This window comes from Sphaeramia orbicularis, chromosome 10 (genome assembly GCF_902148855.1).
Source record: "Sphaeramia orbicularis chromosome 10, fSphaOr1.1, whole genome shotgun sequence".
NCBI classification, from domain to species: domain Eukaryota; kingdom Metazoa; phylum Chordata; class Actinopteri; order Kurtiformes; family Apogonidae; genus Sphaeramia; species Sphaeramia orbicularis.
The window spans coordinates 12,136,913-12,209,001 of NC_043966.1; the positions used below are offsets into that span (position 1 = coordinate 12,136,913).

At 35.8% G+C, this 72,089-nt stretch overlaps 1 long non-coding RNA gene across 1 annotated transcript; it reads right to left on the reverse strand.

Moving 5' to 3' along the window:
- Positions 1-11,339: 11,339 nt before the first annotated feature.
- LOC115426679 (uncharacterized) lies at positions 11,340-30,398 on the reverse strand. Its single transcript, XR_003936387.1, has 4 exons — positions 30,300-30,398; positions 17,101-17,111; positions 15,918-15,919; positions 11,340-11,351 (listed from the first exon to the last, which is right to left on the reverse strand). It is a non-coding gene; the product is annotated as an uncharacterized LOC115426679 (long non-coding RNA).
- Between the last annotated feature and the right edge of the window lie 41,691 nt (positions 30,399-72,089).

Sequence of the window (72,089 nt, forward strand, 5' to 3'; positions counted from 1 at the left end):
ACTTGCTTGCCAGTGCTGGCTGAGCAATAAACTAATGGTGTGTCTCTTAACTTTGTGGCTTATATGACAATGTACAGAGAAATGCCATCCTCAGAGCCTTAGATGTTGCCTGTGAACACTCTGGAAAATGGACTGTACCATCAGATTCAATTCAGCTTAAAGAATAACACTACTATATACGGATATATGTGCCAACAAGTACAGTATCCTCTCCTTTTATTCATCCCAGGGGAAAAGCTTCTGTATGTGCGGTGGGGGTCGATTAACTGAGCAAAAATGTAATATATAGATGGGCTTTGACCATATAGTGTGTCTATACATGGCAGTCTATTTCCTCTTGTTGATAACTGAATGAAATCACTTTCATAGAAATTATGTAATTCCGTCATATGTATAAAAAACACATTGACACAATATATTTGTATTGAAAACACTTCCTTATCATTCTCAGCTGCTTCCAGTAGGAATATTGCACTGATAACTGATATAGATTAAATAAAAATTGACTATTTTGTGAATATGCATTTCACACTCACTGATGTGAAGGCTAACAAGGATAGTCAAAATAGAAAAATTAACTAATATTGGCCTTTTTTGCAGGAAAATTTATATTTTTCATTACAAAAGGACGAATCCTGTTAAAGTGCTATTAGTCAAAGTCAACAAAATGCTATAAATGACGTACAGATTTCAAAATAAATATTACCATACCATCAGGGATTTATCTTTTTTTTATGGAGATTTAATATAATATCTCTTCAACATGATATTTTGATACTACGTTCAGTTTTTTAACATTTTTGTATTTTGGACACATTACATTTCCAGCTTGTCGGAGTTCCCCTTCATGTTGGTTTTAAATGGCATCAGTATATTGGAGTTGTTGTCAGTAAATATCACAATAAATTTCAAATCAATATTTCTGTTAAGTTTAAAGGCTGAATTTTCTTCCTGAGTGAGAGTTTAAGAAACTAGATGCGAGTCAACATTTCTTAGCACTTTAACTGGCAATGTAGACCAAATTAATTCTAAAGGTTAAAAAAAAAAGTTTATGGTAATGATATTTATCACAATATAACACTATTACTCTGTAGTCCAGCACCATGTTAGCAATGAAACATGTGAATTCAATCTTTACTAATTTTGTCCGTATTGTTAATGTTACTTAAGGGTCTTCCTTCCGTTATAACTGGCGCATCAACTTGAGTAAGTCTACATGTCTTTGTATATGATTAGGTCTAAATAAATAAACCACTGCTGGTCTGATTTCTCTACTGCACTGGAAAAAAATGTCATATTAATCCCAAAAGATTGTATTGGTATGGTAAAAAAAAAAAAAAAAGCATAAAACAAAAAAAAGTGTTTTAAAAGTAGAGATTTTCTGTTATTCATGAAATGGCCTCCTTAAATGAACTTGTGTTTTTCTTTGAGCTATTGTCAGAATATTGCCATAATACAGATCCAAAATTATGCAAAAATACATAGTGTAGGACTTCACAAATAAGCATCAACACCACAAACCCTGTTACCCTTATACTTAGAAAATAAGGTTTTATTGTCATTAATTTAAACACTTATTCTTTATTAAATCAGTAAAACAAACACTACATGTGAAAGGAATCAGTGCTTTTCCACCCCTTTATCACAGCGGTTTAATGATTATTTCCAGAGCTGTATGTAGGAATCTTCACGTCTGCAAATAATAATGACTGTGATGGGGAAATCAGTAAGCAACATTCCAGCTGATGTGACGGAGGACAAATTCTGCAGCAGCTGTTTGGGGTGTGGCACAGCGAGATGCCATCTGTGCAAAAAGTGATGAGTTGCACAGGGAGGTTTTTCAGACCAACTTTATCCAAAAAATGGTTATTTCTATAGATAATGAACAAAAGGCTTAATCTTAGCTGGACTAAAATGAGGATAAATTAAATTAAATTGTAGCCGGGAATGCGCGGTTTCAGGAGGCTTTCAGTAACCAGATTGATTTGGCTGCTAAAGGAAGGATCCATTTTCAGACGGACACCATCTGCCTTTGAATGTCTCGCTTGCCGATGGATCTGGCATTGTCAGCGGCGTCAGGGGAAATGGACCTCTCGTCTGGGAAGATGGATCTTCCGCGTGGACTGCAGACCACCAAGATTAAATCTTTCATCACACTGGCCTGCCCTGATTTATGTAGCCTATGTATATTGCGATGCTATTCACATGGGCAAACTGTCTTTCAGCTATGCATGAGCAAAGGCCCGTCCGGCAGCTGATTGGCAGCTGAATGTTCATGCACATGTGATAAGAGCGAGAAATACGACCCATTTGTGTGTCCGGGCTTCGTAGTCTTCTATCTCTGTGAGGACTGGCTTCAGCTTTAGATCTTCAGTGTGAGGACGTTTTCAAAGGGAAGGACATTCAGGCCGTTATTCACAGCTTCAGACGGACATTTGAAATGAAGCCTCAGTTTTAGGGTCAAAGTGACATGCAGCTACGCCAATGCATTCTATCGTAAAGGTCCGCACTTCTATTATGAACAGACATGGACACATCAAACAACAGCCATACATGTATTATTATGACTATTTTCTAGAATATATTCATTTTTCTCTCTACGGGTACTCCAGCTTCCTCTCACCATCCAGAGACACTGATAGGTTATTTTATCAACCTAAAACTGTCCCAATGGTGGAATGTGATAGATAGATAGATAGATAGATAGATAGATAGATAGATAGATAGATAGATAGATAGATAGATAGATAGATAGATAGATAGATAGATAGATAGATAGATAGATAGATAGATAGATAGATAGATGATAATAATAATAATAATAATAATAATGGATTGGATTTTATATAGCGCTTTTCTAGACACCCAAAGTGCTTTACATTATTGACCCATTATTCATTTGCTCTCACATTCACACTCTGGTGGTGGTAAACTACATTTGAAGCCACAGTTGCCCTGGGACAGACTGACAGAAGCGTGGCTGCGAATTTGCGCCTACGGCCCCTCCGACCACCACCAAACATTCATACACCAGTATGAGTGGCACTTGAGGCAAGGAGGGTGAAGTGTCTTGCCCAAGGACACAATGGACTGACTAGGACAGAGCGGAATTCGAACCGCCAACCCTTCGGTTATTGGACGACCCACTCTACCACCTGAGCCACAGCCGATAGATGGATAGATAGATAGATAGATAGATAGATAGATAGATAGATAGATAGATAGATAGATAGATAGATAGATAGATAGATAGATAGATAGATAGATAGATAGATAGATAGATAGATAGATAGATAGATAGAGCCCTCCCTCTTAACCCTACCCCTTGGTTTTTGCACTTGGCACTACCCCTTCAAATGGAACTGCAAGGGTTAGGGGTTGAAACATTCCCTTATGAAATGGGACAACCCTTCCAGACCTGTTACATCGTCAGCAGTCATCGATGTCGCTATTAACAAATGCAAAAACTTTCTTTCCAAAAGTATTCACCACACCGACAGCAGCTGTAACCATCTCTGTTCCATGGGCTTTGGTCATCTTTTTGTGGCTATCAACCATATAACGCAGAAATGTGATCTATAACACATTGAAACGACATTAAAAGGTCGATCAAATGAGTTGTTTACAAAGAAAATATGTACATTTGTGTGTTTCTTTCATCACACTGCTGCACTTTTGGCTGTGTTGACCTCCATCTTGCCAACGATTCTAACAGAATTATGGTAGATTTCTCCTGCCCCTCCATTCATAGTGTATGAAGAAGTGAAGAAAAAGTGAAGAATTGCGACAACACTACCCCTTCACGTGTACGCGCAAAACGGATGGGTAGAGGTAAGGGGGAGGGGCCAAGGGGTGAATTTGGATTCAGCCTGTATTAATCCCGACGTACTCTAACAACTGGAGGAGTGCATTTCATAAGCGCTGTAACAACCGCAACAAGCGTGAAAACAAAAGTAAAACTTAATTTTGAACATCTGACTCCCGGCTTCTGTGCGTTTCTTTTACTGCAGATCTTACATGAAATTTTCACAACTTCTAACCTATATATCCACTGGGCCCCATGGAAATGCTGGGCCCCATGAATTTGTCATGTTTGCGCCCCAAATGCAACCAGAAACATGTCAACCTGGGGAGCTGTGGTCACTTTGGGTGGAGGACACTATCCATGCTAACATTTGTGGAACGGTCTGAAGAGGTTAGCCACACCGCTATGCTTATTGGGTATAGTACCAATAAGCTTATTGGGTGCTTATTGGTGCTATGGGAATTTCCGAAACGTCACACTATACGCTGCGCTGTGTCACTGCCCCTTTGATTCCGGAATGCAGGTCCGCTATGTAAAAGTTCAGCCTGTCTCACCTCTGTTACTCCTTTGGTTTGGCTGTGGAAACCGGTCAGTGGTGGCAAAAAGGTGGGATCACCATTGCACCGTTTTTCCAGGATCTCTGTGTAAAAGTGTCTCATGTCGGCCCTGCAATGAACTCGAGACTCGTCCAGGGTGTACCCCGCCTTCGCCCATAGGTAGCTGGGTCAGCCCCCTACGACCCTAGTGAGGATAAAGTAGGGTTAGAAGATGAATGAATGAATGAATGAATGAATGAATATTCATTTTTCTGATAGGCTGAGTCCAGATAGAAATGTGTGGTGGACTTATGGGAGGTGTTGACATATGGGCTTGTTTGTTCGTAGGAGCCAAAGTGGAACAGAGGGCCAACTTGGCAGGAATTGTGAGGGGGATTGACACTGTTTCCATGGATGGACGAACAGTTTTACAGTCTCCTCACTAAGGCTGGGTTTTCATCTGTGTTCTCACCCTCATAAATGGCTCCTGAGAGGGAAGACTATTGATTTTTTTTCCTTCAGGAGGATCTAATTCATTCTGAGGAGGTCTCTACCTGTATGCATTTCAGGGAAATACTTAGATCTGAGATTAACAGGCTGATATAATCTATAATAATCATGGTGTGCTGTTGAGGTCAGTCTATTTTTAAAGAGAGACTTAAATAGAACCACAAATATCGATTAGCACACAAAAACAATTTAAATATGAATCCAATATGTATCTGAGAGGGTGTTTTGCAAAATAGTTTCTGAATGATTTCATGTTTTGTCTTAATGTGATATTCATAGTTATCACAAAACCAGCTTTTACTTAACAATATATGACCCGTGAGAGGTAATTATATGCAATTCCTTAGATTATGACAGCATGAGCAGTGTATAAACTGCACATAACAGGCAGAACGAGTCTACTTTGGGGAAAACAAAGTCTCCTAGGTGTTGTTTGGTTGACTTGTGTTGAACACTGGTCATGCATTGGAATTTTTAACAACTTCTGACATTTTAGAACTTGCTGTGTAACATGAAAGTATTTATTTATGTACTATTTCTGCCAGTGGAGAAAATGTACATCTTCTCAAGTAGTGCAGAGATAAACTAAGGCTGCATCTGTTGTGTTTATGACGTTGCACAGTTGTAGCAGTTATTATTGTTGTCAGCCAGTCTACAGAAGAAAAGGTAAGAGGAAAATGGTAGCAAAGAATGGCAACGTTTAGCCAACAAGGATCCAAACAGTTGCCAGCAACCAAAAACATCTTCTGATATAAAAGGTTTAATTTATTTATTTATAAAATTTATTTGATAGGGACAGTGCAAATTACATGGTATAACGTCTACCTGTTACAAACAAGCTGTAGTAACTGATGATTCACATAAAGAGATTATAGATATTGGTAGTTTCCATCTCCAGTCCCTAGTCAGGCTTTTAGCAAAGAAAGAAAGAAAGAAAGTTAGTTAAATGACAATGTACAGTCACAGATGTTACAAAAATAATATATCTACACACATACATACAGTATATAGACAGGAATACAGCATACGTAAATATTTAAAGTCACATAAAAGTTACATAAAATTACAGTAAAATCAGCATTGTTAAAAATGCTAAAATACCCTCTGATTTTGCTATAGCCAGCCTTTGACATTTTTGTTCAAACATTTTATATCTTATGTAAATTTTATTTCTGTGGGCAGTGTGTTCCACGTTTTGAATCACTAATCCTATCAATATATTTAAATAATTTAGGTAAAATGCAGCTTTTTGGATGTTCAGAGGTTCTACAGTCAACATGGAAATACTGGTATGTCCTGCAATAATAACTACAACAATCAAACTTTTTTTTTTTTTTTGACAAAAATAACTTTTTTGCCAAAATCATCAAATGCTCAATTTCTGGATACATGTTTGTGTTGCCTGAAAAATCTTTTAGGAAGGGGACGATATGTAGTCTGATGAACAGCAGTGGTTGTAGATGTTTGGTTTTATGTTCAGTTAGTGATGTGTTTTGCCTCACCTTTCTCTGCTTTGATATAATAACTTTAGAATTTACAAACATGTATATAATCAGTGGTTTAAATACTGAAAAATAGCTGATTTTCACAGAAAATAATAAACAGTGTTAAATCGCTTAAGAAAGGTTAGGTTTAAAAGGGAAATTCATTTGGAAGTCACCACAAAAATACTTGTAGGTCTTAAAGGGTTAAATATGATTACAGTAACTACCACATGTAGATTATATGTGATAGTGATAATTATAATAAGCCTTAAAGTGGGAGAATAAAGATACAACCAATTAAACAGCAGATCCAACCTCAAACCTGACTCACACCGCCCACATTTAAAGCCTGGATAAAAGAAGAGAAAAAGCAAACGGTACAAATGAAAAGAGCAGGGTTGGTGTCTTAAAGCCCAATAGACAAAAACTCATAAAGTGGTTGTCAGAGGATGAGAAACAGCCCCTTTGGGAGAAAATCTCCAGTACCACATTGGAGTAACCAGCTGGGAACAGCCTGTGTATGCAGTGAACTCAGCAGGACACAAGTGTAACAGTGGGGTTTACCGTGGAGGGCGAAGGGAAACGAAAAGACACTGCTGTGAAAGGAAAGGGAAGTTTACCTTATGATACATAATGCTTTAATATAATCAATAAAAGAGACTCCTTAAGTGGAAAGCATCCCAAGGAAATTTAAAGCTATAAAACTGTGTCAAACACTGCAAACAGAAAGACATGAAACATTTTTCTCTGTTCTCCTTGGCTTTTGAAACCATGTGAGATGTTCGAAGGTGTTATTTTTATTCTATTGTTTTTATTTGGTAATGGTTTATTGTTCTTATTTATCTATTTATTTTATTTATTTATTTTTGTTGTTTAGAATTGTATGACTTTTTATGTTTTTTTAAATCTATTCTTGTATTTTATTCTTTTATTTGGGTTTTAATTATTCTTCTGTACAGCACTGTTTTCTGTTTTTGTATAGTTCTACATCTTTAAATCTATTCTGTGTTTTATTCTTCTATTTCAGTTTTAATTATTCTTCTGTACAGCACTGTTTTCTTTTGTGTACAATTCTATGTCTTTAAATCTATTCTGTGTTTTATTCTTCTGTTTTGGTTTTATTTATTCTTCTGTGCAGCACTTTGGTCCACTGCGGTTGTTTTGAAGGACTTGTTGGATTGGATTGGATTTTCAATATTTTACTCCAAAATTTATTTCCAGCATAGTTGAACATAATATCTAAAAGGTTTTGTCCTACTTCATATCAATTTCTGTTGACCCGCATGTTTTGAATGTTTGCGTAAAGTAAAAAAAAAAGATGTCCGTTTCAAGTCCACGTGTTACCGAGCAGTAATTTGATATTTTCCGTTATTTTCTCTCCCCGAATTTTATTATACATAATGTTAAAGTGCTTATAGGTCAAAACACGGTATTTGAAATCTCTCTGACGGGAAATTTTAGAGACAATTTGACAGATTAGTGTTGCTAAATGACCCATGTTTTTTTTACCTCCGCCAAGGAGGTTATGTTTTTGCCGGCGTTGGTTTGTCTGTCTGTCGCAAGGTTGTTATCGTTAATGAAAACTAACGAAATGATGAAAACTAGAATTGTAAATACATTTTCATTAACTGAAATAAATAAAAACTATAATTAAAAGGGAAAAAAAAGATAACTAACTGAAACTGTATTGTGTGCTTACAAAACTAACTAAAACGGATAAAAATTATGGATAAAATTCCCTTCGTTTACATCTTTGTCAGTGTCGGACTGATATGAAATCAATTTATTTCCCACAAGCGATTTTATCTAGCGGCACCATACGACACTTCAGGGTCTGTCACTTGCGGTCACTTGTTGTTTCCAGTCATCTTCTCGTCCCCACTCTACCTGGAAACATGGACACCTAAGTTGGGAGAATATAGCAGAGTCCTGTCTGGGATTTATTTGAATTCGACGGCAAAGAAGAGAAAAGATCCGACAAAACTAAAATTAATACTAAAACTAAACTAAAACTAAGCATTAAGAAAAAACCAAACACTAATAAAAACTAGCAAACCTGCTCTAAAAACTAATTAAAACTAACTGAATTAGAGGAAAAAAAAGTCAAAACTAAATAAAACTAAACTATAATGAAAAATCCAAAACTATTATAACTTTGGTCTGTCCGTTTGTCTGTCTGTCTGTGTGCAAGATAACTCAAAAAGTTATGGACGGATTTGGATGAAAATTTCAGGAAATGTTGATACTGCCACAAGGAACAAATGATTAAATTTTGGTGGTGACTGGGGGGGGTTTACTGATCTGCCTTGGTGGAGGTCTGCGCTCTCCGAGTGCTTTTCTAGTTTACTTTTAAATTAATTTTTGCTTTAGTTGGACCATAAGGGATTATTCAAATCAAGGAGCTACTTCATATTGCAATAAATGTTGGAATGGTAATTAATTAAAGTTCGCTCTCTGACGGGACATTACTGTGTTTTGACCCTGAATAAATACCTACTCAAATACGTATAATACATGCATATAAGTTACTCTGCTTACATGGCAGAGACTGTTGAACACTAAATGTCCAATGTGTCCACCTCTTGATCGGACTTGTGTGAGATTCCCATGTACTGTCCTCTCATACCATGTAAAATGTTCTAGGTCCATCACTGTTTCATGTCAGCGGTCGTACGCACATGTGGTAACCTTGACTCCTTGAAGCTGGTTCAGATCCCCTCTGCACCACAGCACTAGGGCTGTGTATTGGCAAGAATCTGGCGATGCGATACAAATCACAATACTAGGATCACGATACGATATATCATGATATATCACAATACTGTTAACAACGCAATATTTTTTGTTTGTTTTGTTTCTTCTTCTAAGATATTATTTCCTGGAAAAATGTAATAATACCAGAAATATGCACAAATACTAAACACATTTTTATTTGATCAGAACAGGATTTAATACTATATCACAAAACTTTCCTCTGATTAAAACTAAATTTTGTCATAAATTAAATAAATAAATACATAAAATGATGTTTACAGACATTACAGTTTAAGATCCTGCTCAAATGTTCATATTCTATTAGTTGTGAAATGAATGTATAGTGTTCAGTCACTGAATCATCCAACATCATAACATTATTTTTGTGCAATCCCAATAAAGGAACTAACATCTGCCTCTTTCAGACAGTAAAACGCGCTTTTAGGATGATTGAAAAAACCATTATTTAACAAAACAGTGTTATCCATTAAAAAAAAAATACATGCATGACGTGCAATATCACAATACAGGAGGTCCTCGGGTTACGAACAAGTTCCGTTCCTACCCTGGTGACATAACCCGAATTTCCACGTAAGTTGGAATTAACCCTTTAATATCCCCTGTCCTTAATAATGGTCGCCACGGTCGACCGACTGAAGCCTAAGGCTTTACCGATGTTCGTTGGCGTCTCGCCTTTCTCTGACCTTTCAATGATATCCAGCTTCGTTTCCATCGTAATGGCTTTCCTCTTGGCTGGACCAGCATCGCTAGAAGATCCTGCTTTCTTTTTTGGGGCCATGATGTGAAAAAGGAGGGTGAAAAAGGCGAGGATACCGAGAAAATTACAGAGCGCAAACACAGACACTCTACACTATGGGGCTGGAGACAAAACGGCGGACGAGACGCTGGCGTCGTAAAGTCGAAACAGCGTAGGTCGAGTACCGCGTTACCCGATGACCTCCTGTACTACCTTTTTAGTATACAAATAACAGAGCAAAATACCCATTTAAATAAATTCTTAAAAATGTCAATATAGTACTTTTTAACATCGATACAGTATCATGAAATGAAATATCATGATATATTGCGGAACCGGTATTTTCTTACACCCCTACACAGCATAGGTTTCTATTGTTATACATTTTTATATGTTTTAGCCTCCTTTGTTGGTCCCATTAGATTAAAGTCACTTCTCTTTGTTATTGTTCTGTTTGGTTCATATTAGTGTAGATAAGTTAGAATATCTGTTTTCTTTAGTTGCTTGAAGTGGTTTTCAACTCTGAGTCCTCTTATTGTTACATTTATTTATCATTTGTGCAGCATCTCTTGTCCCTTTCACTCTCCATTATCCATCGGTTGGTGCTGGTGTTTTGTAATCCTTTCACTGTCTGGTTTATTTAATTTAACACATAAATTTACCCATTAGAACATACAACCTTGCTTGAAGCTCCATCCATCAGGTTTTATGTTCTCACTTTTTCCCCCTAGTAAACTTGAGTTGCAACATAAAAAGTCAAACAAGATTGCTTCACTTTATAGAAAAAGGAAACAAGACCTATGTCACAGAAGCAAGGCTTTTTTACTTTCTTGAAATGTCTTTTTAAGTGCATTTGCCTTATCATGACCATGTAAAATGAATCTTATGTCAGTAATTAAAGTATTAATTTCCTATAAACAAATACACATATCCTCCTGAGGCCCAGGAAAATTTAAATTTTTAGCTTTTTTACATTAAACAATTGTCATGATTGGAAACTGCATCATAATGTAACACTTTTTTCAGATACATTTTTACAATTATTCTTATGTATTCATTTAATGGATAGCATGCGATGGATAGCATTTTTTAAGTGAAACTGTCTCAGGAGGATATAAACAAGTGGTGCCAGGCACAACAAACCCCGCCCCTCGCTCATATTGTAGCTTATTTTGGCATCGATCCAGCTGATGTCATCATATGAATTGTCTCTATACAGTTGTGGAAAAAATTATTAGACCATCAAAAGTCATCAAAAACCATGGTTATGCAATCAAGTACTAACTCCTGTGTGTATCATGTGACTAAAACAGACAGAAAAGAAAACATGGAATGCCTTAAAGCACTGTTTTTATCAGTACAATGCCATAGATATTGATGTAAGAACTGAAGCAATTTTGGTTATTATCAAGAAAACCATGGAAAATCGATAGATATCAGCTCTGAAATTAAACTCTTATGAGCTATTTTTGTTGTTATCATTATATTCGTCCAAACAAATGTACCTTTAGTTTTACCAGGCATTAAAATGAACAAGAAATGGAAGAAAAAAACAAGGGGTGGTCTAATAATTTTTTCCGCAACTGTATATGTGCCAAGTTTGATGTAAAGTGAAAGAAAATTGATGTTTTTATCGACATTTGAAATTTTGTCCATTGTAAGTAAATGGGAGTAAACAAAACTAGAAGCACTCGGAGAGCGCAGACCTCCGCCAAGGCCGATCAGTGGGCCCCCCCGTGGGCCCCCCCACCCCCGATCACCCCCAAAAGTTAATCATTTCTTCCTTATCCCATTTCCAACAAACCCTGAAAATTTCATCAAAATCTGTCCATAACTTTTTGAGTTATGTTGCACACTAACGGACAGACAAACAGACAGACAAACAAACCCTGGCAAAAACATAACCTCCTTGGCGGAGGTAAAGATTGAAAAATTCATAAAAATTTTAATTTTGACCTACTTTTCCCAAAATGTAATCATATCTATTCTGGGTCACTGGCAATCTATAAACCCAAATTGATATTAATTCAACCTATAGTTTTGCTGCAACAGACATTTGAAATTTCACCCATTATAAGAAAATGGAGGGAAAAAAATATTTTAAAATTCCTTTAAAAAATGTGAACTTTGACCTACTTTTCCCAAAATGTAACCAGTTCTATTCTGGGTCACTGGCAATCTATGAAACCAATTTGGTATGAATTCAACCAATAGTTTTGCTGCTACAAACATTTGAAATTTTAGGCATTATAAGTAAATGGGGAAAAAAAAAAAAGTAAAAATTCATTAAAAATGTGAACTTTGACCTACTGTCCCCAAAATATAATCAGATCTATTCTGGGTTACTGGCAATCTATAAACCCAATTTGGTATGAATTCAACCAATAGTTTTGCTGTTAGAGTGTTAACAAACAAACAAACAAACCCTTTGGGTGGGGGGGGTAATTACAACATTAATCACTTTGTCATGTACTCTACATCGTTTCTTGTAGTTTTTTTGGGTAGGATTCCAAAGTGATCTTCCTAATTTATTCACAGCTGGCTCCCCATGTCATTATTTCCGTGTATTCTCATTGTTAGCCTGGGGAAACACTTCTTCACACCTGTCAGCGTCGGCTTTTCGGAGAAGTGTGTAATGCAGGTGGATATTCATGCGATCTCCCCCAGACACCACGAACAGTGACAAGGACAAGCTCTCTGGGTGGGTGGAAAAAACCCGTAGGTGTGTTTGGGACATCAGGCCGATTCCCATCAGTGAGACAAGACATACAACACTGTGTATTTCTTGGCCGGGATGATATTCATGACAATTATGCAGGTTGGTTGGCCTTGACCAGTCAGTACCAGAGCCAAGACCTGTACCAATCTGCTGTGTTTTCAGCTGCCAAGTAATTTCACCTTTTTTTATCCCAAAGTTGGCATGATAACTACTGTATCCTTTCCTGATCTTGACTGATTTCCTGAAAGACAACTGAGAAACCAGTGTGTTCATACTTTAAGGCTCGGTATCCCCTGTCGTAGCAGCTATCTTGGGACGGGCTGCTCATCTGCCCTATCATTGGAGGAGCTACAACTCACTAGATGAGGCCTCTGGAAGTCTGCCAATAGCACCAAGCTTTTGGCATAAGCACTGATTGGGCAACCAGAAGGAATATCCTGTCAGCGCATTATCTTGTTTCCTGCTCTTTTGGTCTACAGGAGGTTGAGCGCAAGTGCAAAAGCAAGTCTCCCAATTTTAGTGACCAAACGCAATGGCAGAATTTTAACGCTGCATTGCACTTTGGGGAGGAGAGGCTGAATCCATTATTAATGGCTGATCTGTGATCCTGAGAACACATTTGGTGCCAAGGAATGTGATGAGATGCAACTGATCCGGGACAGAGCTTTTGAAGTAAAATGATATCATTTTGTTGCCTCTGAATCTTTAATTTATTCAAAACGTATCCATAGTATCATAAATCCTTGTCTCTATAATAACTTTTGGGTTGTTATTTAATCTTTTTACATCACAGCAAGATTAATCGTGCTTCTATAGAGGCTTTTTGAAATGTAATTGTTTCTTAAAAAGAGACAAAAATATCTATATTTATGCATTTCTACTTCAAGAGGCTTTGTACACTAATTAATTGGCTGTAGCAGAGACCAGACATGTGACCTTTTAGACTATAGTGCTTGGTCTCACACACTGCAAGGCTGCCTTTTACCCAACATAACTTCCAGCTGTGTCCCAGGAATGCTCTGTGTTGACACATCTCTACTTCCAGCTAGGCCATCGCCCCTCATGCTGTGTGCTAAGCAGAGCCCTTTTTATTTATTGATGGGGACATTATTATTCTACATGCTGAAGGCTTGATGTTGATGGCAGCTTGCTGTGTATGCATGCTTGCAATATTAGCACTGGAATCAAGATATTGTATTTCCTGTTTTTCTGCCTTTCATGAGTTTATTATAATTGCATGGATGGTACTCCATATTTGCTCCGATAAGTGGAAAGTTAAAAGTGTAAATAACTTTTTTTTTTTTTCAAGACTATTTTATTTTACCTCAACAATATTATGGTGCGCTTCATTTTCTAGTCAATCCCCTGTAGCTCATGGAAAGTAAAGTTACAGTTTAGTTTTAAACATAAAAGAAGTACACTTTTTTTTTTTTTTTTTTTTTTTTTTTATATTTGGTGGATCTCTCTATACAGCCGAGTCACTGAAATAAAGTGCTGCCGAGGTGGTTCCTACATACACTACAAACAAAAAGTTAAGGATATTCTTAATTTTTGGGCCATTTTTTTCAGTTGGGGATTCTTGCACAGCGCTTTTTTACTTTTTTGTGTGTGAATTGAATTGAAACACATTTTTTTAATGACCAAACAGAGTTTCATTAACAAATGGCAAAAATGACAAAAAAAAGACACACACAAAAAAAGAAATAGCCTTAACTTTTTGTTTGTAGTGTATGTACACAGGATATAAACACTATGAAGATAGATCCATAAAAGGATTCCATAGTGAAAAATGGGTGCAAATCAGTCAAAAAATATTACATGAAATAATTACCTGAAACAATAGACACTCTAATGCAGTGTTTTTCAACCTGGGGGTCAGGACCCCATGTGGGGTCACCTGGAATTCAAATGAGGTCGCCTGAAAATTCTAATAATTGATAAAAATTTGTAAAAATAAAAATAAAAACTTACTAATAAAAATATATGATGAGATGAGAGAGACAATCCCAATCCATAAAAGACATGACAAACTGTGAAGCTGAAACTGAAGCACTGTGGTTCTGTTTATCTGTCAAATGTTCATTGTGGTCAGTTTCAGATGCTGCAGCTCTTTCATAATTCATAGTTTGAGTTCTTGTTTGTTCAGTATTAATTGTCAGCCTTGTAAATCCAAGCTGAAACATATCCTGACCAAGGAAAATCAAATTCTCACTTTGTGCAATAATCTACACCTGACTTTTCTGCCTTCGTCCATAATAATATACATTATATAGACTAAATGTTGTCTAAAATTAACATTTATTTGCAACATACTATAGCAAACTATTGCATGATCAAAAACAAATTACTTTTTAGCAAAAAAAAAAAAAAAAGTCTCCGTTTTGAATGTCTGAGTTTGCCAGAAATTTGTAATGTTAAAAAGGGGGCACGAACCACAAAAGGTTGGACACCACTCTGCTATAATGCGATTGAGACTACATTGCACTCTGATGCAAACTCATGTGGGATGTATTTGTACCAACATATGATTAGTGTAAAAACATTTGTGCATAGGTATGAAAATCGCTTTATTCTTCGTGGATCTGAACCATTGTTTTAACGACTCATAAGACTTTGGGGGTTTTGAGGGGGTAGAATGAGACTAACTGTGTCTCAGAAATATTAATCATCCTTAGCTTTATACACTGGCAGCACTTAGCTAGGGCCAGGGAAAGATATTCATGCCTAATTTAAAGTTCAGTGCATCATATTTTGTGGCATTAAGTTTTACTGTGATGTGCTGGCTTCCTTCAGGTTCTCTGGTTTCTCCTGCTGTCAAAAACACATGCTAGGTTAATTCTCCCGTCCCTTGACCAAGGTACTGACGTAGGTCTGGAGGCCCCTTCATATGTAAAGTAATCATGTAATTAATTAAGGATTTTTATTTGTCAGTGTATTATACATGTGGATATGCAACACACACTGAAGGTGAACCTCTGCATTTTACCCATCACTAGTAACAGGAACACACCCCACACTGAAGACTCAGAGCAATGGGCTGCTATTCCAGGCAGCTGGGGAGCAAATAGGGGGTTAAGTACCTTGCTCAAGGGCACATAAGCCAAATAGTGTCTGTGCTGGTCTAGGGAATCAAATCAAATCGAACTGGTGACCCTTTGGTCCAAGCAGCTTCTCCAACCTTCTAGGCTAAGGCTGCCACTGTGTACTGTACTGATACAAACCACTAATGCTAATAATGCTAATAATAGGTGCGGTGTGAATGAGGTTGAGTAAAATGCAGACACTGAATTTCCCAATGTGAGATTTTAAGACAGAAAATCACCACGCTGAGATGAAGCACTCGAAGAAGAACTGCTTAGTTCATTCTGCGGCTTTATTTGTGCACAGACAAGAGCTCACAAAGTAACCAAAGACAGAAAAGGTGTGAGCAGAGATCTCTGTTCGACACCTTTTAACCCAAAAGTTGCCATGTTAGGCGCTTAATTCATGCATTAAACCTATGACGATGATAATTTTGCACGCAGGATGACATTTTAATAATGGTGACATCTTTAGGTCAGAGTATCGTCCTCTTGATAGGACATACAAAGACCAGACAAAGACTGAGACTAAAGCCACTTATATCAGACTCATTAACAAAAAAACACAACTGGAATACACAGTAATTTTTCTTTCACCGTACGGAGAGAAAAATCAACGTTACCTTTACTTAAGTAGCACTGAAACTGTAGATTGGAACCAACAGATTACCCTGTACCACCTTTTCATCCAACTATTATAAACATTCCTCATAGAATAGAATAGAATAGAATAGAATAGAATAGAATAGAATAGAATAGAATAGACTTTATTGCCGTTGTGCGAAAAATGAAATTATGACAATCAGTGCAACAATGTTAACAAAACACCAGTACTACAGAAAATAAGACTAGAGCAACTATATGATTACAAAAACTAAAAATAAGATAAGAAAATGGTATGAGTATAATATAAATTTTACAAAGAATAGACACAGACACAGACAAATTTTATATGAATAGACACATTTACAGCATTGACAGTATATGACAGTATGTAGGCCTATATCTATGAACAATATTAACAGTATGTATTACTTATGAAAACAGGATGTATATCATGAACAGTATTAAAAGTATGTGTTGCCTATGAAAACAGTACACTGTATATGTATATGTAACAGTATGTATACCTATGAACCCAAGTCTATATAAAATAGCGCATTTATATTTTGATAAATATTGAATTAATATTGCATAGTTATTGTGGAACAGAGGATTATTGCACATCATTTCACACTTGTAGGGTTACTGCACATTATAGGAAGTGATTCTTGAGGATCCATTGAAGTGGTTGAACAGGAAGAAAACATTATTACTTTATGGCAGATTGTGGAAAGAAACTGTATCTGAATCTAACAATCTTAGTTTGTATTACTCTGAAAATACTCTGAACTATAATTAACCCTTTCATGCATGAATTATTTTTAAAAATCAACCTGTTTTTCATGGAGTTACAAAAATGTCCACTCAGCTACACCATGAATTTTATTCTTGAAGCAAAGAAACATGTATTTAAAACCCAATGTCATAAAGTGATATGAAAACAGTGAAATGAAACCATGTTTAATGCAGCTAATCTGATGTTTTCTCACATTTTAACATATTCTAATACTAGTTATTACTCACTTCATGGAGATAATATGCAAAAAATAAATATTAACAATTGATTTCCACTCAAGAACCAACCAAGAACAGCAAAGTTACAATAATGGTATGAATTGCAGTTTATGAGATGATGCATAAGTGTCCACTGTGTTGGTTGATATGGAACTAAAACAAAACCCATGAATATACAAGAGAACAGCTGTAGAGTAACTGTCCACTGTAGGGACCACTATGCATGAAAGGGTTAAAATGGTCGTCCTCTTACTTATACACCTGACTATATGCAAAAACGTTCATATGAGACATTTTTGTTCAGAAACACTGAGCTTGTACATATCAGTGGTTTGCAGAAGCTTACAATGGCATCATGTTCCTGTTGCAGCTGTGTATCTGTGCATCCACACTACATACAGATAACGCTGAACACCTATGAGCTGCATTCCCTCAGGCTTCTACTTGAAGCTTCTCAGTGACAAACACCCACATTGCATATTCACAGCAACCCAGAAGGCAAAACAACCTCACCTTGTGTGAAGCTGGCACTGAGTAGATTTCCGTTTGCCAGTGATGTCCCTCTCACACACACACCACCCTCTCTACATCTACAAACACACACATGCATACACTGATCCCCAGAGGGTGATGGATCTCAGCTGCTACTCTCCTCTGTCAGGCTGTAATAAGGCTTCACATGCCTGCAGCCTTCGTCTACTTGGCCTCTGATCTATCAAACCCATGCCAAGGTGTCAGAACCTATTAACCAGGAGACCCAGGGGCCACTCCCATCAATATTATGTTTACGCTCATTGCTCCAGACAAACTTCATCCATCTACTGTAAACCAAAGACAATGATGAAGACACAACAGCGCACCATGCACAGGATGACTCAAGTACAGAAAAGCAAGAGTGGGTGAAAGAACAACCCCGTCAGATGTGTCCAACACTGCTGTGTTGATTTTTGTGTTATTATTAGGAAAGGGACAGAGTTTATTTTTGTTTTTGATATGTGTATTATTGTCAAGAAATAGATAGAGTTTATTTTTTTACATGCATATTACTGCTAAGAAATTGATAGTTTATTTTGATTTGTGTATTATTGTTACGACACAGACAGTTTATTTTTGTTTTTGATATGTGTATTATTACTGCTACAAAAGGGACAGAGTTTATTTGAGTTTTTGATGTGTATTGTTGTCAGGAAATGGACAGAGTTTAGTTTAGTTTTTAATATGGGTAATATTGTTATAAAATGACAGAGTTTATTTTTGTTTTGGATGTGTATTGTTATGAAATGGATTGTTTATATTTGCTTTTGATATGACTATTAATGTTATTAAATGGCTACAGTTTATTTTTTATATGTATATTACTGCTAAGAAATTGATGGTTTCTTCTGATTTGTGTATTATTGTTATGAAATGGACAGTTTAGTTTTTTATGTGAGTATTATTACTGCTATGAAAGGGACAGAGTTTATTTTAGTTTTTGACATGTATATTATTGTTATGAAATGGATAGAATTTATTTTTTTATGTCTACTTTTACTGCTAAGAAATGGATGGTTTATTCTGATTTGTGTATTATTGTTATGAAACAGACGTAGTTTATTGTTGTTTTTAATATGTGTATTGTTATGAAACAGACAGAGTTCATTTTAGTTTTTGATATGTCTATTATTGTTATTAATTGGATAGAGTTTATTTTTTATATGTATATTACTGCTAAAAAATTGATGGTTTCTTCTGATTTGAGTATTATTGTTATGAAACGGACAGACTTTAGTTTTGTTTTTGATATGTATTGTTATGAAATGGACAGTTTCATTTTGTTTTTTGTATGAGTATTATTACTGCTATGAAAGGGATAGAGTTTATTTTAGTTTTTGACACGTGTATTATTGCTATGAAATGGATAGAGTTTATTTGTTATATGTACATATATTACTGCTAAGAAATGGATGGTTTATTCTGATTTGTGTATTGTTGTCATGAAATGGCCGGAGTTCATTTTTGTGTTTTTAATATGTGTATTGTTATGAAACGGACAGAGTTCAATTTAGTTTTTGATGTGTATTATTGTCATGAAATGGACAGTTTATTTTTGTTTTTAATAGGGGTATTATTACTGCTACGAAAAGGACAGAGTTTATTTTGTTGTCAAATGCTGCTGCAAAATGGACGAACTCTATCCTTAACATGTATAGCATTTTTGTGTTTTGTCAGAATTTAGTCTGATATGTGTAGGATTTTTGAGTTACTTATAGGATGTGACACAGACATTTTGGGGAGGTAGAAAGATGGGGTAAGGGGGTGGGGCATTTTTGTTAAACTTCATCCCGCTCCTTTTCGGATGGTTTCCTCTCTTTTTATATAAATCTTTTGGTGGTTTGGTTTTAATGTTATATTCAAAATAAATAAACAAACGCTGTCCTTGAAGGTATTGGAGTATCTTTGTATTGATCGTTAAAGAAAAATGTCGAGCCTTCGCTGTATATGTGGGTGTTGGCGGAGGAAAAGTATCCTGTTTGCATCAGACAAAACAGTTGTTGTGAAATACAGAGGAGTAGAAATGGACAAATTTGAAAGCGCCACAGCTCTGAGGCAGCCGCTGTCTGTGCAGCCTCGCAGAGCTCCACTGTGGAGGTGGACAGATTGTGACGACAGGTGCTCCTCAGCAGTTTTCTGTTTCTAAATGGAAACCCACGCCAAGCCCCCACCCACTGTTTTATTCCTGATCTATAGCACAGAACCTCTCCGAGTCTTTCCTCCTCTGTTTGCATCTTATTCTTCTCTCAAAAAGAATGAAATGTTCCCACTGCATGTTTCTACAAACCACGGACACATACATTGTCAATATTTCCGAGCCAAAAATCTTCTCAGAAATTATGGTCACATAACTGTACAGCAGTCTGTGATGGTTTCTGTGCCTGGGCTGCGGTGGGAGGTAGTCATGGAATAATACTGTATGAGTGATGGCTGGTGCTGAAAAAAAATGGGGAAGAGAAGATGAGAACAGCTGTTAAGAAATTATGTACAGAAACAAAATTGGAATGTTTCAGTTAAACGATAATGAGTCATAAGTCTTTGATTTTAACATTTGACTAAAGGCTGCTTGCATTCTTCTTCTTCTTCCTCCATAATATACAGGGTGGGGAAGCAAAATTTACAATATTTTGAGGCAGGGATTGAAAGACAGTGTATGACCAATTAGTTTATTGAAAATCATGACAATTTATTTGCCACAAGAAAATTTACGTAATAGAAAATGTTTTTTATTCAGTGTCCTCCTTCTTTCTCAATAACTGCCTTCACACATTTCCTGAAACTTGTTCAAGTGTTCCTCAAATATTCGGGTGACAATTTCTCCCATTCTTCTTTAATAGTATCTTCCAGACTTTCTCGTAATAGTTTTGCTCATAGTCATTCTCTTCTTTCCATTATAAACAGTCTTTATGGACACTCCAACTATTTTTGAAATCTCCTTTGGTGTGACGAGTGCATTCAGCAAATCACACACTCTTTGACGTTTGCTTTCCTGATTACTCATATGGGCAAAAGTTTCTGAAAAGGTATGGATAATAGTGTTAGGTATGATTATGACATCGATATATGTTTGGTTTCAAAACAATTGACATAGTGCCTGCTGAGAAAAAACAACTAAATGTTCATTGTAAATTTTGCTTCCCCACCCTGTAAATATATTTATTTTATCTGTGAGAATATTTGTATCCTATATCCATCCTGCCCATTAAACCAGCTTCATACTGCAAACCATAGTTGCTGTATAAAGCACAGAGGTGGAGGAGCAACTAAACTTTGTTATATGTGACTTCTAAAGCAGTTGATCATCAGGCTTATATTCATTTTGGAGTCATAGAGGCATCTGTAGCTCACTCACCACTTGGAAACCCAGTGAAAATCATCCAATCACATAAGGACAAAAATGAATAAAATAAAATAAAATAAATAAATTAAATAAAATAATTCTGATTTTGCTACAAGGCCTTAAAAAAGTCCCTAATAAGAGCATGGCATCGTGTCGTGATTTACACTTGTTTTACCTGTGCCCCACAACCAGGAAGTGAACATATTTTTGCAGAAATTAAGTAAATTAAGTACTTCAGTAAATACTTTCATGAACTACAGCACACAGGACAAGTATTATATTAACCTGTTTAACCCTGACCATATTTTCAGGGGAAAAACGCCTAAAAAGACATACCCAAAGTAAATGAAGAATTACTCCACAGTAATAAGGTTCATATGGATGTTCTTGGTGTCTATGGACATTTAGAGACCTCACAGAATCTATTCCCATTGTCTAAAATATTGTATCTATTACTATGCCTGAGTAAACTGTAACAAACTAAAAGAGAAATTGGAATTTTTTATCCTCGCCTGTTTTTTTTCGGCTGGATTGACAATATACATAAATTCGGAGATTTTTAATAGTGTATGTTTCACCCCACAAAGATTAAAAATCATGTTTGAACATTAAAGTTTGCACTAAAATACACTTTTGATGTACTTTTATTAACATTAGGGTCTAAACTTTGAGCAAAAGTTGAAAAAAACATCCATTGTCCTGATTTATTATATTTTTATAGTAGATGAATATTAATATAATTTTTTTCGGCCCGTGGGCAGGCTGATAGAGCTAAAGGGGTTTTAAACAGAATTTAAACTTTTTTCTTTTGGAGACTTTTTTTGCAAAAAAAAATGAAGCTGTTTAAACCCTGGGCAGTTTGTTTCCAGTCGGAACCATTTTAATGTTACACAAAACAATAGATTAACCTTAGTTGATATAAAACCGAGTTATGACAAGAAAACAACAAAGGTAAGACAAAGTTTGTAATCCTTAATTCATAAAGTGACTTTTATTTTTGCTCTTTTTTTTGTCCTCCGTGAGTTTTAGTGATAGAGAAATTATGCTTGTACTGTTGGATCTGTGTTAGTGTTAGCTTAGTGTGTTAGCTTAGCGCCGCCAAGTTTGTCTCATTGGTCTGTTGTTTCATTAAATTATTCATGACATATGCTGATCTAGGACTGATTTACATGTTTGACCATTTAAGTTCTTGTTGTTTGGATTGTGTTCTGTTGTCTGACAGTTGTTTTTTTTTTGAGCTTGTAACTGATGTTCTTCTGATTACATGAATGTATAACGTGTATATTGCTACTGCTAAGTGCTGGGTAGCATTACCATGGCAACACAGACGGAAGTGTGGTTGCCACCGGTAACGGTACCAGGGACAACCGGGATTAGAGGAATAATTTTATCCAAACAACAGTAGATATTTCAGGTGCCTGTGCCTAGTATTAAATATGTGTTTTGTCTACATATGTTTTTAAAGGCATCATGTTACTGTTTTAATTCATGTGTAACTTGTGTTTAATGTATTTGAGAGGGATTACAGATTACTTTTCATTTTGCTTTTTGCTTAGACATCTAAATCAATTTAACCTACAAGAACACAAAGAAAACTAGTCCTGTAGAGAGACTAATACAGACGTGGATGATATGAGATTCAATACGGTTGGTCCAAATGTAGAAATACTCTTTATTTTTACTCTGTGAGTACATTTCAGGGCCTGTACTTTATAATTTTGCTTGAGTAAACAAGTTAAATCAATAATCTACACTGCTTAATAACTATTTCTCACACAAGTATGCATATTTTTACTTGAGTAAATACATGTATTTGTCTTATCTCTGGTTGGGTTTAGGATTCAGGTGTTTGACAAGGGGCTGAAATACAAAAAGATAACAGCAAATATCATAATATAAGCATATTTGGAATAAATATCATTGCAGTAAACATTTTGTTCATTTACAGTGTCAGCCAAAATGGTTTCAAAGTGCTCAACACTGAAAAATGCTAACATCAGAACTGTTTTAAAAGATTTCCCTTGAGATTTCTGAAATATTCTGAAGTGTTCGGACATGAATAATCACTTTCAACCAAAACTATTCATCTGATTTCTTCAACTTTCCCTCAGGAAGAAAAACATTAAATATTAATTACACATTTTTCATGAAAATAATTGATACTAGTTGACCTGAAAGTTTTCATTGTGGTAACTTTTTTGGAGATACTGTCTCAGCCCTAATAATGAGTGCATATATTCAACTTAACTACAGGTTTGATGGTGCAGCGTCCCAATACTTTAGTGCATATAGTTATACCAGGAATTGGTTGATTACAGAAAAATTTTGGAAAGATAACAAAAAATATAGTATTTTATGTATTTTGGTAATATTTATACCTAACCATAACCTTTTCTTAAACCCAACTAATACATTTTTATTGCCTAAAACTAAAAACTTGCAATAATTCGACAACAAAGTTCCAGATTTTGTATTTCCAACATTTACCCCAATCACCTCCTTCATTGACAGATAGGGGAAAAAAATGGAGTTAAGTTGAGATTTTAGTGTGTATGCATGGTTTTAAGAAATATACAGTTATTCTAGGTTTGAAGTGGGTTGAACATGCCGACACAATACTGTTATTTCTTCAGTATTTTTATTTTTCAATTCATCATCACAAGCTGTAAACTAGCATCCAACCCAAAGGCAACTAAGAAATATTTGCATGTAAGACTGACAGCTAACACACCAACAACACTAAGTAAATCACCTTTTGTCAGCTACAAACTTTTCTTCAAAACTTTTCAGTGCGATCTGCAAGTTCGCTCTAAACAACAAACCCCCGGCACCAACAGCCCTACGGGGGAAGGTAAGACATTAGCATTTTTTACATTATTGAATTGTGGTCTTCCTCCCTTTACTTTAGATACCTAGTAGTTGTTCCGATGACCACTCTCATTACACAGTTGAATGAACAACGATGGCCCAAAGCATCTTCAGCTTTCACATGGAACTCCTACTGAAACTGTAAATGTGGTTCAGAGAAGGAAACACACAGATACACATCGCCGTCTTGGCTTCGGGACACGACCTCCTCACGTTCAGATAGGGATTACTCTGCTGCATTATTTAATCACTGAAACTGAAAGTGCAAGATGTGTTTTTCCTTATTTCCTTTACTGTTGTACTTCTGAATATAACTACTAGGTCAGTGGTTCCCAACCTTTTTTACTCATGACCCCATTTCAACATCACAAATTTCTGGCGACCTCAGACATTCAAAACAGAGACTTTTTTTTTTTTTTGCAAAAATTTATTTGTTTTTGATCATGTAATAGTTTGCTCTACAATGTTGTAAATAACCATTAATTTTAGATAACATTTAGTCTATATAATGTATATTATTATGGATGGAGGCAGAAAAACCAGGTGTAGATTACTGCACAAAGTGAGAATTTGATTTTCCTTGGTCAGGATATGTACAGTCAGTCCAGCTTGGATTTATAAGGCTGACAGTTAATACTGAACAAACAAGAACTGAAACGATGAATTATGAAAGAGCTGCAGCATCTGAAACCGACCACAATGAACATTTGAAAGATAAACAGAACCACAGTGCTTCAGTTTCAGCTTCACAGTTTGACATGTCTTTTATGGATTGTGATTGTCTCTCTCAACTCACCTTTTTTTTTTTTTTACCTCCACCAGAAGGTATTGTGATCACTTTGCGTTGTGTGTTTGCGTGCGTGTTTGTTTGTTTGCGTGTTTGTTTTATTTGTTTGTTGGCAAGATAACTCAAAAAGTTATGGATGGATTTTCATGAAATTTTCAGGAAATGTTGATACTGGCACAAGGAAGAAATTATTAAATTTTGGTGGTTGGGGGGGGGCAGATATGTCTTGGTGGAGGTCTGCGCTCTCCAAGTGCTTTTCTCGTATTAGTAAATCTTTTTTTTGTTTTATCAATTACTAGAAATTTCAGGCGACCCCATTAGAATTCTAGGCAACCCCACGTGGGGTCCCAACCCCAAGATTGAAAAACACTGCTAGGTCCTGTGATGAAATTTATAATATTAGTAGCTACATGTGTATAAACCAGGGGTGACAAACTCATTTTAGTTCAAAGGTTACATTCAGCCCAATTTGATCTCAAGCAGGACCAGTAAAATAGCATGATACCCTATAAATAATGAGAAGTCCAGTGCAAATGAGAAAAGTTAAATTATGTGTACATTTACAAAGTAATCTTTCGCAAACAACCATAAACAACCTGAAATTTCTTCCGAGAAATGAGTGCAATTTTAACAACATTAAGCTTCAACCTGTCATATACACATGAATGTCAATCACAAAACATTTACTAACAGGCGTAATATTGTTAAAATGTTAGACTTTAGAGTTTGGAATTGTCATTATTTATAGGTTATGCTGTTATTTTACTGGTCTAACCAACTTCAGATCAAGGTTATTATCGTTAATGAAAACTAATGAAATGACGAAAACTAGAATTGAAAAACATTTTCATTAACTGAAATAAATAAAAACTATAATTAAAGAAAAAATAATAACTAACTGAAACTGTGTTGTGTGCTTATAAAACTAACTAGCGTCTTTGAGTACTTAGAAAAGCGCTATATAAAACCGATGTATTATTGTTATTTTTATTATCATTATTATTATTATTATTAACTAAAAAGTTTAAAATTATGGATAAAATTCCCTTCGTTTTCATCTTTTTCAATGTCGGATTGAAATCGATTTATTTCACACAAGCCATTTTAGCTAGCGGCACCATACAGCACTTCACCGACTTGTCGTTTAGAGTCATCTTCTTGTCCTTACTCTGCCTGGCAACATGCAGACTAAAGTTGGGAGAAAGCAGCAGAGTTTATGGGATTTCTTTGAATACGACGACGAGGAATATAAAAGATATGAAAAAAGTAAAACTAAAACTAAGTATTTAAAAAATAATAATAACAATAAAAACTAGCAAACCTGCTCTAAAAACTAATTAAAACTAACTGAATTAGAGGGAAATAAAGTCAAAAAATTAAATAAAATTAAACTATAATGAAAAATCCAGAAGTATTATAACCTTGCTTGATTTCACATTGGGCTGAATGTGGAACTAAAATGAGTCTGACCCCCTCGACCTTTAACATCTTCAATATAATTTATGCACTTTGCAAATTCACCCCGCCGTATGTTTGACACCCCTGATTTCCTTTCATGCAATAATAATCTTTGTCAATAGCATCAGAGAAAATGGTGACGCGCAAAATGCAGAGAACATTCTAAACACTGTATTGTGGGAAAAACACATGAAAAATGTAAAATAAAAATGCTTCTGTCTTCCGATGGCTGTTACACAACTCAAGACTAAACCCTCTACAGCTTTTCCTCAGGCGGTGGGAGTCATGCTTGCTATGTTAGCAAATTGCTTAATGCATCAATGTTCCCACATCAATTAGAGCTCCATTGTTTTTGAGATGATAGGCAGGTATGGTTAATGGTATTAATATTGTAAACTGAGGTCTACAACTAAAAATACCCATTGTAGGAGAGTGTTAATAATTTAGCCCACCAGAACAGTCATTCTCCAGTTCAGAATATGCTTCTCACATACAACAAAATAAAAACACTCTTGCGTATTATTATGCCTCTAAACTGTGACTAAATAATAGACAAAAATATGTGGAAAATATTGGTTATACTGTTATTGACAGGGACATAACCATTAATATTCTCATTTAATTTATAATTCTGTTGCTTCACTGAGAAAATCCGGTTAAAGCACAGTCTTCGTGGTTCTTTGTAAAGTGCATCTGCAATATTTATTAGTTGCATTTGAGGTGTTTTTCTCACATGAAAACGTGCAACATGTTTTTTTTTTTGTCAACATTTGATTGAGTTTGTTACCGTTGCAGTTTTACTTGAGCTGTTGGGTTTTATTTTATGTAAGGTTATTCTGCAAACACGTAACTTTTCCGTGTTGTGCATTCCAGGTTTAAAAGCCCGGCCCTTTTCTTTTTGCTACACTCTTGTTTTATGACTAAATTTACTTATTTATTTATGACTTATTAACTTACCTATCATATTACTTTCCTTTCCATATATGGATACATACAAATGCAAAAAAACCAAGTGCAATAAATACATTTTCTGCACATTACATGTCTTGAAATGGTAAGAGAGATCATACAATTAAGCTAAGACCTTTGTTATAATCTAATTTATATCTTGTTTTTTTTTTTGTTTTGATGAAATCTGTCTCACTGGTATGAGTTGTCAAGCAGTTATAACCGCAGTTAAAACCGCTTCTATTGATTTTTGTAAGAATATTGAAATATATAATAAAGGAACAAAGACATAAATTGGATACCACTAATATTTTACTGCAGTTTTAGGAATAATATGAGCTTTTTGATACTTGAAGGTCTCTCTAACCAATACATGAACTGTCTTCTCATTACTTTGAACAGGAATGATGGTGGTTAATTAATGGTACGTTCTGGTAGTTTAATATTATAGGATACATTCAGTCATTCTGAAAATTGGTGTGGATCTTTGACAGAAACATCCAATTTTGATCCATGTATGAGTATTAAAGTTGACCTGTGTGTACCATTGGAATACTGGCCACCTCTCACATTCACTGTAGGAATCACTGAATAATGGAACAGCTCTATGAATGGGATTTAAGGCCCGGAGTTTGAAGAAAAGACATCTCAGTTTGTTAAAAAAAAAAAAAAAAAAATCTAAGATATTAAGAATGATTCCTGCATTTGTTCCAGATTATGCAGAACCCTATTTCATCAAACCAGCTCTATCTGCTGCAAGAACTGACCAAAAATAAATGGAATAATTAGACAAAATAAACAAGAATAAGTGTTTAATCAATAGCAACCCTCGACTACACGGTGTAAAAATAAAATTAGAAACTATTGATCTCGGTACTTTCCAATTATCCTGACTCCTTTCTCTTTGCAACTAACAAAATCTTGTCTATTTTGAAAACTCTCTGTATTGTTGTATTAATAATTATTTTTAAAGCCTTATAACAAAGATTTAATTCCCTGTCCAAACTAATTTTATAAAACAGGTATTTTTCTCTCTCCAAAACACTCTCTGAATCTTTAAATTTTTTTTGGTTTCCAAAATTGGATAACAGTTGTGTCACACTGAACATGCACCTGAAACATCAAATAAAAGTCATAGTGCGTTTCTCAGCATCAAGTTCGCAGAGTACAGTCTCAGTAAGAACAGTCCTCAAGAACAGACTTCCGAAGAACACAAGTCTCTCTGTAATTGAATTGCTGCATACTTGTAAACTTTCCTCCCTGTCTGTGCTGTATTTCCACCATCGGCTCCATAACATATTTCCCTCAAATCACCACAATGTCGCTCTGATTTCAATAAATTTTTACTCTCATTTACATGTAATTAATATATTTTATACATTTTGTATATTTTTCAAAACTGTAATAAATTTCGTTGAATCCCATATTATGTTAATAAAGACATATTTCTCGCTATTCTGCCTCTTGCTCGTGTTCTAACATTATTTAACTTAACATCACTTAACTTATTTGTTACTCATTCCTTCAAGGAGTGATATTTTGCTTTTTAAATAGAATTATTCATTTTCAAACATTTCCCTGTGGTCTACAGAAACTGTAAATGCTCTGCTTGGGTCTGAATTCTTCATTAATTCAACTCCACAGGTCCATCTTCAACCCTATTTCTGAGTAATGACACCAGAAAGGTGGTTTTAAACGCTGGCCCTTTTCGGTGACTTGTGTTCGTTAACCAACAATTGAACATTTTAGGTAATTGGCTCGAAGATTGGACATATTTTCAGTTTTTTACTACAACCACTGCTGCTGACAGACAGTTACGTCGTACTCAGAGAAATGTTCGTTGGAAGTCTTGACCTTATATGGGCAAATATCATGACATAACTAGTTATAAAATGTAACAAATTAAGAAGGAATTAAAACGGGTTGTAGAAATCCACTCAGTTTTTTCCAAAATGAATATAAAAATAGCTTTGCAGCAGCTAGAGGGTTCAAATTTAAACTTTTGGAACTATTTGGGTCCAAATACACAAATAAATGAACCAAAGACTAATAAAAGTGGGTTTAGCAAAATATGACCCCTTTAAATACAGTTACAGCAAGCTACATTTTATTTTTGATTTGTGAAAGTGAAATAGTTATTTATTGTCTCTTACTGTGATTTATAGAGGAAAAAAATGTATTTCACTAAAGAAAGATTTGGACATTTATCCCATGATAATGTCAGTGGTAGAAGGGTATCGATGGAAAAATCTCAGAAACACTGATGATTCCAGGAACATGAATGTCTCAATTTGTAAACGATACAATGGCATAAATCAAAAACTGACAACAAACAAAAAACTATAACATCATGTTGCTTCATACATTGAGTTTTCATTTCCTATTCATTTAACATTACACCAGTCTGCTCTAATTAAATATAGATCACATCCCAGTGCAGCACATTCAATACCGCCTTACAGTCTTTCATTTTAAATGATGCTTTTGTCAGCCTCCATGCTCTCTATATGTTCAATTATTACTTCTGTATGATGTATTTAACATGGGATACTCTGCATAATCACATCAGCTAAAGAGATTTTCAGCAACATTTTATCTTCACACTATTCCACTTCATATTCAGAAATTAAAAACGTACATATTTAGAGAATGACATTAATATAAAGGCAGGTTAGCTGTGTAAATAGTTCATCTGTTCAGCCCTGGGCATATTTAAAATGGGATCTACAAACTCTGATCACTGGATTGTAACAGTAACCGTCAGTTCACATCTTTTTACCTACAAACTGCATCGTTTTCATCTTTTTGATGATCATGCATGAAAAGAAAACTCCTAACCTTTGACCCATAAACTGACTATTTATCAAAAATTTGACATCAGTGTCGGCCTGCTGTATGTCTGACTATAAAAACACACCATGACTGGTTTGGAGGATACAAAACTGTTGAAAATGTAGATTAAAATGTACAGCTTTTGTTCACTTTTGCAGGGTTCCTACACAAGTATGGAAAGTATGGGATTTGATTTTATAAATTTCCAGGTCTGGAAAAGTATGGAAAGTGGAAACAACTGTATGGGAAAAAACTTCATGTTTCCAAGACTGTTACCACAGTTCTATTTTCTAAAACACAAAATTATGAATATGTAAAAAAAGAAATTGATCAATCTGTTTTTTTAAGGCGCTTGCTAGCGCAGCTGAAATGTTTGAAAACACTTGGGCAGATTGCCTTCTGCTCTTATCCTCCTCCAACCCATTTTAAGGCCCGCCCAGGTGTCATCAAGTTTCACTGCTGCTTTGACGGACAGGTGATGTCCACACACTGTTCATTATCGAGCTATTCCACATGCCTTGTATGATCGATGGCAGAACTCATAATGGGTTGATGTAAATTCTCTGACGACTGGCTCATAAATCCCAAATGTAAAAACTGGTTGGCTGGATGGAATGTTTTTACCAAAACATCTGAAAATTAGGGTTTGGAAATAGTATGGAATTTTGACATTTCAAATGTGTAGGAACCCTGCTTTTGGTTTAGCTTGTGTTTCTGTGTCAAAGACGATGAGAAAAAAAAGATTACTGCAATTAAATACACTTTTTCTCCTTGAAAGTCTTAAAATAGTCAAAATGTAAATGTATATGTACCATTTTCACAACCAAAGGGACAGATGTATTATATGCATGGAGAAAATATATGAATGAATGCACGACTGAATGAATACACTAAAACTAAGTTGAGCATTTATCATGTAGTATTTTGTCAAATGATATCATTGCTAGGAAGCAGTGCCCTTTTGTTTGCAGAGTAAATTAAATTATTGCATTCAAAGTGCATTATGTGACATTTTACTTACCCAACTGTCTCTGATGTCTCTGTTCATTTACTCCCAGAAGAATGCGTCTTGACCTATGGCGAAGGCTTGGTTTAGGTGAAATTGGCAGCTTTATTGACCTCACAAACCCTATAGTCACGCTGAGGGAAGCTCACACAATCAATTATGTGTGTAATTTTGTCAGGTCCGACATTAAATTTAGAATGCACCGGTTTAATTTGCACGTCTAGTTGAGTATTTGTTCACGCGGTGCTGTCAGTGTCTTCGTAGAATAATTCTTTTCATGCTATTTAATGGTAGCTCCTGTGTGCAGTGTGCAGGAATATGAATACATATTAAGATGATCTCACTGACAGAGCGAGGTGTTTAATTCCATCCCCAAGCCTTGCTTCAGTGGTCTCTTTTGTCAATCTGTCTATTGCCTATTTCTTCATTTCCCTTAGGAAAGCATCAGAGCTGCTTTGGTCCCGATGGCCCTAATTTAGTAATACAATCTTTGATAATGGCCCTTATGAAACCCCGAGCGCCGTCTTTAACACAGGAAATATAATAAAACGTGTCAGGAAAGTGTGACTCCAGGTGCCAATCAGAAACAGCCTTAAATGAGGCATGAGTCATGTACGATGCTAAAAACAGCAGCAGAAACACATAAGGACGCATTTGTGTTTACTCAATTAAATTTTAACGAATACAATGGGAGTGGTACTTGGAGCTGAGCGATGACTGATGCACTTATAGAAAGCAGCAGCCTGCTCTCTCAACAACACTAATTTAGCAGTAAATGACAGCATTTCGGTCAGTGTATCTTTTGGTAATTGGATTTTCTTTTCAGAAACAAAAGAAAAGCTACTGGTTAATTGATTTTTTGTTTTAAAATAGAGGAATTAACATTGAATTTCAAGGCATTTTTCTTTTTCAGAGTCAAAACAGTTAAACCAAATTTTAAAAAACTGAATGATTTTTGTTTTCTTTTTCTAATAACACAAAATAAAACTACTACGTGACAGAAATGGAAAAACGCACCAAAAATGGCTGTTTTTTTTTCATTTTCTAAGACCGGATGTTGTCATTTTCAAGGAAAGAGCGCTAATGCCTAGGTCACAAAGATTCTTACGAACAATGGGTTTGTACAAAATCTGGACATCGTAGACATGCTCCCTCCATGAATGTCTACAAACTCCAGATTTCATGCAAACTGGAAGATTCGTACAAACCCCTCATTCATAAGAATCTTTGTGACCTAGGCATTAATGCTCTTTTCTTGAAAATGACAATATCCGGTTTCAGAAAATGACAAACAGCTGTTTTTGGTCTGTTTTTTCCATTTCTGTCAGGTAGTAACTTTCTTTTTTGTCATTAGAAAGAGAAATACGTCATGAGACAGGTTAGTTTTGCCCTACTGATTATGTGTTGTTGCGATAGTAATTCTGCTCTTTGTACAAATCTTCCAGTTCGTATGAAATCTGGACATCGTAGACATGCTCCCTCCACGAATGTCTTCGAAGTCCAGATTACACACGAACTGGAAGATTCGCACAGGGATTAGTGCTCTTTCCTTGAAAATGACAACATCTGGTTTCAGAAAATGATAAAAACGAGCCATTTTTGGTCTGTTTTTCCAATTATTTATTTGTTTGTTTATTTATTTAGTTCGAATTAGCATTAAAACCAAACAACAAAAGGATTATGTAAAAAGTCCAACATTCGGAAAGGAGCGGGATGAAGTTTAATTTATAATCTCCTGCCCCCTTACCCCATCCTTCAACCTAGCCTAAATTCTTATGTCACATCCCATAAGTAACTTATCAGACTAAATTCTGACTAAGCACAAAACACAAAAATGCTACACATATCAAGGGTAGACTGATAGTAGGTAGTAACTTTCTTTTTTGTTATTAGAAAGAGAACATGAAAATCAGTCAGTTTTTTAAATTTGGTTTATCTGTTTTGACAAAAGAAAAAGAAAAGAATAACGCCTTGAAATTCAGTTCTAATTCTCCTATTTTAAAACCAAAATCAATTAAACAATAGGGGTGTGTAGTGGCAAGAATCTGGCAATACGATACAAATCACAATACTAAAATCACAATACGATATATCATAATATATCATGATACTGTTAAAAAGGCAATTTTTTTTTAATTGGTTTTGTTTCTTCTTTAAAAGATTATTTCCTGGAAGAGCTGAATTACACCAAAAATATGCACAAATACTAAACACATTTTTATTTGATCACAACAGGATCTAATGCTATATCACAAAATATTCCTCTGTTAAAGCTTAAATTATATTTTACAGACATTACAGTTTAAGATCCTGCTCAAATGTTCATTTTCTATTTGGTCATAACTAACATCATAACATTATTTTTGTGCAATCCCACCAAAGGAACTAACATCTGCCTCTCTCAGACAGTAAAAAGTGCTTTTAGGATGCTTTAAATAACCATTATATAATAAAACAGTGTTAATAATAAATAAGACATAAACAATAAAGAAAAACAAAAAACAAAAATGAACATCTGCCATATCTGCATTTGCCTAAAAATATTGATACAATACTTTTTAATATCGATACAGTATCGTGAGATAAAATATTGCGATATATTGCAGAACCAATATTTTCTTACACCCCTATTAACCAATAGTTTTTCTCTTTTTTGTGAAAAGAAAATTCAATTACCAAAAGATACACTAACCCATTTCATGTGTTATTTTTGTTTTCTCCATCACGTCGTCATGTGATCACCAGTATGGGACAGAGGTGCCAACGTACACATGAGTGGACTTAAATCAATGCATGGTAACATTATACTCTTAGTGCTCAAGGCGCCTGGAATATGTTACTGATGTAATGTGCTGTAATGGAAAAAGCACCTGAAGCAGTGTATCGTCCGCCACTCAGTACAGATAAAATCCGTGCTAATAACTGCTATAAAGCACAAACCTGTTATACTTTATAAATTATGCACGAAACATGTCAATCGCTGTGACCAGACATTTTTTATCTTAACATTCAGCCTACACTTGAGCTCGGGCAGAATCTCAAGCTGAGTTTTTAACGTTTTGTGCTTTCAGAGTTATAGGCCAGTATACCACGTCCCACCTTCCCTCCTCCCTCTGGATGGACAGAAGCGTGGTCATTAAAAAAGTATGAGCATCGAAACACCCCCCGGGGCCACAATATGGAACTGAATCACTCTGATTTCCAGCCGGTGGATTAAAAATAAATTGTGTCTAAAATATTCAGGGGGACGTTATTAGTGCAGCTTTGCAGTTTCTTTCCTTCACTGAGCAGCTCCATGGACAAGCTGCTTTGCCTGCCTGGGGTTTTGGGTTCATCCAGGCGCCCGTAAACTCAGAAAAAAAAAGGAGCAAAGCGTTTGGAAAATAGGATATATGAAAAAAAAAAAAAAAAGAAAAGAAAAGTCTGAGAGACAAAGAGAGGTGATGAAATACAGAAAGAACAAGTGGTTGAAAGTGGAGGAACATACGGGTGACATGAAAGGCTACTGAATATTTCTTCACCCAGGGGTCGGGCTTTGCATTAGTTTTCTGTGCACTCATTTAAGTTAAAATAAGAAAAGATAAGATGCCTTTATTGTCATTGTATTTGTGATATAGTGAAATTGCAAGTGCACATCACAGTTTCTTCATACCGTCTACATTCACACACAAAAAACACAGGATAAAACAATATAGTTGATAATAATAATAATAATAATAATAATAATAATAATAATAATAATAATAAAGATGTTAAAAAAGTGGAAGTACAGAATGCCAATAATACATTGGACACTAACCATAGCTTTACTCACAGCTGTAAAAGCAATAACAGTAAATGCTTTAATTTTATTTTAATATGGAGCAGCTACAGTGTATAAGCGGTATACAGCTTTATTTACATGCATCACGCATACTGAATAACAGCTTCTGTAATATAAAAGTGGAAAACGGTTGGAATTTATATATGCCAGCAGGAGATTAAGTAAATAGCATGACACAAGACCATGTTTGTATTGGAGAGTTATTTTTTAATGCCTTGTAGCTCATCAAAATTATGATGATTATTAATATTATTATCATTTATTTATTTTAGTCCTGATGTGACTGGATGATTTTGATTGGGTTTCCAAGTGGTGAGTGAGGTACAGATGCTTCCAGGACTCCAAAATAAATAGAAGCCTGATGATCAACCTGCTTTAGATGTCACATATAGCAAAGTGTAGTTGCTCCTCCACCTCTGTGCTTTGTACAGCAACTATAGTTGACAGTATAAGGCTGAACACCACTTACTACAGCAATAAAATATGATTAAAAACAAACAAACAAATAAAAATAGTAAACCTGGTTTAAAAAAACAAAAAAACCCAAAATCCAATCACAGAATGCCAATAATACATTCAACACTAACCATAACTTAACTCACAGCTGTAAAAGCAATAATAGAAAATGCTTCAATTTCATTTTAATATGGAGCAGCTACAGTTTATAAGTGGTATAAAGCTTTATTTACATGCATCATGCATACTGAACAACAGCGGCTGTAATATAAAAGTGGAAAACGGTTGGAATTTATGTATGCCAGCAGGAGATTAAGTAAAGAATGTGACACAAGACCATGGTTTTATTGGAGAGTTATTTTTTATTGCCTTGTAGCTAATCAGAGTTACTATTATTAATGTTATCATTATTCATTATTTATTTATTTATTTTAGTCCTGATGCGATTTGAAGATTTTCACTGGGTTTCCGAGTGGTGACTGAGCCACAGATGCTTCTAGGACTCCAAAATAAATTGAAGCCTGATGATCAACCTGCTTCAGATGTCACATACAGTCGTGGAAAAAATCATCAGACCACACTTGTTTTCTTCAATTTCTCGATCATTTTAATGCCTGGTACAACTCAAGGTAAAAAATAGCTCATCAGAGTTTAATTTCAGAGCTGATATCTATCCATTTTTAATGGTTTTCTTGATAATAACCAAAATAACTTCAGTTCTTACATCAATATCTATGCCATTGTACTGACAAAAACAGTGCATTTAGGCATTCCATGTTTTCTTTTCTGTCTGTTTTAGTCACATGATACACACAGGAGTTAGTACTTGATTGCATAACCATTGTTTTTGATGACTTTTGATGGTCTAATAATTTTTTCCTCGACTGTATGACGAAGCTTAGTTGCTCCTCCACCTCTGTGCTATATACAGCAACTATAGTTGACAGTTTTAGGCTTAACACCACTTAATACAGCAGGAAAAAATAACAACAACAACAACAACAACAATAATAGTAAAGCTTGTAAAAAAATAAAGTCCAATCACAGAATGCCAATAATACATTGGACACTAAACGTAACTTTACTCACAGCTGTAAAAGCAATAATAGAAAACACTTCAGTTTTATTTTAATATGGAGTAGCTATAGTTTATAAGTGCTATAAAGCTTTATTAATATGCATCATGCATACTGAACAACAGCTTCTGTAACATAAAAGTGGAAAACAGTTGGAATTTATATATGCCAGCAGGAGATTAAGTAAAGAACGTGACACAAGATCATGTTTTTATTGGAGACTTATTTTTTAATGCCTTGTAGCTAATCAGAATTATTATTATTAATATTATCTTTATTTATTTATTTTAGTCCTGATGTGATTTGAAGATTTTCACTGGGTTTCCGAGTGGTGACTGAGCCACAGATGCTTCTAGGACTCCAAAATAAATTGAAGCCTGATGATCAACCTGCTTCAGATGTCACATACAGTCGTGGAAAAAATCATCAGACCACACTTGTTTTCTTCAATTTCTCGTTCATTTTAATGCCTGGTACAACTCAAGGTAAAAAATAGCTCATCAGAGTTTAATTTCAGAGCTGATATCTATCCATTTTTAATGGTTTTCTTGATAATAACCAAAATCACTTCAGTTCTTACATCAATATCTATGCCATTGTACTGACAAAAACAGTGCATTTAGGCATTCCATGTTTTCTTTTCTGTCTGTTTTAGTCACATGATACACACAGAAGTTAGTACTTGATTGCATAACAATTGTTTTTGATGACTTTTGATGGTCTAATAATTTTTTCCTCGACTGTATGATGAAGCTTAGTTGCTCCTCCACCTCTGTGCTATATACAGCAACTATAGTTGACAGTTTTAGGCTTAACACCACTTAATACAGCAGGAAAAAATAATAACAACAACAACAACAATAATAGTAAAGCTTGTAAAAAAATAAAGTCCAATCACAGAATGCCAATAATACATTGGACACTAACTGTAACTTTACTCACAGCTGTAAAAGCAATAATAGAAAACACTTCAGTTTTATTTTAATATGGAGCAGCTATAGTTTATAAGTGCTATAAAGCTTTATTTATATGCATCATGCATACTGAACAACAGCTTCTGTAACATAAAAGTGGAAAACAGTTGGAATTTATATATGCCAGCAGGAGATTAAGTAAAGAACGTGACACAAGATCATGTTTTTATTGGAGACTTATTTTTTAATGCCTTGTAGCTAATCAGAATTATTATTATTATTATTATTATTATTATTAATATTATCTTTATTTATTTATTTTAGTCCTGATGTGATTTGAAGATTTTCACTGGGTTTCCGAGTGGTGACTGAGCTACAGATGCTTCTAGGACTCCAAAATAAATTGAAGCCTGATGATCAACCTGCTTCAGATGTCACATACAGTCACAGAAAAAATTATCAGACCACACTTGTTTTCTTCAATTTCTCGTTCATTTTAATGCCTGGTACAACTCAAGGTAAAAATAGCTCATCAGAGTTTAATTTCAGAGCTGATATCTATCCATTTTTAATGGTTTTCTTGATAATAACCAAAATCACTTCAGTTCTTACATCAATATCTATGCCATTGTACTGACAAAAACAGTGCATTTAGGCATTCCATGTTTTCTTTTCTGTCTGTTTTAGTCACATGATACACACAGGAGTTAGTACTTGGTTGCATAACCACTGTTTTTGATGACTTTTGATGGTCTAATAATTTTTTCCACGACTGTATAACAAAGTTTAGTTGCTCCTCCACCTCTGTGCTATATACAGCAACTATAGTTGACAGTATGAGGCTTAACACCACTTAATACAGCAAGAAAATATAATAACAACAACAACAACAATAATAGTAAAGCTTGTAAAAAATAAAGTCCAATCACAGAATGCCAATAATACATTGGACACTAAACGTAACTTTACTCGCAGCTGTAAAAGCAATAATAGAAAACACTTCAGTTTTATTTTAATATGGAGCAGCTAAGTGGTATAAAGCTTTATTTACATGCATCATGCATACTGAACAACAGCTTCTGTAATATAAAAGTGAAAAACGGTTGGAATTTATATATGCCAGCAGGAGATTAAGTCGTGTATAGAGCAGACATTATATGAGGGACTCTAGAGCATGTACAGGATTTGAAGTAAAGCGTTCTTATGTAGAGGAGGAGTAAGATGTAAGGTGATGCACAGACAAATAAAGACAAAGACAACAGCAATAAAGCAACAGAGTGAACAAGAAGCCAGATGTCCCTCCGTTCGCCGTTACAGCACTGTTAGCGCAGATTTACTTCAAAACACTGAAGTGTGTGCAGAGATGCTGCCAGCTGTCTGGGATTCCTTCGCCCACTGTACTCTATATGTCACAGAGCATAAAAGTACTCGCTTAATTGGACACGAGGAACCATGAAGGGGTTTTATGTTCAGCAGGCTAGTTACATTGTAAGGCACAGCGCATTGTGGGCAAGGATGGCTTTCATGACATGTAATACTAAAGACTGTGTGAATTTAAGAACTGCAGAAGAAGATGTGTATATATTTAAATATGTGTTCAATGTGAACACCGAGTTCAGATAAAGTTATGAAGAGTAGATGTGTAAGAAATGTATTCGTTATCTGCTAAACGGCAACTGAGTTTTCTGCAGACCTGAGGTACCCATATTTATTCGGCTGTTTTTCAGAAATGTGTAATTACATTACAACTGCATTTTTTGTTAATGTCACATTATAAAATTTAAAATAATCCTAATAATTTTGTTGTTGTTGTTAATTAATGGAATTTCCAAATGGGCAAAATGCTACAAAAAAGTAATTATCGCTGCAAAAATGTAACAGCCAGAAGCAAGTCAGAAGCACAGAGATACAGAAATAAAAGTCCTTTATGTCCTCAGGGAAACCATCACTGATGTGTTTCAACTGCACAGAGTCTTCATCAGGCATGAAACAGGAGATGTGGTCAATGTTAAAACCTCAGTGTATTATGGGATGCTAATCAAGTTGATTATGTGACAGCAAATGCCTTCAAGTATGAATGGTTAAGTGTCACAGGAAAAACAAGAGGAAATAAAGAAAATAGAAAAGAAAATGAGTAAATGAAAATGAATGAACCCTTAAAGACCCAAACAGCCGTCAGTTACCAAATATATCTATTGTTCTAAAATGTTCTAAACCACTTGCTAATCCTACCAGTACATTGAAATAACTCATGTAAAATGCAGTTTCTTCATTTTTTATCATCAGATTTGACCCATTTGAACCTTCAGAGGCTCCGTATTGAACACAGAAACACCGTCATCTTCTACGACATTGATTCACCAGTAAAACCCGTGGAGTTGGATCAGTGACAGTGTTTGTAGACGCTTGTTTTCATGTTCAGTTAATGATGTTTTGTTGAAAAGTCACATTTTCTTTAGTGATATTAATACTTTAGTCTTAGATTTTATGAACTTCTATAAGATCAGAAAGTTAAACATCAGAAAATACCTGATTTTCACTGGATATTGTAAAATGCAGAAGACAGCATTTGACAAAATGCTTTTTACAAAAATCTGGTATTTTTGTAGTAAATGGTGATAAGTCATTAAGGAAAGGTTAAGTGTAGAGAAGAATGTATTTGGAAGTCACCCAAAAAAAATTGTAGTTAGACTTGAAAGGTACAGCAAATATAATAAATACAAAATATATTTAAAAATAAATATAAATATTTTTTAAAAATCATTAAAAAAAACCTCAACTAACAACCACCAAATTAATGTATGTCTGTAAAATGTCTACTGGTTAGGTTTAGACTCTGGTAGTGGTAATTTGGGAAAGATACAGGAAAGTCTGCGAAGATATGAAAAATGACTGTTGTGTTTATTAATAATTAAACAGAATCAGAAGCTTTATCAGGGTTTGTATACCCCCCCCCCCCCCCCCCCCCCCCCCCCCCCACACACACACACACACACACACACACACAGCCTCATCCTCCTCCTGCTGATTGTAGAGAGGCAATGCGTGATGATAAATTGTGTTTTCTTTCAACAAAATCAAGCCATTGATTACATTTGGAGCAAAATGTAATGCAGGGATCATTACATTTGCTATAAAACATTATTGGATTTGCAATTTGTTTATGGATGAAAGAAATTTCTTGGTTTATTTCTGAGTTTCATTATAAAATTAACCAAAATTACCAAGCGTACACGATAGATATATAAATAAATAACAACAGGAAATATATGACTTGGATACACAAACCCTGAGTGGAACATAATGACGCAGTGATGTATATTTCATCATCCATTTTCCATTCAACATTAATGCATTGCTTTAGAAAAACTGCACACCTGCTTCTGCTCAAGCTAAACTGTACGTCTGCGCTTTCTGTGACAGCCCCCTCCCCACCAGCCCACCCACCGCATCCCTTCACAATAAATCACCCTGCACCCACTCCCCACGTGCACACACCACCCCCCAGCCCCCATTCAATCACTCACTCCTTTGGCCAAGAATGAACCTTGTTGTGATGCATGATGTTTTGGCTGGAAGTGTCGACGCTCAGGTGGACTGAGATTATGAAAGTATGCAGCACGTCCCTTTGGTTTTAGACCAGCAGGGCTACAGCGCTCCAACACCAGGTCTGATTTTAACAGCCATTACAAGTATTTTTAGCATATTTACCCATGGTCTTATGTCAATAGCATTCAAATAAACATTCACTCATTCACTGGAAACATCAACACTCAAGCTCCTTTTACACAGCACTTCTGTAACGGTAATATTTCGCCTTTATTCCGGAAGAACGTCTGTGTAAACGAAATGGTGGGATCATTTGGTTTTACATATTGTCAGTAACTCTATCTATCTATCTATCTATCTATCTATCTATCTATCTATCTATCTATCTATCTATCTATCTATCTATCTATCTATCTATCTATCTATCTATCTATCTTTACAAATACTGTTCACAATAACTTTGATGTTGATGCTCAGTCTGGAAAAAAAATATTTCTCTGTGGAATTCTTTAGAACACAGGTGTCAAACATGCGGCCTGGGGCCAAATTCGGCCCACCAAAGGGTCCAGTCCGGCCCGCGGGATAAATTTGTGAAATGGAAAGATTACACTAAGATATTAACAATCCATTTATTTCAGGTTCCACATTCAGAACAATTCAATCTCAACTGGGCAGGATTCAGTAAAATATGATCATAATAACATATAAATAATGACAACTCCAAATTTTTCTCTTTGTATATGTGAATATTTTCATGTATTTACACTAAAACAAAGTATAATTTTGCAAAAAAAAAAAAAAAGTGAATAACCTGAACAAATATGAACAATCTGAAATGTCTTAAGAGAAGTAAGTACAATTTTAACAATAATCTGTCTGTTATTAAATGTTTTGTGTATTTGTAGATCCACTGTGATCTCTAAGTTCTAATGTACATGTGTAAATGATAAACTGAGGCAGAATATTGTTAAAATTACACTTATTTTTTCCATTTGTTCATGTTATTGACATCTTTTGAAAGGATAGTTCGTAGATGTAAACCTTTTCATTTTGTAAATTTACTTTTTTCGCTCTAAAACATAGAGAAAAGTTCGGAGTTGACATTATTTATATATTATTATGTTATTATTTTACTGGTTTGGCCCACTTCAGCTCAAATTTAACTGAATGTGGACCCTGAACTAAAATGAGTTTGACACCCCTGCTTTAGAATATATGACCAGAGTTTAATTACCTCCGCCAAGGAGGTTATGTTTTTGCCAGGGTTTGTTTGTTTATTTGTTTGTTTGTTTGTCTGTCCGTTAGTGTGCAACATAACTCAAAAAGTTATGGACAGATTTGGATGAAATTTTCAGGGTTTGTTGGAAATGGGATAAGGAAGAAATGATTAAATTTTGGTGGTGATCGGGGGGGGGGGGGGCCCACAGGGGGGGCCACTGATCAGCCTTAGCGGAGGTCTGCGCTCTCCGAGTGCTTCTCGTTAATTAAGTTGAGAAAAAAAAAAAAAAGACACTTCAGAAACATTTACATTTGGGGCAATTGTTGTATTTAAGGGAAGTTGTACTAAAATAAAAAATAATAATATTTACCAGCAAAAAAAAAAAAAAAAAAGAGATGTGGATACATTGTGGGAAGAGTAAGTCTTAGGTTTTTATGAATTTTTAAAATCTTTTTTTTTTCCCCCCATTTATAATGGGTGAGATTTCAAATGTCTATAAAAACATCAATTTTGTTTCAATTTACTCAGAACTTGGCACATATATAGAGGCAACTGATATGCTGACATCATCACTCGCATGAACATGATGACATCAGCTGGATCGATGCCAAAATAAGCTACAATACGTGCGAGGGGCGGGGTTTGTTGTACCTGGCACCACTTGTTATCACTTTTTTGATTCTAAAAGTTGTTTCTTAATGGTTCTCGTCCCATCTGGTCAGTTTGTGATGTTTTGGACAAAGGCCCTGTGGTGTTAGTTTTCCTCACCATTCGAGACCAGCAAAGTGACTCACTACTCCCTCTAGTGGTCACATAAATCTATCGGCCCCTCGGTGTACATTAATTCAGTTCATATCTCTACAGTTCATAGCATTGGCATCTTTGACAGAACTTCAGTGCACTTATTTACATCATTTTTTTTTTTAAATATTTGAATACTACATATAGCCTCTTTAATCAATTAATTAAATTTCAGGTCACTGTTCGATATTAGTGATTTCACCTTAAGACAAAACAATAGTATTATGTCGTAGCATATATTTATAGATGTTGTGTGTTTCCTGTTCTGTAAAAGCATATTTAGCACACACCCACTGAAGACAAATGAAAATATATAGCCCTCAACTAGTGTCTTTGCTTGGTCATCACCCGACCGCTGAGCTGACAAAGACAAATCCATCCATCTCCTGAATTTTCCACATTGTGTGTATTGTATAATTGTTTTCCTGGAAGTGTTGCCTCACCTCTAATGGAACAAAAAGCAAAGCCATGGCTCCACACATCAAATCTCATCAGGCATTCACAATGGCCTCATCCCCCTGGAAAGCTGAAGCCCATCACCGCGTACTGACTAATCCCAGCCAGTTTCACCGCTCTTTGTTCAGTTCACCGTCCTACGGCTCCATCTACGCTTACTTCCACCCCTTTTAAAGCGAAAATAAACAAGAACCGGTATCCGCGAGTGTGTGTTTGTTGTGTGCACGTGTACACACCATCTGCTCCAGCCGTGCACATCGACAGTGGATATTACAGGGTGAGATGAGGGGTCCTGGAGCAGATGTGCCAGAGGAGGGGGGGTGACATTGACTGAAATGGGAGCAGGGGTGAGATAGCCAGGAGATTTTCACAGCATTTCACTAAACCTATTGACAAAACACTTCAGTATGTCTAAATTTATTTTGACATAGCCGTAAAATATCACCACTCTGAGAATACCAAAATGTACTTTGTGTTAAAAATCACATCGCCTAAAAGTGAACCCTGCAAATTGTGTGGAAAACTTTGTAAAAGATGGTGCTGGAGGTTGTTTCTCAGTGGATGTTAAAGTATTGCGGTTATTGATGAATAGCTGTAAATCATTTGGTCAGCACACTTTTATCTGAAGTGAAATATCAAATGCGTGATAGCTTGTTTTATCTGCCAGTACTTTTATTTATTTATTTATTTTCTGATACAGTACTCTATTTTACAAGTGTGTATTTGTTTCTGTCTGAGTAATAACTGTTTATATACGTTTTAGCTGTGTTTATGTTTTGCTTCTGTTTTCGTTCATGTCTTTTTTGGATATCGTGACTCAGGAAAATGCACAAGAATTCCAATGTACCTATACTGCGATGTATCTGGGCAAATGGCAAATAAATTCTATTCTATTCTATTCTATTCTATTCTATTCTATTCTATTCTATTTTAATATCTCAACTATTGACAGGAGTTACTTCACTTAAATCATCAGTAACTTTACAGTTTGTAGCTTTACTTAGATGCCTTAAAGGAGTGATATTTTGCTATTTTAAATGGAATTATGCATTTTAGAACATTTCCCTGTGGTCTACATAAACTGCAAATGCTCTGCATAGGTCTGAATTCTTCATTAATTCAACTCCACAGGTCCATCTTTAACCCTATTTCTGAGTAATGAGACCAGAAAGGTCATTTTGAGCGCTGGCCCTTTAAATGCAAATCAACCACTTCACCCCCCTCCCCCCCATTCCAGGTTGTTGACTGTGCTTTCTGTCCCGTTCAACCACTTGAGTTTGCTAACAAATTTCCAGAACTTTTATATGTTGTCTTCAGGTATTTACTCTTCATTATCCTACACGATACTCAAGCAAATTTTATCTTCTGTATTGCCGAACTTCTGTCAGTCAGTATTCTCTAAAATATTGTGAACCACATTTTTGGAATAATCTACGACCCTCTTAAAGGACTCTAATTTATGAAAAAATGTCAGGCTGTATATCATTTGATTTGTAATTCTATTGTTTTTACTTTAGATTATTATTTCAGTTATATTGTATTTTAAATTCTTTTCTTTTTTTTTTTCCTGTGTATTGTTTATTTCCGGAGAGGTATTTACATAAGCCTTTTTTGGCTTCTATCCTCTCCTGCACAATGGTGTTACTTGCATGAAAATTGTTTTTAAAATTTTCCTCTTACTGTTTATGATGTACAAATAAATAAAATAAAAATACATCCAACAACTGAACATTTTAGGTAATCGGCTCAAAGTTTGGACATATTTTCAGGTTTTACTACAACCACTGTGGCTGACAAACAATTATGTCATACTCAGAGAAATGTTCATCGGAAGTCTTGACCTTATATGTGCAAATGTTGTGATGTAACTAGTTATAGACGTAACAAATGAAGCAGGAATTAAAACATGTTGTAGAAATCCACTTGATTTTGCCAGAATGAATATAAAGATAGCTTTGCAGCAGCTGGAGGGTTCAAATTCAAATTTTTGGAACTATTAGGGTCCAAATACACAAATAATTGAACCAAAGACTAATAAAAGTGGGGTTAGTAAAATATGACCCCTTTAAGAAGCATCACATAGGTTACTGTGAAATTTGCTATGGATATTTGTTGCAGACAAAAAAGTGTGAATTTCTTTTATTTTCTCTTATGCTGGTATTATGTTTATGTGTGAATCTAATATAATATTCTGTATATAAGATGTAGTAACATTTACCTGTTATATTGCCACCATTTGAATATTCGTTGCCTCATGTAAAATGCAAAACAATCTCTCTGGGGTTTGGTTGTTTTGCTCTAGGGTGTTTTGTTCAAGGAATAATAACTATGTGTTGGTGGTACGATGATGCACTTGAATGCTAGTAAAACCTAAAGGAAACCAATAATTCACACCTAGAATAAGGCAGGAGAATGTGCTTTTTTACTTTAATATGTAAATAGTGAACGGTGAGAGATGTTGTTGATAATTTTTTAATCCTGCTTGAATTATAAAATCATTTATACATATGGTATCTGTCAATTTAGAAGAAAGTTTGCAAATTAATGAAATATGACTGAAAATATGTGATTTCGCTCAAAACAAAATGTTACTTTGGAAAAAAGTAACTTAGTTTTGGAAAAAATCTCTGTCTCTCTAACAAGGTTATAATAGTTTTGGATTTTTAATTATAGTTTAGTTTTAATTAGTTTTGACTTTTTTTTCTCTTATTCAGTTAGTTTTAATTAGTTTTTAGAGCAGGTTTGTTAGTTTTTATTAGTTATCGTTTTTTTCTGAATGCTTAGTTTTAGTTTAGTTTAGTTTAGTTTTAGTATTAGTTTTAGTTATTTCATATATTTTATCTTCCTCATCATCCTATTCAAAGAAATTAGTGAGGCATGGAAATGGGCTACCCTGGACACTTTATTTAGGGGTTGGGTTAGGGCAGCTCATGGACTGAGCAGAGACACAATGTACCGTACAATGTATAAATTCCCTATAGCAGGTTGAGGTGGGGTGCAATCCATACACAACGTCACTTACGTGAAACAATGCGAAGATGTGCAAAGCATGACAGGAGATGCACAAAGCAGCCAGCAGTTAAAGCAGATAGAAACATTTATAAACCAGCTAACCAGCAGTTAAAGCAGATAGAAACATATATAAACCAGCTAACCAGCAGTTAAAGCAGATAGAAACATATATAAACCAGCTAAACCAGCAGTTAAAGCAGATAGGAACATATTATAAACCAGCTAACCAGCAGTTAAAGCAGATAGAAACATATATAAACCAGCTAACCAGCAGTTAAAAGCAGATAGAAACATATATAAACCAGCTAACCAGCAGTTAAAGCAGATAGGAACATATTATAAAACCAGCTAACCAGCAGTTAAAGGCAGACAGAAACTATATAAACCATCTAACCAGCAGTTAAAGCAGACAGAAACATATATAAACCATCTAACCAGCAGTTAAAGCAGATAGAAACATATATAAACCAGCTAACCAGCAGTTAAACCAGATAGGAACCTATTATAAACCAGCTAACCAGCAGTTAAAGCAGACGGAAACCTATATAAACCAGCTAACCAGCAGTTAAACCAGATAGGAACCTATTATAAAACCAGCTAACCAGCAGTTAAAAGCAGACGGAAACATATATAAACCAGCTAACCAGCAGTTAAAGCAGATAGAAACATATATAAACCAGCTAACCAGCAGTTAAACCAGATAGGAACCTATTATAAACCAGCTAACCAGCAGTTAAAGCAGACAGAAACATATATAAACCAGCTAACCAGCAGTTAAAGCAGACAGAAACATATATAAACCACTTATAAACATATATAACCCAGTTCCTCATCAGTAAACCACACCTTAGCAGATCTCTCATATCTTAATCATCTCCAGTTCCATTATTAGCCAACTTTGCTTCAGTTCAGTTCAGCTAGCTGTTGCTAGTACCATCAAACGTTTTTTAACATTATAACAGCTTCCATACCTCTGTAATTGGATTAGTTTTCATCCTCCTCTTTTCTCCTCTTCTAAACTGTGCAGTTCAGGGCTTGGAAGGCCTTTTCATGGTGATAAACTCTCCAGTTTTAACCTGGATGCTAGTCCTGTTTGACTCTGTCCTTTAGCTCTGCTCTGTCTGTCACTCACGCGCACACACACGGTACGCCAAAAAAAACAAAAACAAAAACGACCCATGTATCACTAAAGTAAACCCCAGACAGAACTGTGCTCCTTTGTCCCAGCTTTAGTCTGTATGTTCCAGGTAGAGTGGGGACCAGAAGACGACTGGAAACCACCAGTGACCAGACATGACAGACTGTGTAGTGTCGTATGGTGTCACCAGCTAAAACTGCTGGAGCGAAATAAATTAATTTCATATCAATCCGACATTGACAAAGACGAAAACGAAGGGAATTGTATCCATAATTTTTATACGTTTTAGTTAGTTTTGTAAGCTCACAATACAGTTTCAGTTAGTTATCGTTTTTTTTCTTTTAATTAGAGTTTTTATTTATTTCAGTTAACGAAAATGTTTTTTCAATTTTAGTTTTCGTCATTTCGTTTGTTTTCGTTAACGATAATAACCTTGCTCTCTAATGATGACAGGATCGACCTTTAATTGTTGCTAATTCCTCAAGCTATCGTATTTAGCCTGTCACTCCATTGTGTTTTCACTGTTATTGAAGAGATATTCTAAAGAAAGCAATTGCAAATTTGTTTGATAACAGATATAAAATAGCAGACAGATATTCCTATTTTGTCTTCATAATGTAGTGTTAAACTTCATCACTAACCTTTACAACTGTAAGGCAGGACATCACTAATGCTAGCATGTTTGTTTGCTAACAGCTGGAAGCAGTTGTTAGCAAACAAAGATGGATGTGCTAAGTATTAATTTTGTTTTTTAAACTTACATGATTGTATGTCATTTGACTGAATAAAAACACTAAACACATGAGACATGTTTTTAATTGTTTGTTAACAAATGGGTGCTAACTAAACTAACTAACTTTGGCTAGTGTCTGAGAGCAACCAGCAAACGAGTTTTTACTGATATTCAGTAAGGCCAGATTATGAAAGTAAAAGTCTCAAAGTAAGAATGTATTATTCCCTTCAGATTTTGATCTATATCTGAGTGATCATTTAGTTGCCGTAATGTCAAAAAATGTTGGAATGTTGTCTCTTCACATTTAATTTTATAGGAGGTTTATGACTGACCATGATCACACATAAACAGACTAAAAGTAAATGGTCTGAACTTATATAGCGCATTTTCTACACCTTCATGGTGCCCAAAGCGCTTTACAGTTCCTCACATTCACCCATTCACACACACACTCATACACCAGCGGGCGACTGCTGCCATGCAAGGCGCTGCCTGGCCCTACTGGGAGCGATTTACAGTTCAGTGTCTTGCCCAAGGACACTTCGACATGTGGACAGTTGGAGCCAGGATTCGAACCGCCAACCCTTTGGTCATTGGACAACCCGCGCTACCAACTGAGCCACAGCCACCCCCAAATTAAAAGTAATATATATAAAAGTACATATTACATATTATATAAACACATATAAAAATAATATGTTATATATATTTTAATTAAATAAGGATGTCTAAATTCTTGCTTAGTCATTTTGTATGTAACATGGTTGCTGACAGACAGTTGCAAGTGGATTTTAACTTCAGAAAATAAAAATTTGTCTGTCCATGGACTTCTACTTTTGGCTATAGATGGTATAAACACTGAAAAATCTGAAATAATGAAAACTTGTGTATATGGTAAATGTGTCGTTATAGGCAAGACTACATTGTACTGAATTATGATTTTAACTAGTAATTTATCAACTACAAACTAATGCAGACATGAATCATGGGTAACATAAAACATCTATATCTGTGAGTTACATGCATAGTGTCACCCTTGACTTGTGAATGTTCGGCTGAGCTCCTGTATTTGGTTATAGGTCCATAGGACTGGGTTTAGCAAAGGGGATCAAAACATAATTTTTCACTCTTCACTGACTACTGCACATATTTCTTCCCATGGGACAGAGCAGAGGGGATGGGGTTTGACCTTCGTACGGTCACCCACTGGCAGGGTTAATTTACCAGAGGACATCCTACGAACCGGACTAGCATCTATTTACCTTCATAAAGTGTGAAAAGACCCTTTGTCTCCCTGGAAGTGACAGCTTTTGCACTTAACATGATACGTCCTCTGAGGGTATGAATAAATCAACACATCTTCCTCACGTCATCATTTTTGTCATCAGAAGTTTACATAGAGTCTAATAAGAAACGTGAAAACACAAGCTGTCAGGGACAATGACCTTTTATATCTAGTGTATTATTCTGCAAAACCTCACTGTGGAAGAAACTAAGGTGAAACTTCAATTACCCTCCTGTCTGCTGAGATGCCTTTTTTTTTTTTTTTGGAGAGGACGAGGGCTGAGCCGCAGGTGAAAATGTTTAATCAGCTTTCCCACTCACCAGGAGATAAAGTCATTCATTGAGCAGGGTGAGGCAGGGGAGGAGTGAGCCGTGCTGCTGTGTAACTACTACAAATCAATGCCGTTTTTCTGCTGGAGCCGACAATGAGGCTTTTCTGCAGGCCGATGTTATCAAACAGCGGTGGCTTCCCCCTCATCTAACTCATTGTGGAGCTTTGTCAGCAATTGCACAACTGGAGTCTCCCTGCATGTTGGTACTGAGCCTACTATGTGGTTTGACTGATATGCTGATATGGCCTGTGCTTTAGGTGTGTGGATATGTATTTATTGATCACTGGCCAAGGTGATGTAAGACATTTTAAATGAGAAAATTGATTTAGGAATGACTCATCACTCATTTCTTCTGGGACATCTCCAATAAAGTTTCACTGCAAAGGACAGTTCCTTAAAAACAGAGGTGGTTGTTGGTTTTCAACACTTACAGTGGTGTAAAAAAAAGTTTTTGGATACCCCGTGCATTTGTGATATATTGCATTAACCCATAAAGACTCAGTGCTATTTTTCTGGTACGTCACAAATTAGGCTAATTTTTCTCCATATTTAACCTTTCTTAAAGGAGTGATATTTTGCTTTTGTAAATGAAATTATGCATTTTTAAACATTTCCCTTTGGTCTACATAAACTGTAAATGCTCTGCTTGGGTCTGAATTCTTCATTAATTCAACTCCTCAGGTCCATCTTCAACCCTATTTCTGAGTAATGACACCAGAAAAGTCATTTTGAGCGCTGGCCCTTTAAATGCACATGAGACAGTTCATGCCCCACCTCCTTCAGGTTGTTGGCTGTGCTGCTCTGTCCCGTTCAACCAACAACTGAAGATTCAAAGTTTGGACATATCTTCAGTTTTTACCACAACCGCTGTTGCTGATAAACAGTTATGTCGTACTCAGAGAAATGTTCATCGGAAGTCTTGACCTTATATGTGCAAATGTTGTGACGTAACTAGTTATAAAACGTAAGAAATTAAGAAGGATTTGAAACATGTTGTAGAAATCCACTCGATTTTTGCCAAAATGAGTATAAAGATAGCTTTGCGGCACCTGGAGGGTTCAAATTCAAAGTTTATGAACTATTAGGGTCCAAATACACAAATAAATGAACCAAAGACTAATAAAAGTGAGTTTAGCAAAATATGACCCCTTTAAGTGATTTAATCCCCATTTATTATAATTATATTATCCTCTGCATTTTGCATTTTTCAGTGAAAATAAGATATTTTCTTATATATAATTTGTGGATCATATAGACTTTCATAAAAACTCAGTATAAAGTTCAAGGTTCTTAAATCAGAAACAGAGAAAACTGAAGAAAAAGTGACTTTTTCAGTAAAGATATCAATAACAGAATGTAAGAACAAGTGTATCCATCCACCGTCATTGATCCAACTCCATGGGTTTTACTGGTGAATCGATGTTATAGAAGATGACGGTGTTTCCACATTCACTACAGAGCCTCTGAACATCCAAATGAATCATATGTGAAGACCATGAAAAGATGACAAACTGCATTTTACAACAATCCTTTATGTGTATTAATAGGATTCGTGGATCAACAGGTATTAAACATTATAGATCAGCAGATGATTTTGGTCGATGGTGGATGTTTGGGTTTTTACGGGTTAAGAATCACTCTGAAGTCATTGAACTCTGCCAAGTATTGTTCCATTCTCAAACCCACATGTTCCCTTCTGCATGTGCTCTGCTCCATCAAGGTCAAAACCGGATGTTTGAGCAAAATAATGAAACACATTCAGGACGTGACATGTTGAAACTGTCCAGAATTTAGTGTTGTTAGCCTTTTTTTTTCTTGTAAAAAAATAATTTGCATGTGTCTGTATCTGTCTGATGCAGCCACACCTTTTGAAACACAAAAAAGATTTTCCCACAGATATTTCCTGATAATATTTGAGATTGTGTAAAATTTTAAGTGTCCAAAAACGTTTTTTCTGCTACTCTATGTTCCAAACCAAAAAAAAAGTCCTAAATTGGATTTAAGTGAGTAACTATTTCAGATCGTTCCAGTGGATAATTACTGCAGTGATTAATGTTTCTGCTGCATCTAGTTCTTTAACCCACTTTTAATTGGCGTATTATTTGTACGCATTATAAGCTTTCCGCATGTACACTACAAACAAAAAGTTAAGGATATTTTTAATTTTTGGGCTTTTTTTTTCAGTTGGGATTCTTGCTCACCACTTTTTACTTTTTTGTATATGAATTGAAAACACATTTTTAATGACCAGACATAGTTTTATTGACAAATGGCAAAAATGACGAAAAACAACAACAACAAAAAAAAGAACAAGAAAAAAGAACTATCCTCGACTTTTTGTTTGTAATGTATGTTCATGCTGCATCAAATACCACGCGATTAGTGGTTAGGGTTAGGTTTAGGGTTTGAGGTTAGGGATATGTAAACCGGAGATCTTGGCGTAAATTAACATGCAATTAAATGGTATTGAATAGCACACAAAAGGATGAAAATGCGAACTTATAGCACGCCAAATGCCATAAGAAATGGCGTGATATAGGACACGATTTCATGAGATCAGTCTGGTTTCAATGGAAAAGGTCATGTTGGTCTGATGAGTCCAGATTGATCCTGTTCCAGAATGATGGATGCATCAGTGTGAGAAGAGAGGCAGATGAAGTGATTACCCATCATGCTTAGTGCCTGCAGTACAAGGCTGTGGAGGCAGCGTTAACTTATGATCTGATTTTGCTTCAGTTGGTCAGGTCAAAGTTCGTAGTGTTACTTGTCCATAAAATGAGGTCAGCAACTATCTGAGTAGTGACCACCTGATTACACAGAAATATTCCAAGATGATAATCCCAGGATTAATCAGAATCACATTGTGAAAGGATGGTTCAGGAGCATCACACATCATTTTACTTCATGGATTGGAGACTACCAGGGTCCAGACTTTACTTAGTGGTCTGACTGTCCACCGCCAAAGCAACCTCTTGGCAAACCCTTAATGCAACTGTGATTGGAAATAAAGGTTGTGACATTTGTTGTCACACTGCATAAACATTGCATGGTGTTGTTTATGCCATGGTGAATGCATCCTGTACTCAAAGCTAAAGGCAGTACTAAGGAAGGTTGAGTGGCTTTTTTTTTTTTTTTTTAGCGGGGCAGTGTATAAGACAATTAGTGTATTAGATCGTTTCCACCACGCTGAATAATAGCTCTATGTTGTGAATGCATTTGTTATGAATCATTTGTTGTGCCTTAAACATTCTGCATTCTTTGGATTCATCTTTCTATCATAAGTACTGATGAAAAAGATGTGATTTCAGTGTCAAAACTGTCAGTTTTATTGAAGATAATGAATAAGCCTTACATGAAAAATCAATTCACAATATTGTAAATACCAACTCTAAAGGTACTGTTCAAAATTAAGTTCAGGAATGCCCTTAGAAAAATGATGGATTTAGAAATTAAATCATGAAAACATGCTGTTTTGATCATCTTTCGGATGGAAATGACACACTAAGACAGATAACACTGGTCAACAAGAAATTTATTGTTTAAGTTTTTTAAGCTGATTTAGGATCATTTTGGTGTGCTGAATCCAAAAATCACATTAATTTTGCTCAATCAGGTCAACTTTCTGAACCATGCTACATATTGGCTTTTTAACATTTTTGCTTACATTTATGGGCATTTTCACATCATATGATACAAAATTCTTTCATTATTCATTCAATAAATGAGTTCTGAAGATTTTACTTTAGCCAATTTATGATTAATGGTTTTTTTAATATTACAGGTGAATGAAATGGCTTCGTCTAGAAGATCTTGCAAAAATAAGCCTGACGTATTCTGCTACATCTGCGGTGAATACACCATTGTACCTAACAGGAATCCTGTTAGAAAATGATTTTTTTTTTCTCTTAAAACCTATTTTGGGCGAGAACTATATAAAAAATCAACTGATAAAGTCGCAAAAATGTAATAAATTTTGTGAGAAGATCAAATTTTTCCAAATCAAATTAGCAAAAAAACCTGACCTGACTGAGAAAAACAGATGTCATTTTTGGATTTAGCGGTGCAAAATGGTCCTAATTCAGTTGAAAAAACCTAGACAACTTGCAAAAAACATTTTTTGTAACCCAGTGTCATAGACATGTTTTTTTCAGACCATCAGTAGCCTTAATTTTTTTATTTAAATCAACAAAAAAATCTAGGATCCAGATCTTGATCATCTTCAAGAATAACCAAGATTTGGAGACCTACATAAAGTTGAATGTGTGGCACATTTTGAGTTACAGTAACAGACGAACAGACATGGACAAATTTGTCATTTATTCTTACAGTTCTTTGAAACAGTACTTCATTTCTACTGAGAAGTGATTAATTGGATTACAGCTGGCTCAAATATAGATCATATACCAGCATATCTATCATATGTGATAGAGTAAGCTACAGAAATTGTGAAAATAAATTATTTTCTGTTAATTTTAAAAAGAAATGTGAAAATACAGAGACAGATTTCTTTGTACCCTTAATTTGTTGCACTTTAATCATGTTTCAAACACTAATAATTGTCACAAGCATCTTCAATCTTATCAGCCTATGTAAAAAACAAAAAAAAAAACATGTATGTAAGTGAAATAAGATCATCTCCAAGCAGCTGGATGTTTCCAGTGCCTATAGCTTCAAATATGATTAAAAGTACAAGGTCCATAATACTGTAGCCAACCTTCAAGGATGTCACCACAAGAAGAAATGCAGCTTCAAGTAGATCAGAAAGATGGTGCAGATGGTTGACAAAGAGCCAAGAACATCGAAAGCCATTGAAGCTGAAGTGCAGCACTTACGATCGCATCATCCCTCGCCTTTAAAGCTCCTTGGAAGAAGACCAAAGAGAAACTCTTTTAGTGACAGAAAAAAAAAACAGACTGGAATTTGCTAAAACATATGTTGAGAAGCTTCAGTGTTGCTAGGAGAATGTCATCTGAACTGACAAAACCAAACTGCTGCTTCTTGGCAGGTTGTGGAAGGTTACCAACACATTTGTTCATATCCGTACATATAAACCTGATTGTAATACCCCTGTGGGGGTGTGAGAGTAATGAAATAATATATGAAGAGAAATCCATCAGACAACAAGCAGGGGCACATTATTAATCTCTCCCCTGACAGTTGTAGTTCTAATAACAGCTCAAATAGGAAAAAAAAAAAAGCTTAATGTTTCTTCGAGGAAAATCCTGTTGTACTGTTATCACCATTGCACTTCTTAAAGCAAAACTAGAAATCAATACATTCAGACCCATACTCTGGAGGTTGTCTTGATAGAAAAATAAAGGATATTATATATAAAAAAGACATAATAAGCACCTTTAAAAGTAAACAAAATCAGCTGTAAATATTCTTAATAAGAGTACTGTACTAATGAAACTAATACTAATATGAATAACACACCCGTATCTGCTTTAACCCATTATTACATTTTTTCTTTATATTTTTCATCTTTACTCGTGTGGTTTTTCTACCTGTCTTTTTTCTCTGTGATTGCTTGCTGTATGTGGCTGCTGTTAACTGTGAAATTTCCCTCATGGTGGGATAAATAAACTCTTGTGTCATCTCATCTCATTATAAGGCACTCATAGAAATACACTGAAATCAAAATTTCAACCTCAGTGTGTTATTTGAGAACATAACAAGACTTTCTTACTTTGAAAATGTTCATTTATTCTTTCAATAAAGTCAATGAAGTTACCATATTTGGTTCCTTACCCATGAGTGGTAAAAAAAACAAAAACAAAAAACAAGAAAAACACATGTAAAGTGAAAGGAACATGTATTTTAGAACATTAGACCAACATAAGTGCTGATCCAGACCCCTGTCCACATCCACATTCTCCCTTTGAACATCATTCCTTACATTAGTACCATTACTTCGTGGTACCTAACAAAGCAGGTCCACTCACTGCTCATGCAGAGGTGGACCTTACAGACCCTGCAGACCACACTGGACCTGAGATTGTTGACTCACTGTGCTCACTGGAACTGTTGTCACTAGTCGCTTTTTTGGACATCTGCGCAAAACTTTACCGGTATTTACTAAATGTCGAAAAAACAGAAGTGTGAAATGTCAGTTTTTCCATTAAATCACAAATGCAATGATATGTTTATTTACTATCGCGAGATGACATGAGAAGTCGTTCAATAAACATGGCGATGAATGTAAATATGGTGTTGAGTTACAGATATATTCATTATTATTATATATTACCCCTCTATCTCGTACTAAATTAAAACATGATTGGGTTTCCAGGTGTGTCCACACATACTGTGACATGTTTCTTCTTCTTCACCGCTTGTTGTAACATACGTCAACATCCATTTTTTTTTAATTCACCTGACTCTAGTTGTGAAAAAAGGTCTTTCCATTGCAGTTTTGCTTGATATACTATTTGTGCTATGCCTGAAAAACCACTTCTTGTCAGCGCAAAAACTTTTAATCAAAAAATGAGATTTTTGTCGAAATTGTCGTTTTTCCATTAAGTAAATTTTTATGCACAAGTTACATTTGTGCAATTTGAGGGTTGATGGAAAAGCAACTACTGTCTTGTAATGTAAGCGAAAATTACAAAAATTACACACTTGCCTGATAAAGAGATAATATGCTAACTGTTATATCATCAAACCCATATAGATTGTATTTCTAAGTCAGTTTTTGAAGTAGGCAGGCTATGTGATGAAAATATCCCGTGAGGATTGAGCAGATGAATCCATCTGTATAGATATAAAAGAAAGTTAAATAGAGTCAAGATGTTCCAGTTACTGAGAAATGTACTCAGGCATCAAGACCGAATTATAAAAAACCTGTTTATGATGAACATTTGACAGCATTACGGCATTACATCAATATTGTGGTTTATATGGTGTCATAATGATGTATCACTGACAGATGAATTGTCTTTTCACTGTCTGATTTAGTTGAGTTAGACTGAGGAACAGATGCCCGCTTGAAGCAAAATCACACCATTCAGCTGCAACCTGTGGTGCATGGAAAAAGACGCTGTAAAAACAAGATTTATTACTCTCTGTCTTTCATGCTTTTGATGGATTTTTGTGTATTTGATAATGAAAGCAAATCTGCATCACATTGGGAAACTATTACCTGTGGAGAGTGGAAAAAGTCGACATGTTTGAGAGAAACAGTTTGAATCTAGAACCGTTAAACATGTTAAAGCACATGTTTACTTCAGAACAGAGGAACTTTGTGGCTTTTTATACATTAAATACTGGTCATGCATCAATCTGCATCTAATATTTCTCAGACCTGAAAGAAAAATAGGCATTATATTTGATCCTGAACGTTTCCCAGGCCTCAGTTTTTCTCCAAAGTACCTTTTTTTTCAAGCGGTCATATTTTGCTAAACCCACTTTTATTAGTCTTTGGTTCATTTATTTGTGTATTTGGACCCTAATAGTTCAAAAAGTTTGAATTTCAACACTCCAGGTGCTACAGAGCTATTTTTATATTCATTTTGGCAAAAATTGAGTGGATTTCTACAACCTGTAGTAATTCCTGCTTAATTTGTTACCTTTTATAACAAGTTACATCATGACATTTGCATATACACTGCAAAAATCAAAATCTTCCGAAGTGTATTTTTCTCATTTCGAGTCAAAATATCTCATCACACTTAAACTAAGACATAATCACCTAAAGAGTAATTTTTCAGTGAGATATAAGAACTTACTTTTAGACAATAGACTTGTTCCATTGGCAGATTTTTTTTTGCTTAATTCAAGATTTTTTTTGCCTAAGTCAATGGAACAAGTGGACATTATCTTGGTAAGATTTCTTAAAATAAGATTTTCAAGATCTGTTGTCTAAAAATAAGTTCTTATATCTCACTGAAAAGTTACTCTTTAGGTGATTATGTCTTATTTTAAGTGTGATGAGATATTTTGACTAGAAATGAGAAAAATACACTTGGGAAGATTTTGATTTTTGTCTTGTATAAGGTCAAGACTTCTGACGAACATTTCTCAGAGTATGACATAATTGTTTATCAGCAGCAGCGGTTGTAGTAAAAACTGAAAATATGTTCAAACTTCGAGCCGATTACCTAAAATGTCCAGTTGTTGGTTGTATTAACAAACACAAGTGGTTGAATGGGACAGAACTGAAGTTAAACCCTGGGCCATTTGTTTCCAGTCGGAATCATTTCAATGTAACACAAACAATGATTAGCTGGTAGCAGGAGCGTCATTCATGTAAAACAAAGTTATGATATAGAAAATAGCAAAGCTAAGACAAAATATGTAATCATCATGTCCTAATGCATCCTTTATTTTTGCTCTTCTTTGTCTCGTTCACTGAGTTTTAGCGGTAGAGAAAGAATACTTGCACTGTTGGATCTGCTTAGTGTTAGCTTAGCGCTGCTACGTTTGTCTCATTGGTCTGTTGTTGTATTAAATTATTTCTGACATACGCTGGTCTCAAACTGTTAGCTTTCAGACCCAAGCAGAGCATTTACAGTTAATGTAGACCACAGAGAAATGTTTTTAAAATGTATAATTTCATTTAAAAAAGCAAAATATCACTCCTTTAAAGTAACTGAGGTTAAACCCTGGGCCATTTGTTTCCAGTCGGAATCATTTCAATGTAACACAAACAATGATTAGCTGGTAGCAGGAGCGTCATTCATGTAAAACAAAGTTATGATATAGAAAATAGCAAAGCTAAGACAAAATATGTAATCATCATGTCCTAATGCATCCTTTATTTTTGCTCTTCTTTGTCTCGTTCACTGAGTTTTAGCGGTAGAGAAAGAATACTTGCACTGTTGGATCTGCTTAGTGTTAGCTTAGCGCTGCTACGTTTGTCTCATTGGTCTGTTGTTGTATTAAATTATTTCTGACATACGCTGGTCTCAAACTGTTAGCTTTCAGACCCAAGCAGAGCATTTACAGTTAATGTAGACCACAGAGAAATGTTTTTAAAATGTATAATTTCATTTAAAAAAGCAAAATATCACTCCTTTAAAGTAACTGAGGTTAAACCCTGGGCCATTTGTTTCCAGTCGGAATCATTTCAATGTAACACAAACAATGATTAGCTGGTAGCAGGAGCGTCATTCATGTAAAACAAAGTTATGATATAGAAAATAGCAAAGCTAAGACAAAATATGTAATCATCATGTCCTAATGCATCCTTTATTTGTGCTCTTCTTTGTCTCGTTCACTGAGTTTTAGCGGTAGAGAAAGAATACTTGTACTGTTGGATCTGCTTAGTGTTAGCTTAGCACTGTTACGTTTGTCTCACTGGTCTGTTGTTGTATTAAATTATTTCTGACATACGCTGGTCTCAAACTGTTAGCTTTGAGACCCAAGCATAGCATTTACAGTTAATGTAGACCACAGAGAAATGTTTTTAAAATGCATAATTTCATTTAAAAAAGCAAAATATCACTCCTTTAAAGTAACTGAAGTTAAACCCTGGGCCATTTGTTTCCAGTCAGAATCATTTCAATGTAACAAACAATGGATTAGCTGGTAGCAGGAGCGTCATTCATGTAAAACAAAGTTATGATCCAGAAAACAGCAAAGCTAAGACAAAATATGTAATCATCGTGTCCTAATGCGTCCTTTATTTTTGCTCTTCCTTGTCTCGTTCATTTAGTTTTACCGTTAGAGAAAGAATACTTGTACTGTTGGATCTGCTTAGTGTTAGCTTAGCACTGTTACGTTTGTCTCATTGGTCTGTTGTTGCATTAAATTGTATCTGAAGCTGTTAGCTTTCAGACCCAATTCAGACCTAATCATAGCATTTACAGTTTATGTAGACCACAGGGAAGTGTTTGAAAATGCATAATTCCATTTTAGAAAAGGAAAATATCACTCCTTTAAGCTGACATCCTGCTTTTCCACATAATTTTCCATGTTCATCCTAAACTCATCAAGAATCTGTATGAAAATGTGTAAATGCGCAAATACATCTGGTGAAGTCTTCATTTCACGGAGGTGTTAAGTCACATTTTTTATTCATGATCGTCATCTTCCACCTTCGACTCCACCTCTTCCTGTTCCTACCGCTGACACGAGACTCCAAACCTTCAACCGGAAGCTTAATTCCTCCTCAATAGCAACTTGTGTGTAGAATTCACCTCTGACGTGCCAAACAGGCTTACAGTTAATGGAGTTGTCCGAGACAGAGGCAGAATTAGCCTTTACTGATCCTACTGTGTGGTTTCAGCTCAGGTTTTTTTTTTTTTTTTTTTTTTTTTCTGTGCCTTCAGTTGGAGGCAATGAAAAGAGATGAGATTTACAAGTGGGAGGATTTTGGTTCTGCCATGGTAACTGAAAGAAATGTTCTAGTCATTGGAGCTAACAGTTGTTTCTGTTTTTGGAGGAGGAGACAAAATAACATCCTCTGAGTTTGGCTTGATTCTGCAGAGGCATACAGGATGTCAGTGTGCAGAGATGTGTGGGTGTACAGCTAAGACAACAGTTAGACTGATAAGGAGTCAAGGTGATGGTGCAGAAGGCTGGAAAACATGGGCAAATATTATGCAATTACAGCATACATGTCTGTCTTTATAGACTCCTGATACAGCCATTGTGATATTGTTCTTTGACTATAGTGACATCTGCTGGTGGATTTTTGGGTGAATTCATTTTTGATTTTGTAAACTAAACATTGTTTCAACTTCCCAGATTCTTTTGACTGTGCAATTCACTCACAAGTATTTATTCCACAATTTTCTTCTTCCAGTTTTAATATTTATTTACACTCTGCAGATCCTTCCTTCCAAACAATTACCATAGTGAGCAACTTTATCAGCTTGTTTTTTTTTTTTTTTTTTTTTTTTTTTTTATACTGATGTTACAACCTTTGCAATGTGTCAAGAGGGATACAGCGTGTAAAATTAAGACTCTGCCAGCACATTCCTAGTATGTTAAACTGAGCAGCCTTACTGAAATCCTTCAGAGCGGTCAAATTACACAAAAAGAAGAATAAAATAAAACACCACTTGGGGAAAACATGATGCAATGAAGCACAATAGGACCTTCAGGGTCTAAAACAACAAACAAAAACCCACAATTAGCTACCTGGTAAATAACTTTAACCCATAAAGATCCAAACATCCATCTCTGACCAAAAGCATCTATTGATCTAAAATATTAAAGACCTGTTGATCTACTAATTCTATCGATATGTGAAAATAATTGGTGTAAAATGCAGTTTGTCATCTTTTCATGGTCATTAGATATGACCCATTTGGACGTTCAGAGGCTCTGTAGTTACTGTGGAAACACCGTCATTTTCTACAGCATTGATTCACCAGTAAAACCCATGGAGTTGGATTAAAGACAGCAGATGGAAGAGCTTGGTTTATGTTCAGTTAATGATATATTTTGTTGAAAAGTTACTTTTTCTGCAGTGTTCTCAGTTTTTGATATAATAACCCTCAACTTCAATCGGAGCTTTTATGGACATCTACATGATCAATAAACTAAATATAGGAAAATTAATTGAAAAAACAACGTAAAATACAGACTATGATATGACAATTAATGGTGATAAATCACTTAAGAATGGTTAAATAAAGAGGAAAAAATGTCATTTGTGAACTTCCACAAAAGTAGTTATGGGTCTTTATGGGTAAAACTGACAGAAACCAAAGACACCAATATTAAACTCCTTGGCTGCCCATAAAACAGGAGGATGCAGTCATGGCTTAGAAGGTTGGAGAGGCACCTTACGACTAGTTTGATTCCCAAAATCAGCAGAGAAATTGTTGACTCATTTGGTGTTGACTAATGCGCCTAACCCCACATGTGTGTTCCTGCATGTTCTGCTTAAATGCAGAGGATCAATTTCAATGTGTGTTGTATATGCACTTGTACGATATACTGACAAATAAAGATTCTTAAAAAAATAAAGGATCTTGCCAGGTCCAGCCTCCTTCAGCACAGAATTGTGACGTCGGTCGAATGATGATGTAAAAGTCAGATGAAATATAGCATTACCATTCAGACTGACGGCGCATTGCAAAAAAAAAATCTGATACGCATTCGATATGAAAGTGACCTGGGTCTGATTTGTGAAGGTTCAGACTGTCATAAACAATCAGATATAGATTACATATGAGCAAAAAGGTCGATTTGGGCATCTTTTACCTGCAGTGTCAACATAGCGTACAACCCCCCCAGAAGCTTCGATTTCAACACTAAGTAAAGATCAAAGATTCTTATCACAACATCAATAATGAGCTAAGGGTTAACCATAGCTGTTCAAAATTTAAAGAAAAAAAAGAACCTTTGAATAAACACATTATAACAGCATCAGGCAGGAAGTCAGCCCAGTGGCCAAGAAAAGGATGATAAACTGGGTGTGAGGGTCTATGTAGACTTCACTGATGTGGGTGCTTCTATGAAACTGGTCCCTAAAAACTGGACAGAGGGGCTAAAAATTCAAACCAGATGCAGACTAATGTTATGAAGCAAGTTTGGAAGCACTTTGGGTCTATTTTGAAAATAAATATTTACTGAGATAAAAGAGAAGCTTTTTCAGATAAAACACTTTTTTTAATATATACAAAAATGGTAAAAAGGAATGGTAAAATGGAATGGTATGGTATGGTAATGAATGGTAAATGGTAATGAATGGTAAAAAGGAAACGAAAATTACACACTACTATTTTTTTTTAAGATCTCTTTATTCTGTCAGGTATATTTTGGGAATTGAACTCATTATGCAAGGCAGAGTGTTTCACAAAAATGGCCGCTGTTGCAAAATCAGTCACGATTTTGTATGTGTTTAAATGGGCACGTTCCGCATGTAACACCAGTGGACACGATGGATTACACATGAAACCTGGAATGAGACTGAGATTCATGAAAAACTTGCATGTCTGGATTAGAAAAAGCACTAGGATCGTCAAATTTAACACAGTGTCTTTATTTATAGCGGTATATAAAACCATTTACAGCCATGTTTTCCAGATCAAATGCTCTGACACCTAGGTAGCTTTTCATGTCCCAATTTTGGTCTTATTTTTGGCCCCAATATTTTATTAAAAATTCATTAGTTTTGGGATGGCTCAGAGCAAGAGTATTATTTTTGTTGCATTTATCTGAGGTCCTCATTAGGTACATCCTGGGGGGAAGTATGTCTAAATGTCTCTTGTATTATGGGGTCTTAAAAGCTGGCAAAGTACCAGACACAAAAATAAACCCAGTTTCACAGAAGCACCCATGACAAGACAAGGCTCTAACAACCGAACTAACCTTTTACCCCAATCCTACTTGCCCAAACAACTTCAACTAAATGAATCTTTTATTGTTGCAGTTGACTGAAATTAAAGTTAGTGTCAGTTCCAGTTTGTCAAGCCAAGTGGGTAGGATTTGTGTCCAGCCTGTGAGAGAAGTGGGTGATCAGCTTCGAGTCAACACAGGATTAATGAAACCTGTGTTATGCTTACTCAAATGCCTTATTTCAAAGATGTGAAATACTATTGTTCGCCTTTTTGCTGGTGTAAACATGAGCAATATTTTCCACCAAAAGGACATGAAACATAAAAAAAACAACAACAACAGTTTTTTAGACCATGTAGTGGCATGTCGTGTCTTGGAGCCATTCAATAAAAGGGCACAAAGGTGTTCATCCAAAATGACATTTGAGTTTGTTCTATCTGGGCAAAATATGCAGCCATGCGTTCTATCACTGGTGATGCTGCATTTAAAGAAGACAAAAAGAATAAGACCTTTGTGACATTACAAACTCCCAGAAACATAGTTTACTGTCGGCAGTGCTCAGCTTTGTGAAGTGTTACCTAAAGAGCCATGACAGGAGGTTCTGTCATCCTTTGATATCGCAACAGCTTGAGAGTTTTACTGCATTTTCACTTTGCATAGACAGAAGTTTAATTTGGACTTCATGACTTTTAATTTCAGCTTTGACACAGATGAAGATTCTGCAAATAATGTGTGCTACGTACATGATATTAACTGGCTCGTCGGTTTTGTACACCTGCTTGGAGTTCCTCACAGGCCCGATATTAAGCTTTAATTGAATCTCATTCTCTCTTGGAAGCAGCGGGGCAACGGTGGAAATCTGATCTTTGACTTGGCGCCACTCCACGGCAGGTGGAATGCAAAGGAACTGCTGTCACACCAGCTGTCATAAAAGTTAGCACTGGGGCTTTGATTATATGGACTGAGAGACTCCTGCTATGAGTTCTTTTCAAATATTTTCCGGATGATCATTACCGAAAATGATCACAGGCGCTGAATTCTAGGGGTGAAAATGACTCGATAGCAAAGAAAAGTGATGTATAAAGGTTAGATGTGCTTTGAAGATACATGAGGAAACAAAGGTATGTGCTTGTGTTAACGGTCTCCCATGAACAAGCATGAAAAATCAAAGAGCTTGTGATGTAGATGTAAGTTTCAAATGCAGATAGTCTTCCTGTATTTGATGTTATATGTGAAAAAAGGGAGAAATGTTGCTTCAAGGCTTTAGACGGTTCAAGGAAAGTCAAAGAACTGCAAGGACTTCATAGGTTATAGGGGGCGAAGACAATTTTTGTTTTTGTTTAAAGAGAGAAAAGAGGGAAGGAATCTTTTATGAGTATGATGAAAGGGCTGTTTGGAGAAACGCAAGCAAGCAAGGACATTCAGTATTTACCATGCGCAGAGTGGGTGGTGGAGTCTAGTGGCGTTGCATTTAAGACCTCCGGTAAAAAGAGACTTTTTAAATGAACTGCCTCACTTTTAATTATACAGGATTTTCTCAGAAAGCCTTGGCAGAGACGGTTGCATCACTACAACCGAGATGAGAAAGGGATTTTGACAAAGCCGCCATTGAAATCTGTTGCTACTTGCTTTTTTTGGGGGGGGGATTTTCATTTCATTGTCACAGAAGAAAGTACATCAAAAACAGAGATAGCTGAATACGGAACTAAAGTTCTTATTGGATCCTGCAGTGAAATGGAAGAAAGCAAGACATGCCATCAGAGAAACACAAAAGAGACACTGCATAATTGTAGACAAAAGAAGAGCTACAAATTAATAGCTCAGTGACACATGATGTACCAAAATGTATCCGTTTAACACTGAAATTAACAATACAAACTGTTGAAAGATACTCCACGTTTTCTTTTTATTTGCAGGGTGTAATAGGATTTCTCATCACTGCCGCTGCTGCTTCTGTAAGAACAGAGTGGGTTGGAAGACTGAGGTCCCAGCGTATAATTAGGACTTTAACTGATTTTGCTGGCACCCACTCTGTAGAACATTTGAATAATGTTCTCAGAGGAAAATGAATCATGTAGTTTGCTTCCTTAAAGCTAAATGCCACCTTGAAACAAAACTGTCGTGACGGTTTCTGACAGGAAATCTATATGTTTCACGCCTGGAGACGGTGAGCCTGTTTGCAGGACCATAAAAATCCAATAACTGGGGGTAATCTGATTACTCTAATAATCCAATCTGATGAGTTTATATGCACTTCAGAAATGCAAAAAACCCTGGTTTATCAGATTTCTTATCAGACTCATATTTCCTATTATTGTCTTCCACTCATTTGACTGTCTCTTCTGTTTTGTATGATTTGTTTTTACACGTGCACAAATGTAAAAGAACTAAATAAATCAGACTATAGACAAAGACATCAGAGTATTGAGATGAAATCCAGGTGTGTTTGTAGAATTTCTCATAATCAGGTAACTGGGGTTATTCGATGACACCTATTGATTGCAGAAAAACAAAACCTCTTATTTGAAAAATGCACTTTGTTGAGAAAACTAAAAACAAAAACAAAAAAATTACTGTTTTCTTACAGCTTTTTGGTAATAAAATCCAACAAATAATACACTATTTTTGGACTACATTATTCTCTATAAATATCATTCTGCAAGAAAACCACAAGATATTTCACTTTTTTTTTTTTTTTTTTTTTAAAGTGCCTTTTTCATGTAGGAGGTTTAATTCCTCAGCCATTGATATCAGTTTATGCTGTTTATGTGATCACTTGAATAATCTGATAATTCCAGAAATCAGATAATGATCTGAGTATTAGGCCCACTCTCAATTCACCCCTTGGCCCCTCCCCCTTCATTTTGTGCATTCTCATGAAGGGGTAGGGGTGTCCCGATTCTCGATGAGTCAGAGGGTAAGGGCTATTTCAAGGGAGTTTTCAGGACCACACTACAAACGGAGGGGTATGAGAAATTCCCCATTATTCTGTTCCAATCATTGGCAAGATGGAGGTAAACACAGCTTAAAAAAAAGCGCAGCAATGTGATGAAAGAAATACACAAATGTATGTATTTTATTCATGAACTACTTAATCTTTTGATCAACTGTTTAATGTCGTTTCAATGTGTTATAGATTGCATTTCTGCGGTTTGCAATTGATAGCCGCAAAAAGATGCCCAAAGCCCATGCAACTTGGTGAATCCTTTCGGAAACAAAGTTGTTGCATCTGTTTATTGAGGACTTGCAGCTGACGTCACTGGTCATGTGATTGTTGTTTACACCGCCATGTTGGTAGGCACGCTGTCTGGATCCAGAAAGGCAGAACTGTTGCTTTATATCGTGTTTTTCTTTGGACTCGTGTTTGCGTGTTTTGTTATTTGCGAGTATGTCTGCTTGTGATAAATAAAGGCACCATAGATGAGTTTCAATGTTTACTAACAACAGTGATGCACGGGCAACTCGGAGGCAAAAACACGAGTACCAGCTACCAGCCGGCTCACATCAGCCACGTACACCTCCAGGCTGTCCCCTGGAACTCGTGACTGAACCGATATGTTAGCTCTAAAACTGTCCATTAACTGTCTCTGTCCAAAAGCCGATCCCATCTTCTCTTTCACGGCCGCATAATTTGACTTGACCGCATCAGGAAGGCTGTCCGATAGTAGAAAAGCAGACTTGCACAGACAGGTGGGGAATATTCTCACCAGCTCCCCGCTGAACTCACTGGTGTCACCCGCAGTAGCTCCGACTGCCACTTCCAGCTGGGGAAACTCTGGCTGCCATCGCTGGCAAAGGGAGCAGGTAGATCCACAATCACTCTGTCTCTAGGTCAGGGAAAGCCCTCCTGGTAGGTTTAAAGGGGTCTTCATCACCGTACCACATGGTGACAATTCTTTTTTTCCATGCCACTAAGCGCCACAGGCACGCAGGCTAACTATACTGAGAAGCTATGCTAACCGCGGTAATAACTATAAACAGCGGTCGGCAGAACAGAACCACCGCTGCCACCAATGGAACCGAGTGGTCTTTAAGCCTAACTTATACTTGGTGAAAGCTAAGTAATAAACGGCAATAAACGGAGTTTAGCAGGTCCATCGTTTAACACGTTGTACGATCCAAGGAAAGCTCGCCTTCCAATATGGTGTCATAAACAGAAAACCACGTGATCATGTGACCTTTGTGCAAAACCTCAATAGCAGCATCGATGACCGCTGATGATGTAACAGGTCTCGAAGGGTTGTCCCATTTCATAGGTGAATATTCAACCCCTACCCCTTGCAACTCCTTTTCAAGGGGTAGTGCCAAGTGCAAGGGCCGAGGGGTAGGGGTAAGGGGGAGGGCTAAGGGGTGATTTGGGATTGGGCCTTAGGGTGCATTTAAACGGGCTCAGTGTCATCTATTCAGAGGTGTGATTCATTACATGCAGAGTGTGAATCTCCTGCAACAATAAAGAAATTCCAACATAAACCAGTGTCTTTGAGTTGAACATTCCGTCCAGAAAAAGGCTTCCCTGTACCTCCTCAGATCTTTTGCCTCTTTCATTTCTTGGTGCAAAACATCCCATACTAAAAGAAGCTGCTGAACATGAGCATGTGTCTGCATTTGACTGATGTCAGTGTTTTTGAGGACTGAAGTCTAAATTTTTATCCCTCTTGAGCTGCCACTTAGGAAAGTTTCCTGCCGCACGTTAAATATTTAGTGGCATCTGTAATTAAATCACTTACGGAGCAGATATGATTTCACTCGTCCCGCAACTTCCTTCAGCAATGTCAAAATATTCCTTTCACATCAGCTGACTGACTTTGACTGAACGTAGCCGCGGAGTATGTGGATTTGTAGGGCAAACAGCTTCTCCTTAAAATGATTACGTTCTTCTGTCTTCACGTCTGTCTCCGTTGTCACTTTAGCTTCTTCTCTTTCCAGTGGGAGTGACACGTCTCGTGGTGGGAGGGTGTAACAGTAGGAGTTAATTTAATCAGCAGCATGCTTCAGTAAGACAGTCATTTCTCAGCCAGTCCACCCACTGACCTCCAGGTGGTGGGTTTGCATGTGTGTGTGTGTGTGTGTGTGTATGTGTGTGTGTGTGTGTGTGTGTAGAATCCAGAGATTGACAGAAGCAGTTGATTGTATCAGTTCGCAGACTGTGGAGACGACCGCTCTCTATTCTCCGTACTCCCCGGTTCACCTCCACATGTCTTCGGCGTACTCTGTGGGAGGTGGCTGGTTGAGTCCAGTGAAGGAGAGCATTATGGGATGGCAACACAACTGTCAGAGTCGACAAGGACAGTGTGTATTGTTGTGTGTATTTTCACTTTTTTGTGTGCGCTTTGGGTTGTTGCTACGCTCTCCGTCCCAGTCCACTGCATATTTCCTCTAACCGTTCCATCATTACTGAACCACAAATAGATTTTTTTTTACATAAGTGTTTATCAAAATGATTGTATTTTATCAACTTTCAGAGCTTAGACGGACTGAGAGCATAACGCAACCCACTTTTTCAACATTTTATGGTAAGGTTTAGACCATGGGTCAGCAACCTTTGCAATCTAGAGAGCTATTTTAGGACAGAAAAGGAAAAACAAAACTGTCTGGAGCCAAAAGATACCAGTATACCAGTGTTTTTCAACCTTAGGGTCAGGACCCCACATGGGCTCACCTGGAATTTAAATGGAGTCGCCTGAAATTTCTAGTAATTGATTAAAAAGAAAAAAAAAATGCTAATAAAAAATATGTTTTATTAATTCAATATATATGTCATAATAATTAAAACATCACTCAATTTTCCCACTAAAAAATTTAAAAAAGCTGCATTATATACATTATGTTGCCTAAATGTCATCTACAATTGATGTTTGTTTGCATCATAGTATAACAAAATATTACATGATCAAAAACAAATTCATTTTAGCAAAAAAAATGTTGCCGTTTTGAATGTCTGGGGTCGCCACAAATTTGTGATGTTAAAATGGGGTCATGACGAGCCAAAAACGGTTGGGAACCACTGCAGTATACCTTTCCTCAAACTGGTGAATGTTTAAGAAGCTCTTTAGGATTAGTTTGTACAGAATATGTGGTGAATAAACCAGAGCTTCAGTGCATTTACAGAACTACAAAGAAATGACAAAACTAAAGGAAACAGTGATATTTGTCATTATTTTTGTTTGATGCAAAAATCAATTGGTAAGTGAAGGCTTTCTTTGCTATGGAGGATACAGATGAATACCTTCACAGTTGTGAAATTAAAAAAGTAGTCTACTTTTGCTCCAATTACCATTTTTTTGTAATTCATTTGGAGTAGAGTCTACATTTTTACAGCTGCATACTATCAGAATCACTTTATATCTATGGAAAAATGTGTACAAAAAAAGGTGTTATTTATTTCCATATGGTTTTTGACATAGCAACATTAAGCCAGTGGAAATGGACCCAAGACCCATATGTGGCCCTGGAGCCACAGGCTGTCTACCCCTGGTTTAGACACTGACTGCACTTAAAAGTACAATTCTGTAGGAACTGAGATGAGAACTTTTGTCCTTTGCAGCAAAGTCCTGGATTTGAGCATCCACCATATTCCTCATTTAAAGGAGTGATATTTTGCTTTTTTAAAATGGAATTATGCATTTTCAAACATTTCCCTGTGCTCTACATAAACTGAAAATGCTACGCCTGGGTCTGAATTCTTCATTAATTCAACTCCACAGGTCCATCTTCAACCCTATTTCTGAGTAATGACACCAGAAAGGTCGTTTTGAGCGCTGGCCCTTTAAATGCAAATGAGCCACTTCACACCCCACTCTCTCCAGGTTGTTAACCGTGCTTTCTGTCCGTTCAGCCACTTGTGTTTGTTAATACAACCAACAACTGAACATTTTAGGTAATCGGCTTAAAGTTTGGACATATTTTCAGTTTTTTCCATACTTCTTTCCATATTTCTTGTACTTGGAGAAATGTTCGTCAGAAGTCTTGACCTTATATGTGCAAAAGTCATGATGTAACTAGTTATAAAAGGTAACAAATTAAGCAGGAATTACAACAGGTAGAAATCCACTCAGTTTTTGCTGGAATTGATATAAAGATAGCTTTGCAGCACCTGGAGGGTTCAAATTCAAACTTTATGAACTATTAGGGTCCAAATACACAAATAAATGAACCAAAGACTAATAAAAGTGAGTTTAGCAAAATATGACCCCTTTAAGAACGGGGGGCGGCCATGGCTCAGTTGGTAGAGTGGGTCGTCCAATAACCGAAGGGTTGGCAGTTCGAATCCCGCTCTGTCCTAGTCAGTCCGTTGTGTCCTTGGGCAAGACACTTCACCCTCCTTGCCTCCAGTGCCACCCACACTGGTGTATGAATGTTCGGTGGTGGTCGGAGGGGCCGTAGGCGCAAAATGGCAGCCAAGCTTCTGTCAGTCTGCCCCAGGGCAGCTGTGGCTACAGATGTAGTTTACCACCACCAGAGGGAGAATGTGAGCGCGAATGAATAATGGGTCAATAATGTAAAGCGCTTTGGGTGTCTAGAAAGGCGCTATATAAATCCAATCCATTATTATTATTATTATTATAAGAAAAACAGATATTACATAGAGTATCCGTTGCTGAAACAGGGATTAGAATATTAGTGTATGACTCTCTCTAGTCTGCAGATAACTACTGTGATGTAGTTATGACACACAGGGGTCTAGTCTAATCCCTAATCTGCCTTTAACAGGGGCTAATTTAGCCCTTTTCCTAGGAGGGTGCATTACAATTAGTGTGATGTGAAATGGAATTGAATATGACAGCAGTGTCTCAACATATTAGCTATGTAATTGACAAAATGTTCACTTATTCTGTTTTTTAACTTAACTGAAAACGTCAATAACAAACTTTTTTTTTTTCAAGTACAGTATGGTGATGCACCTGATAAGATAATTATCTCCAGTTTATTCCAAATGTGGAAGTCAAATGTGAGATGATTGTTCTAGATGGAAGACATTGGTTTGGTTCTATACGAATATATCAAAAGCTTCAGCATTATTTTAAATATTATAAAAAGAAAGTGAACAACATATTCCCAATATCAATGTATTGTATTTTTTTGTACAATGTTATATTCTTCTTCTTATTTGATATTATTCTTATTCTTCTATTCTGTGATTTTGTTGCACCAGTAGTGTAATGACAATAAAGCCTATTCTATTCTATTCTATTCTATTCTATTCTATTCTATTCTATTCATTCACCAGACTGATCATTTAATCAAAGACATAGTTGTTTTTTTAAGCATGAAGTAAAAATAAGGTGATATACGCAGTGAGTTTGGAGTTTTGAGGCCTTCGTGTATTACATTCAGTAAGGAGCACATTATCTTGACAGTTACAGTACTGTACAGAAGTCCTAGTCCAACATTAGGTTTGTTGGTTTAGTAAAGTTGTAGTGACTACATATGGATTTCTCAGTATCTGTATTAAGTATGTGAAGCATGTATAGCAGTAAACACAAAAGTTTCAGGGCAAAAACAGCTCCTGTATTCAATATTCAACACATGTCAGATGTTTCTTATTGTTTGTGCTGCTTCTTGTCATGGGGTCAGAGGTCACGCTGCATAGTGATTTTAATATTTACAACCCATTTAGTTCAGTTTTTGTGTGTCTTTTTAATGCTGTGCACATATTTCTTGTATTTTCTTGTTGTATGTGGAGAAAAGAGAATGAGAAATAAATATGTATGATTATTTCAACCCTGCGAAAACAACAAGGCTAAAGGTGGAATAAGACTTTTGGACAGTCTTGTATGTGCACAGTGTCTGTTCAATAGATTGAAAAGGAGTCTGACATAGTTTTGTGTACATCATATAAGTAAAATCTTGGGTTCAGCCAGAGTTCTGGAGTAGGTCTTATGTCTTTCATTTTCATTTTGAGATCACTGATTCACCTTTTACCCTTTAATAATTCATTTTATGTACGTATACCCAGTGCCACTTTGCTGCAGGGAACAAACAGTCTTATAGTTGTGAACTTGTACAGTTCCTGTTTGGGAGTGGCAAC